The sequence below is a fragment of the Benincasa hispida genome, chromosome 10 (assembly GCF_027475165.1).
Source record: "Benincasa hispida cultivar pf3 chromosome 10, pf3_genome.v1.1, whole genome shotgun sequence".
Lineage (NCBI taxonomy): Eukaryota > Viridiplantae > Streptophyta > Magnoliopsida > Cucurbitales > Cucurbitaceae > Benincasa > Benincasa hispida.
The window spans coordinates 17,091,070-17,163,158 of NC_143487.1; the positions used below are offsets into that span (position 1 = coordinate 17,091,070).

General features: G+C 33.1%; 3 protein-coding genes and 1 pseudogene across 3 annotated transcripts; 1 reads left to right on the forward strand and 3 right to left on the reverse strand.

Moving 5' to 3' along the window:
• Positions 1 to 19,396: 19,396 nt before the first annotated feature.
• On the reverse strand, positions 19,397 to 20,940 carry LOC150033138 (uncharacterized). The gene is made up of 3 exons (XM_090306293.1): positions 20,688 to 20,940; positions 20,113 to 20,538; positions 19,397 to 19,842 (listed from the first exon to the last, which is right to left on the reverse strand). Exons 1-3 carry the CDS (start codon positions 20,938 to 20,940, stop codon positions 19,397 to 19,399), a joined length of 1,125 nt encoding a protein of 374 aa, XP_090162419.1.
• A 13,540-nt stretch (positions 20,941 to 34,480) lies between these two features.
• On the forward strand, positions 34,481 to 34,894 carry LOC150033139 (uncharacterized). Its single transcript, XM_090306294.1, has one exon. It carries the CDS (start codon positions 34,481 to 34,483, stop codon positions 34,892 to 34,894), a length of 414 nt encoding a protein of 137 aa, XP_090162420.1.
• Positions 34,895 to 35,681: 787 nt separating this feature from the next.
• Positions 35,682 to 39,394, reverse strand: C4H (cinnamate-4-hydroxylase). Its single transcript, XM_039045650.2, has 3 exons — positions 38,451 to 39,394; positions 38,205 to 38,338; positions 35,682 to 36,512 (listed from the first exon to the last, which is right to left on the reverse strand). Exons 1-3 carry the CDS (start codon positions 39,233 to 39,235, stop codon positions 35,914 to 35,916), a joined length of 1,518 nt encoding a protein of 505 aa, XP_038901578.2. The 5' UTR covers positions 39,236 to 39,394; the 3' UTR covers positions 35,682 to 35,913.
• A 7,135-nt stretch (positions 39,395 to 46,529) lies between these two features.
• On the reverse strand, positions 46,530 to 47,174 carry LOC150033140 (uncharacterized; annotated as a pseudogene).
• Positions 47,175 to 72,089: the final 24,915 nt, after the last annotated feature.

The window sequence follows — 72,089 nt, forward strand, 5'->3', positions numbered from 1 at the left end:
CTCACTAGTAAGATGCCCCACCAATTTATAGCTTTGGAGTATAGGAAGCGCTAGATTTTTCCATAAAAGAAAATTTTCTCATTCCGACTTGATGGTGGTAACTTGGTTTAAGAGTTGGTTTAGAGGGGGTGAGCTGAAAATAGGAACTGTTGAGGTCATGGCAGAGGATAATAGGGATGAGGTGTTAGCCATTTATGGCTTCTATATTTCTCAATAGGGGTGAACACCCCTTTTTATACAGAGGGTAATACCCTTTCATAGGGTTTCGATATTTATAGAAAAGAATAAAAGAATGTAAAGGAACATTTATTACATACACATGGCAACGTTTTAGTGGAAAAATTCTAACAAACATCGCGTGGTGCTGGAATAATTTGTTGAGGAGGTTATTTTAAGACTTTATCTTTTTTTATTTCAAATTGGTCCTTGCCCTTGCCTTTGTCCTTGTGAATTGAATTATTCCTTACAATAAGGTGTAGAAGTTCACATAGTCGTTCACGTTATCTTGGGTTCGTCTAACAGTAGTTGTTCACATTATCTTGGGTTCGTCTAATAGTAGTTGTTCACATTAGCTTCAGTTCATACTGCCTTGCATTCGTTCGGCGTAGCTATTTGTCTGTTTGACGATTTTGTCAACGGTTGACTCCGATCTTATGAGCTTCACTTATGTATAAACACTTCCATAAAATCAACACTCTCATCGCTAAAGAAGCCTAAACCCTTACAAATTCTTCCTTTCCCTTCATGTGTTGTCTATCCTATACATGTTTCATAAGAAATAAGTGTTAGAGTATAAATTTTTAATATAATATATAGAGATCTTCAAAGAATCCAATATTTACCTAATCCTTTTCTTAAATAAAATAACACGTTTTAAAATAATATTTTATTTTTAATCTTTAGGAAAATAAATATTCACTCTATACATATTTCCCCCCAATTTTTAGGATTAAAAAACAGAAACTCAATTTTACTTGTTTATCCAAGTCATTTAAATAATAAGTTAAAAAACAATCAACCATTTAACTGCATTTGAATATGGATAAAAGTTATGAAAAAAGAGAAAATTGAAGGAAGAACGAGAGTCAGTGAACGATTGAAAGAGAAAAAAACAAGCAAACAAAGAACTAATAACTGAAACCGTGTGTACAATAGGGCACAAAGGATACAATGATTGGAGGAGCAATTGTCAAATGTGGAAGTCCAAAAAGTGAACGTTAAAAAAACAAGAATACAGACCAAGATAATATCGATCTGTTTCAATAGTCTATGTTAACAATATGAGTTCATAATAATATAAATGAACATGCAGAATATGAGAAAGACAGGAAACAAAAAAAGGAAGGATATAAAGGAGGTACTGGAAGAAGAGGAGCAAGAAGAACAAGAAGAAGACTAGAGCATGACATGTACATTTTATCAATAAATTATTGAAATTATAATGCATTGTATCGCTATAAACGAATTTCAAGGTTCACAGAAAAGTAACAACGAAGACAGCACAATTTAAGAATGATTTCTTTGTAAATTTAGTTTAACTATTCATAATATTCTATGAATGTAAAAATTAGTCTGAAGAAAATGTTTTGTTTTCTCCTCATTGCGCTAAATTGTCAGTATTAGAACTATAGTTTTCATAGAACAAGAATCTAGGGCCTTAATTAATTAGATCACATAATAGAACCCAATCTAATAAAATAACTCAATGTGATAAAATATTAATCACATACATAATCCACACTTTAATTATACGTATTATTATTTAAATACGTCTAATACACTTTAGTTCGGCTAGCGTGTCTATGTTCAACACGTGTAGGACACTTGGACACTCTGACATATGTTGGACTTGTATCATGTACTTGTTAGTACATCTAATAGATGTATTAGATACTATTTGTACAAAGTCAAAATAGGACAACCATTTGGTAGCTAGACATATATCAAACACTTCTTATATATACTAAGTCAACACATATATGACGAAAATAATAAAATTTGAGAGTACAATACATCAAACTAATTTTGTACATGCAGAAATAAATAAACTCGTTAACTTTAAATTTCCTTCTGGTTCAAAAATGATATATAGATTAAAAAATATATGTCTTAATAAACGTGTCCTTATTGTGTCTGTATCCTAAATTTTTCAAAAATGATGTGTCGTCGTATTGGTGTCGTGTCATATTCGTGTCTTGTATCCATATTCATACTAGATGCTGCATTTATCGGCTTCTATACATTATTTTTCTTGGTGGTTATGTCATTGTCTTCTACACCCATAATCTTATGATTCAAATTGTCTTCTCTACCTTGCTTTCGAATCTTGGTTGTCTACAAACAATCTTACCGATTATATCTTAAAATTCGAACCATTAGTTGTTTTCCCTCTAAATAGCAGAGGTAAGTGATTACGTGATCTAGATCGTAATTCTCATAACACATAATTTCATGTCCTGTTCTATTTATGTATATCAACTTTTTGAGTGAGAACATTCTTGTTTTTATCAAGCTTGAGAATGATTATACTGGTAAACATTTGCATGACATATCACCCATTGAATAAAATAAGAAGATCATTTTCTTCATTGATTGATTTATCGATAAATATAATGAACTCTGTTCTTTATATAGAAAACAGAGTGATGAAGAGAAAAGAAAATAGGCTTAACAGACCGAAGTCAACAAACCGGATCCTAACAAACTAACAGACCATAAAACAGAAAAACTAACAGAATTTGCTTATATTTTATTAATACTCCTCCGCAAGTTGGAAGATGAATATTGAGGACACCCAACTTGACTAAGACATCAGATAGAACAAAGTGTGATAACGCCTTTGTGAACATATCAACTAGCTGAAGACTGGAACGAATTGGAAGCACCTTGAGAAAGCCATCAACAATCTTATCTCAAACGAAGTGACAATCTATTTCAATATGCTTTGTTCTCTCATGGAAGGTTGGATTTGAAGCAATTGAAATAGCAGCTTGATTATCACAAAAGACAGTGGCTGGAATGTTGGGGTTGATATCCTAAAGTCTCGTGTCTTGTAGTTTGTAAATAGTTTGTATGAATGCTTGTGTTGTTAATACATGATATTTACTTCACATCTTATATTTTTACTCAGTTGCTTATTTTATTTGCTTTACCACAAACCAATAAACATAAAATCCCTGGTTATCTGTATGTGACTTAAGCATGTATGTGGTGACATACAAGTGGATCATATCTTGAGTGATAACCAAAATGGTCTGTAGTATATGGATATAGGAGGGAAACCATATCCTGGTAATGCTACGGATGCGGCCCACTTTGTGGAATGGTCACAAGTGTTGTGACTTGCCACAGATGGTCTGATCCTTATCATTCATATTGGGGACATGCGAGCGGGGGTGTCCTATACAAAGAGTTTGTATAAGACCTAACCACGAAGTGTTAACGTCTCGTTATATAATATCGTTCATGACAGAGACTTCACTTCACTAGGATGACCATAGGTAACATGACCTCAATCCTAAGTGAGCTGGGAACTCCTGCCATTGAGGGCGGTTCTTTGATTTGTATGGGTGCGAGTGGCCGGATCACCGATTCAAACCTACCATTTTGGGGATTCGTCTAATTTAGGAGTTGGGAACTCAGCACACAAGATGTAATTCACTCCTTCTCCGAGGCAGGGGTAAGTAGATAGATAGCTCCCTTAAGGGCTGATTCCGAGGTTTGAACGATGTGGTACCACACATCTTCTCTTGGCTCGAGAGGTGTTCACACATAGTTGGACTATGTTGTATTGTTCATTAGAGGAATCAGTGGTACTTAAGGAGTGAGATGTAATTACAGGGGCAAACCAGTAATTTGTCCCAACTGTACTTACGAGCATCTGTGAAGGGTCATCGTACTCATGATTGGTTATATATGATGGACACAGAAATATATTTGTGTTAAGAAGTGTTCAGTTATTGGTCTTTAGTTGAATGCCTGACAGTTAACGGATGGCATATCTCGTGGCTAAAGAGTTTAGTCAGCTATTCACGGACTATTGGAGCTTCGAGCCACAGGTCCATTAGGTCCCCTAGGTAGCTTGGATAAAGTTGAAAACCAGTGTTTAGGTTAATTTGAAATGTTCAAATTAACAAGAGGAAGTTCGATTATATATAATATAATTGGACTGGTTAATTATATATGATATAATTGGCTAAATGTATGAGATGCATTATTTTGGAGGAAATTAGATATAAATATGATTTATATCAAGTGGAGGAGAAAATACTATAGTTGATATGTGATATAAAACTATAAGATAAAAATATAATATGATTATATTTATTATTAATTAATTGGTTAATTATATGATAATTAAGCCAATTTTCACATTCAGACGTGGGTTAGTGGGGCACCATCGGTTATTGTAACCGATGAAATAAAATGAAATTTGTTTCATTTTTTGAATTGTTCATTCGTTCAATCGTCCGTCCAAAAGAAAAAAAAGAAGAGCGCACTGGTGAAAAGAAAATGATCGCTTAAGAAAATTGAAAGCCTATATGATAGTTGCTCTGTGTCTAAATGATTGTCCACCTCGCTCCTAAATGATCGCTTAAGCATTTCGAGAGCCTATGCGATAGTATTTCTAAGCCTAAATGATCTCTACCTCGCGTCTAAACGATCACACGCTAGTTCCTACACGATCAGATAGCTTCTCTAAACAAATACCGATTTTGCTAAACGATCGTATACCACTTCCCAAACGATCGTTCAGTAAAATCTACACGATCATGTATATTCTTTTAAACAATAAGCATTTTGCTATGCGATAGCATCTTTTTCCCTCTCACTTGCTTATCGCATACACGATCCGTGTTTCCTCCTTCCTCTACCAAATTCACCAAAGACCACGCTTTGGGTTCTCACTCTGAAAATACTCGGAGATCTTTTCTGGTGGTGTCGTCCCTAGCAACGACGCCAAAAACTTGTAATATTAAATTTGTCTTTATTTCTTTATCTTATGCGCTGCTTATGAATGAATATGAATATGATGATACTCTATGCGATCAAGTGCTTTACAATAAAGATATTGTTGCGATACTACGGTCTATGTATATGCGTTAATGGTAATATGCTTCGTAGTATGCAATGATGTAATGCGTGTCACAAGTTTTTTTACGCTGGAACCAAGTATAATTCCAACGCAAGTTTCTCAGAATGACCTGAGGTCGAAAACGGGGATTGTTTTTGTTTAGATGCGATACTAATGTGGTATATGTGACCGGTTTATCATAAAGACTAAAGAATTTGGTTTGTGCAAAAATGTAAATTACGTTGAAACGTAAATTGCGTTAAAGTAAATTGCGATGATAAAATAAATGACTAAACTACTAATGATACAGGGTGAGGACTGGCCATGAAGTTGTATAAAAGAATCTAATGAATGCGATGGCAAGTCTTGTGAATGAATCAGAAAAAGAATGAGTTGAGGGAGAGGACATCGCAAGTTTGTCAATCTCGTTAAGGACACAATTAAAGTTCCGCTTTCCCTTGGCTTACACCTTTTAGTGATCGGCCGCGTTCCCATACGTCTACGGTGAAACAGAGATGAATGTGATGAACGCAAGGTTGTTTCCATCTCTGGAAATACTTCTCGCTTTAGTTAATACATTCTTCCAACTTTCTCTCAATAGGCGGAATAACATCTTCACTTCTGCTCTCACAGGAGAAGATGTCGTCAAATATGCTTTAGCTAAACTTAGTCGATTACCTTAACAACAATTAACTCACTCGCTTAACCCTTCCCCTTTACCCAGGGGATTAAGAACACATGATGGAGAAAATGGATGATAAATGTATGGAAAGGAACAAAGAGATGATAATGATGACGATAATGATATTTAATTCTAAAGATCAGCGTTTGATACATGATTATGAATGAAAGATTAAAGAAGATGAACACAGTAGATGAATGAAAGAATAGAAACAAATACAGAAAGCGTGTCAATGTCTTGACACATATCTCGATTGGAGACGTTGTGCTTGCCGGCGTGTGGATGAGATGGAGTAGAAAGCTTCCCTCTCAGGCTTGCTTTCCCGATAGAAGTGACCTCTTTCATAGAGCTTCAACTTCAAGAATGGGAAGAATTTCTTGCTCGAAGACTCACCTATCAGCTTTGTCTCGTCGTTCTCTCGAATTTTCTTTGTAAAGTCTTTTCAGACCAGCCTCCTTTACAATGAATTCAAGAAAGCTATTTATAGACCTCGGCTCTTGTATTGGTGGTCCCACTGTGTAAATTTTGATCATTCCTGCCATGGCGTAGTGGAAATGTCCGCTCTGCTCCACGATCAATTTGTCAGAATCGTACAACAGAAAGCTGTACACTTGTTAGAATGCTCCGCGAATGCGTTGCTCTTCACATCTTCGATCGATCGCCGCATGCGGTGTAGTTGTTTTGATCTATTATTGATCTCCGCATGTAGTGAAAATGCGTTGATCGCTTAAATCCATAATCGATCGTCGCATGCGCTGCAATTGCGTTGATCTTTTCGTTCTTGATCGATTGCCGCATGTTGAGTAGATGCGTTGATCAATTTTGTCCTCGAGCAATTAACGCATGCGGTGACCTATTTCCTGCAAAACAAAGACTTGGACATTCCATTTTGCCATCGTAATGGGGTTAGTGGGTGTGTTTACGACAGTTTATAATTTTCATATTTCTCAGCCAATTCTTATACTATTGACGCAACTTTTTCTTCTTTTTGCCGCATAATCTAAATAAAACAACATAAATAACTTGTATTTCTACAAGTTATCAACCACGCTTTGGGTTCTCACCCCGAGAATACCCGGGGCTCTTTTCTAGTGGTGTCGTCCCCGTTGCGGTCGTGAGTTTGCAATTGTGCGTGCTGCTACGTTGACGATTGGGTGAAGGTTTCTGCTGCGGTGAGTGCCAAAGTTTTGAAGACTATCTTCAACTGGTATGTTTTGAATGTATGATGTGTATTTCAGTCACGGTGAGATCGGAGCGATTCGAACGCGCTCATGGAACTCTTTGGTAAGAGATCCTTCATGGAAGTGAATGTTGAATGCTCAAATCTGTTAGCAGTTGGGAAATCCACAACAGTTCACTAGTCACAGAGGCTAAAGCTCTATATTCAGCCTCAGTAGAGAATCGCGACACAGTTGGCTGCATTTTGGATTTCTAAGAGATCAAGGACTCTCCCAAGAAGATACAAAACCCAGAGACAGATCACCTTGTATCTAAACACACCCCACAATTTGCATCAACAAAGGCTTGAAGGTGAAAAGTAGTGACTAATTTAATCAGAATCCTTTATCATGTTGATCGTTTTAGATATTTCAGTAGATGATGAACAACATTCATGTGAGATGTAGTAGGATTTTGTAAGAACTGACTTAAACTATGCACAAAAAATGAGTTGTCTGGACGAGATATTTGTAAATACAAAAGACGTCCAATTAACCGTCGATAATAAGTAGTGTCATCAGCAGACGATGTTGCTCCTTCATCTTTTGAAAGTTTAAGATTCGGATCCATAGGTAACAAGGCAGGTTTAGCATCAAAAAACCCTGTGTCCTCAAGGATTTGAAGACAATATTTTCTTTGAGATATCAACAAACCTTGGTTAGAACTGAAGGATCTCATATCTAAGAGTTCCATGAGCGCGTTCGGATCGCTCCGATCTCACTATGACCGAAATACAACATTATACATTCAACGCATACAGTTATGCAAATAAACTCTAATTAATGGCATGTTAAGAACAAGATAAATAATTAGGGAGAGAGTTCCATACCAGTTGAAGACAGTCTTCACACTCCAGGACTCACACCAGCAGAAACCTCCATGCGATCTAACAACGCCCAGCAGTAGCGTCAACAACAGCAGCACGAACAACTAATAACACGAATGCCGTGGGGATGACACCACCACTAAAGAGCCCCGGGTATTCTCGGAGTGAAAACCCAAAGGGTGGGCTTTGATGAATTTGGTAGAGGAAAGAGGAAACACAAATCGTGCAGGCGATAAGCAAATGGGAGGGAAAACGACGCTATCGCAAAGCAGAAGTGCTTATCGTTTAGAAGGAGCTACATGATCGTATAGGATTTACTGAATGATCGTTTAGGAAAAGGTACACGATTGTTTAGTAAAATCGGCACACTATACGATCGTTTAGAGAAGCTATCCGATCATGTAGGAAATAGCGTGCGATCATTTAGGCGTGAGGTAGACGATTGTTTAGACGGAGAGGACTACCGTATAGGCTCTCGTTTTACATAAGCGATCGTTTAGCAAAACACCAGCGCTCTCTCTTGAATTCTTTTCGGGCGATTGAACTCCGGGCGATTCAAAATGAAAACCATTTTCATTTTAACTCATTAGTTACAATAACCAACGTTGCCCTACTAACCCACGTCCGAACATGATTTTTGGCATAATTATCTTATAATTAATTAATAAATAAATATAATCATAATATATTTATATCCTATAGTTTGATATCACATATCTACTATAGTATTTTCTCCCCTTCTTGATATAAATCATATTTATATTTAATTTCCTCCAAAATAATAGATCTCATACATTTAGCCAATTATATCATATATAATTAACCAGTCCAATTATATCATATATAATCGAACTTTCTCTTGTCAATTTAAACATTTCAAATTAACTCAAATACTGGTTCTCGACTTTATCCAAGCTACCCAAGCGACCTAATGGACCTGTGGCTCGAAGCTCCAACGGTCCGTAAACAGCTGACTAAACTCGTTAGCCACGAGATCCACCATCCGTTAACTGTCAGGAATTCCATTAAAGACCAACAGCTTAACTCTTCTTACCACAGATATATTTCTATGTCCATCAGATATAACCAATCATGAGTACAATGACCCTTCAAAGATGTTCGTAAGTACAGTTGGACCAAATTACCGTTATGCCCCGGTAGTTACATTTCACTCCTTAAGTACCACTGATTCCTCTAATGAATAATACGACATAGTCCAACTATGTGTGAACACCTCTCGAGCCAAGAGAAGGTGTGTGGCGCCACGTCGTTCAAGCCCCGGAATCAACCCTTAAGGGAGCTATCTATCTACTTACCCCTACCTCGGGGAATGAGTGAATTTCATCTTGTGTAGCTAAATTCCCAGCTCCCAAATCAGACGAATCCCCAAAATAATAGGTTTGAATCGGCGAACTGGCCACTCGAACTCATACAAATCAAAGGAACACCCTCAATGGCAAGAGTTCCTAACTCACTCATGATTGAGATCATGTTACCTATGGTCATCCTAGTGAAGTGAAGTCTCTGTCATAAACAGTGTTATATAACGAGACGTTACACTTCGTGGTCAGGTCTTATACAAACTCTTTGTATAGGACACCCCAGCTCGCATGTCCCCAATACGAATGATCAGGATCAGACCATCTGTGACAAGTCACAACACTTGTGACCATTCCACAAAGTGGGCCACATCCGTAGCGTTACCAGGATAAGGTTTCCCTCCTATATCCATATACTACAGACCATTTTGGTTATCACTCAAGATATGATCCACTTGTATGTCACCACATACATGCTTGAGTTACATACAGATAACCAGAGATTTTATGTTTATTGATTTGTGGTAAAGCAAATAAAACAAGCAACTGAGTAAAAATACAAGATGTGAAGCAAATATCTTATATTAACAACACAAACTTTCGTACAAACTATAGGACACGAGACTTTAGGGCATCAACCCCAACAATCTCCCACTTGTCCTAAAGTGAAGTGGGGTGTACAATAAACTAGGGCATAAAAGCCAAGTACAAGAAAATCTCCCACTTGCCCTAGTCCAGCCGCGGGCAATCCTATAGACCCATGCTCCGTAGATGACCCTTAAACACTGTAGCCGTGAGAGTCTTCGTAAACGGGTCAGCAATATTAAAATGGCCTGGTTTAGACTGATCCGTCTCATCTCCTCAACCTCATGAGGCGTTTTAGGACACATTTCCTTAGACAAAGTGACTCCATGCCTAAACGGTAATAGGCCCTTCTTGGAGTCCTGCATCGAGTACTTGAGCAACAGCTTGTCAAGTCAATATACGATGCCTGAGACAGTGCTAGCACTTTATTCTTACGATCCCGAAAGATCTGTATTCCTAGAACAAACTGAGCCTTTCTCAAATCTTGCATTTGGAAGTGGGTCGCTAGCTAGTTCTTAACTGCAGTCTGTAGACCTACATCATTCCTAATGGGTAGGATATCGTCTACATACAAGATTAAGAAGACTATTGAAGCGTTGATGATCTTCTTATAAACACAAGGTTCATCAATGTCAACATCCTTCATTGCATTCTTATAAGACAACGGATCCTCAACATCGCCATCTGCTACCATAGCAAGGATCTTTGTGAAGCCCAGATAGTGAACGGGTGGGTTCGCCACCCTCCCACTACGTCGAGGTTCCCTCAACTCTTAATGTGGAACTGACTTACTGGATAAACTCCCATCAACAACCCTTGCTGATGTAGCAGGCTCTTCAACAACTCTTTTTGAAGGTTCAGTAGTTTCATTAGAAAGCTCACGCAACACGACTTAACTTCGTGGACTGTGCTCCCTTATATGATCCTCCTCCAGGAAAGTAGTGTTTGTTGAAACAAACACCCTATTTTTCGTTGGATCATAAAATAACCTCCTCGTGTACCTTTGGGGTAGCCTACAAAGAGGCATAACCTCGACCATGGTTCCAACTTCTTGGGATTAGCCTCAAGCACATGTACAGGGAAACCCCAAATGCGAAAGTGACGTAAACTAGCTTTACGTCCATTCCACAACTCCAGAGGTGTTCTTGCAACACTCTTGGAGGGAACACAGTTGAGTATGTATACCGCAGTCTCCACTGCGAAACCCCAAAACGAGTCCGGTAAGGAAGCGTAACTCATCATCGAGTGAACCATGTCTAACAAGGTCCTATTTCTCCTCTCCGCTACACCATTCTGCTGAGGTGTACCCGCCCTGAGAGTTGGGAAAGGATTCCATGTTCTATCAAATAGTCCTGGAATGCTGAGTCCAAAAACTCTCCACCTCGATTCGATCGAAGTGTTTTGATCCGTCTATCTAATGTATTTTCAACTTCAGCCTTGAACTCTTTGAACTTTTCAAAGGATTCAGACTTCCGTTGCATAAGATAAACATACTCGTACCTGGAATAATCATCAGTAAAACTGAGAAAATACTCATAGCCACCTCAGGCTCGCACATTTATAGGACCACAAAGGTCAGAATGTACTAACTCAAGATGCTCCTTGGCTCTATAACCTTTTCCAGTAAAAGGTCGTTTAGTCATCTTACCCTCAAGGCAAGATTCGCACACTGGTAATGAATTTTCTTCTAACTCACTTAGAAGTCCATTCTTTACCAATCTCTCAATTCTATTGAGATTGATGTGCCCTAAACGAAGAGACCATAGTTGGGCATTTTCTTTTGGAGAAATGCGTCGACGTTTTGATTGAGTTACAACAATTCTGAACAATTCAGTATTATGGAGGGAATTAATGGCTAATGACCTTAGCACATATAAATTCGATTCCAGATTTGTTGTGCAAATAAAAATACTATCTTTATGAATAAACGTTTTATCCACATTAAAAAAGACAGTATATTTACATTGCAATAAACACTTTACAGAAATAAGGTTCCTTTTTAGTTTAGGAATAATATATACATCATGTAAAATAAGAAACCTATTCTGTAAAGGTAACTGGAGTCCTCCCACTTCCACAGTTGAGTCGACGTCCCCGGTGCCTACTTACATCGTCATCTCACCAGCCTCCAGCTGTCGCCAAGTTTTAATCCCCTGAAAAGAAGAACAAACATGGTTAGTGGCGCTCAAATCAATTATCCAGGCAGAATCATCATTCTCCACTAAACAAGTTTCAAGCACAAGTATGTCATATTTACCTTTATCGGCCTTGGCCTTAGCCTTGGTTGCTTTCTTCTCTTTCAGATACCGAGGACAGTTCCTCTTCCAGTGTCCATCTTGGTTACAGTGGAAACACTTTCCCTTAGCAACCTGTGGTCGCCTACTTGGGGCGACAGACGGTGGGTTAGCAAGTGCCTTCCCTTTTCCCGTACTACCCTTATTCTTCTTCCCCTTTGCAGAGTTAGAAGCAGAAGGTACAGACTTTGTTCCTGAGGTCGAACCTCTATGGAACGTCCTGGAGGATGAAGCAACATTTGCCTTACCTTTCTGCCTCTCCTTACTTTTTCAATAAAGATTCGTATGTCTACAACTCGTTGAGGAGAGTTGTAAGGTTATATTTCACTTTATTAAGAATCACATTGCTAACAAAGTGCAGGAAGCTCTCCGACAAAGAATGCAGGATTATGCTAACCTGGCTGCCCTCATCGATGGTAGCCAGGTTAGCATAATCCTGTTTAGCACATGTTCACGAACAGAGGTGCCTTCTTCCATTTTGGAGTTGAATATGTATTTAAGAGCTTCATGCATAAGCTGTTCAGACGGTTGTCCAAACATCCCCCGCAGAGACTCCATGATCTCATTCGTTGAGACCATAGGCTCGTGTTTCTTGGCAAAAACTTCAGAAAGACTTACCAAGATATAGGCTCGGGCCTTCTCATTCACCCTTGTCCATCGCTCATATGCCTCCCGAACATTTCGAGCGGCATTAGGAGCTGGAATAAGAGGACAAGCTTCCGTGAGAGCGAACATGAGATCCTTGATGATTAGGATTGTCGTGATCATATGTTTCAATGTTGCGAAATTATCGCCAGTAAGTTTTTCGACACTTAGCAATGCTAACGTGGCTGTTGCCATTTTGTAAATGTTGCTAAAAATACGAACAAAACTTTATTAGATTTGCTAAACCACTTTTAAACCAATCAGTTTTGCAAAACAGTTTCAAGTACTCTAAATTATAGACTTCTATTTTGCAATGATGTCCCAGTGTGGCAGGACAAATGCCACCGGTAGGGTGATCAGTTGCCTCTTCGCTGGGATGAGACATTCTCAACCATTAGGCAGAACCAACTCTTGGAACTGAACCTAAAAACCACCATTTTTCGGTCCAGAATCATTAACCTTTAACTATTCTACGTAAGTGTAACCTCATACTTTCGATGCCAGAGTCTCGCCCTAATGAGCCCACCGTAGGGAAGAAGTAGATTAGGACAAGAGACTAAGTTACCTTATCCTTTTACAGGAGATCATATAAAGAAACGCACAAAACTGCCATCCTTTAGGGGGACACTCCCAGGGTGCCTCGAGGCGATGCGCAGTAATGTTATTCAACCTAACAAGGGAGACCGAAGGATATGTTGTCGCACTTCCCGCTCCCACTTACTATGAACACTCTCTCCATCCACCTTGATATAGACCTACCCAAACACCATATGTTAGGGGGACACGTCAAAGGTGCCGCGAGGCTGAGGATAGATCTCACGGTGTGGACTATTTAGGAGAAATGGGAAAGGTTTAAGTGAAGCATCCCCCAAGTACCTCTCACTGAATGTTCTACCTAGGGATTCATTAACCTAGACAATCCGGCTACTGATTTTAGTCTAAGTCGTCTTTTTAAACTCTGCTCATAAACAACGTTTGTCTATAAAATATGAACAACTTCAAGTAGTCATGTTTAAACACTTTAATGGATTGTCCTTAACTCGCATGCATGCATCAAATCTATATCTAATTCACCTTTCCAGGTAAGTTTCCAGCCTAGACAGAACCCGCCTTAGACAAAAAGTCCCTTATAGATAGATTTGCTACACTTTAACCTTTTATTAGCCAATTTAATCCTATTAAACTGAATAAAAGATTAAAGCCTTAGGGTTGCTAATCGTATTAGAACTATGATCTTAGGTCTATGTGATCCAAGTTTTAAACACTTTAAAACCATGAATTAAACCTAAGTAAGCATGCATGTCTTTCGTATTCCTTTTAGTTCTAATTTCTTTTTAACTTTTAAAAAGAAACAACTAAAACCATTGCGCACAAAGAGGCATTTATAACATTTATAAAGTAACCTATGAGTCATGCTTCATGCAATGTCCGGTCATTACTATATATAACTTTCATATAACACGTAAAACCCAAGCAAACATGTTATCATTCACCCTTATACTATAACATTTATAATATAAAGATGATGCATGTCAATGCTTTTTATGCATGCATAAATATAACTCTTATATTATATGATGCATGAGCATGCTCTTACATAATTAAATCATGTTTCCCTAAATTATAACAATTACAATAAAGAGATGATGCATTACCATTGCATAACCTAAGGTGGGTATCTACTATATGTGCATACCATAAGACATATAAAAAACATACATCGCATATAATAATTAAAAGATTAATGGACCGGGATGAGCCTTTAAAAAAAATTGGAATGAAAAAAAAATCCAATCTATTACATTTTCCATCAAGCAAATCGGTTCACAGGTGAACCGGGTCTTGAAACGCCAGGAGGTCTTCATCTTGTAGTAAACTCCAACGGGTGGATGATCGTTCAGCACGCCCTAAACGATAGAAGCATAAGTAAACGATCGCGTAGACGATGACGAGGCTGCGAAGCCTGATCGTCTATGCGATCGTGTAGCGCGACGATAGGTAAACGATTTACCTTGCATTACTAAGCGATCGTTTAGTCAGTTACTAAGCGATAAAGCTTGCTAACCTAAAAGATCATCTAGTGCACGATTTAAACGATACGCGAGCTTCTCATCGTATATACAATGCATGCAAATAGGTAAACGATTTACCTTGCGATGCTAAGCGATCGTTTAGTCAGTTACTAAGCGATGAAGCTTGCTGACCTAAATGATTGTCTAGCGCGCACACGTGTTAAACGATTCGCGAGCATCTCATCACCTACACGATGCGTGCAACCAAGTAAACGATTTACCTTGCGATACTAAACGATCGTTTAGTCAGTTACTAAGCGATGAATCTTGCTGACCTAAACGATCGTCTAGCATGCGCGCATTAAACGATACTCAGGAATCGCGTACCCGATCGTCAACACGATACGATCAACTCTTGATCGCATACCCCATCGTTTAAACGATGCGTTCAACAGAGATCGCATACTCCTTCATCTTTACGATGTGATCAACAACGATCGCGTAGAACATCTTCTACACGATGTGATCAACCCTAGATTGCCTCCTTCTTCGAAGAACTGCAACAATTGCCCAGATCGCGTGCCACTCTTATGCAACGCTTGCACAGATCTGCTTCTTTAACGAACGACTCAAAATTTAAAACAAACTTTGACTCGATAATGATTATTAATGCCCAAAAACGCAGGGGCCTTTACAAATAATCGCAAATGTAAAAGGATCTAAATCAAACCGAGGCTAATCATCCCAATAACATCTATTAATCCGCACATCCACAATAAATTTAACCATTAAATCAGTGTAGAATATGCACCCACCAAGAACGTAAATGTCATTTTGTTGCAACAGATGAAATCGGAGTATCAAAACCTGGCTCTGATACCAATTGAAGGATCTCATATCTAAGAGTTCCATGAGCTCGGATCGCTCCGATTTCACCGTGACCGAAAAACAACATTATACATTCAACACATACAGTTATGCAAATAAACTCTAATTAACGGCATGCTAAGAACAAGATAAATAACAAGGGAAAGAGTTCCATACCAGTTGAAGACAGTCTTCACACTCCAGAACTCACCACAGCGGAAACCTCCACGCGATCTACCAATGCCCAGTAGCAGTGTCAACAATAGCAGCACAAACGACCGAGAACACGAACGCCGTTGGGACGACACCACCACTAAAGAGCCCCGGGTATTCTTGGAGTGAAAACCTAAAGGGTGGGCTTTGGTGAATTTGGTAGAGGAAGGAGGGAACACAAATCGTGTAGGCGATAAGCAAGTGGGAGGAAAAACAACGCTATCGCATAGCAGAAGTGCTTATCGTTTAGGAGGAGTTACACGATCGTGTAGGATTTACTGAACGATCGTTTAGGAAAAGGTACACGATCGTTTAGTAAAACCGACACACTATACGATCGTTTAGAGAAACTATCTGATCGTGTAGGAAATAGCGTGCGATCATTTAGGCACGAGGTAGACGATTGTTTAGATGGAGAGGACTATCGTATAGGCTTTCATTTTACGTAAGCGATCGTTTAGCAAAACACCAGTGTGCTCTCTTGAATTCTTTTCGGGCGATTCAAAATGAAAACCATTTTCATTTTCTCATCAGTTACAATAACCAACGTTGCCCCACGAACCCGCGCCCGAACGTGATTTTTGGCATAATTATCTTATAATTAACCAATTAATTAATTAATTAATATAATCATAATATATTTATATCCTATAGTTTGATATCACATATCTACTATAGTATTTTCTCCTCTTCTTGATATAAATCATATTTATATCTAATTTCCTCAAAAATAATAGATCTCATACATTTAGCCAATTATATCATATATAATTAACCAGTCCAATTATATCATATATAATCGAACTTTCTCTTGTCAATTTGAACATTTCAAATTAACCCAAATACTGGTTCTCGACTTTATCCAAGCTACCCAAGGGACCTAATGGACTTGTGGCTCGAAGCTCCAACAGTCCGTAAACAGCTGACTACACACGTTAGCCACGAGATCCACCATCCGTTAACTGTCAGGCATTCCATTAAAGACCAACAGCTTAACTCTTCTTACCACAGATATATTTCTGTGTCCATCAGATATAACCAATCATGAGTACGATGACCCTTCACAGATGCTAGTAAGTACAGCTGGGCCAAATTATCGTTATGCCCCTGTAGTTACATCTCACTCCTTAAGTACCACTGATTTCTCTAATGAACAATACGACATAGTCCAACTATGTGTAAAAACCTCTCGGGCCAAGAGAAGGTGTGTGGCGCCACATCGTTTAAGCCCCAGAATCAACCCTTAAGGGAACTATCTATCTACTTACCCCTGCCTCGGGAAGGAGTGAATTCCATCTTGTGTAGCTAAGTTCCCAGCTCCCAAATTAGACAAATCCCCAAAATAGTAGCTTTGAATCGGCGAACTGGCCGCTCGCTCCCATACAAATCAAATGACCGTCCTCAATGGCAGGAGTTCCCAAATCACTCAAGATTGAGGTCATGTTACCTATGGTCATCCTAGTGAAGTGAAATCTCTGTCATGAACGGTGTTATATAACGAGACGTTAACACTTCATGGTCAAGTCTTATACAAACTCTTTGTATAGGATGCCCCCACTAGCATGTCCCCAACACGAATGATCAGGATCAGACCATCTGTGACAAGTCACAACACTCGTGACCATTCCACAAAGCAGATCGCATCCGTAGTGTTACCAGGATAAGGTTTCCCTCCTATATTCATATACTACAGACCATTTTGGTTATCACTCAAGACATGATCCACTTGTATGTCACCACATACATGTTTGAGTCACATACAGATAACCAGGGATTTTATGTTTATTGATTTGTGGTCAAGCAAATAAAACAAGTAACTGAGCAAAATACAAGATGTGAAGTAAATATCATATATTAACAACACAAGCGTTCGTACAGACTGTTTACAAACTACAGGACACGAGACTTTAGGGTATCAACCCCAACAAGAATGAGATAGTTATAAACCTAATAAGTATTTCGCTTGCCCCAAATCCTTCAATAAGAAGTGCATCTTGGGCATGTTTTTAAAGTAGCAATTTCATTAGATGAGGAACTGGTGATGATAATATCCTCAACATAGACTAACAATGCAATGAATGTATCAGCATGTCCTCTAGTAAAAAGTGAATAATCTGGTTTTGATTGCCAAAATCCATGTAATGATAAAGCACTTGAAAATTTGATAAACCATTGTCGTGAAGCCTTTATAAGACCATAAATGGATTTGTTTAATTGGCAAACAAGATGTTCTCCCTTTTTTGGTACTTCAGAAGTCTTGTATCCCAAAGGTATAGTCATGAAGACTTTTTCAAATAGATCTCCATTCAAGAATGCATTGTTGATGTCCATCTATTCCAAAGGCCAATTATATGAGGTAGCCAAAGCAAGGACTATTTTCACTGTAACAATTTTAGCTACTAGTGAAAATGTATAAAAGAAATCAATACCCTCTTGCTGGTTATATCCTTTAGCCACAAGTCTGGCCTTGTAACGATCAATGGTCCCAATAGGAGAGTATTACACATGATATACCCATTTGCTACCCACTTTGTGATGTTCTTTTGGTAAAGACACAATTGTCCAAGTGTTGTTTCTTTCCATAGCATCAATTTCGCTATTCATAACATCTCTCCATTCCTTGAACTTGATTGACTGATGATAGAAAGTAAGTTCATAGACTGTGGCCACATTCAACATATATGCTTTGTGAGCTGATGAGTAAATATCATAGGAAAGATATTTGCCAAAAAAATGGAGATGTGGAGTGAGTGGGAATGTTGGTTATAATGTTGCAATGGAAGTCTTTCAAATAGGAAGGTGGCTTTTGTTGCCTTTTTAAGCGTCTTAGAGCTGGTTCACTAGGAGAAGCAACTGCTGTTACATCAGATACTGAAGTAGCAACCTTTGGTTCTATCAACTGATCATTATGCATATAATCATGTATAGTAGTGGACATATTGCCATTAGGATGCAGTGAATTTATATTCAAGTTAGTGGTACTTGTAGCTATCAGAGGTATATCCATAAGAACAGAAGAAGGAAACACAAATTGATCTAAGAAATCAGTAGATATGTGAGAAGGATTGGCAGTGATGCTGTGAAAAGGAAACAAATCTTCAAAGAAAATGACATCTAGAGAGATAAAGAAACTCTGCTTAGCAATGTCATATAATCTGTATCCTTTTACACCAGGTGGATATCCCATAAAGACACATGGATGAGCTCTTGGATCGAATTTAGATCTCTTATCCGATAGGGTTGAAGCATATATCAAGTAACCAAAGACTCTTAACAGAGAGTAGTCAGCATCTTTCCCATTTAAGATAGAAAAAGGAGTTTTGTGAGACAATAATGGCATGGGGATTCAATTTACCAAGTGTGCTGCAGTGAGAAAGCATTCTCCCCATAAAATAATGGAAACTTTGGCTTGTAACATCAAGGCTCTTGCTACATTTAAGAGATGTTGATGCTTCCTTTCAACAACAGAATTTTGTTGAGGTGTGTAAGGACAAGAAAACTGATGGATTGTTCCAGTTGAGGCAAAAAATTCCTTAAAATTGAGTTCAGGTGCATTTTCGGATCAAAAGACTTTAATGGTTTTAGAGAACTGTGTTTCAACAAGTTTAAAGAAATGAGAGATAATATGCAAAACATCATTCTTATATTTCAAAAGGTAAAACTATGTAAAACAAGATTTATCATCAACTAAGTTGACAAAGTAAGAAAAACCAACATATGTGGGATTATGAAAAGGTCCCCAGATGTCACAATGGATAAGATCAAAAGTTTCATCAGCAACTTTATTCAATACAGGAAATGAAAATCTACGTTGTTTTGCCAAGAGAGCAATATGACAATGATCATGATTTGACATAGAATCAGAAGATGACAAGATATTTGATAATTCCTTCATTCTGGCAGTTGAAGGGTGTCCCAAACGTTGATGCCATATAGAGATAGATGCCTTACAAGACATAACATGTTGCATTTTACCTTTATTCCTGTCAGGGAGTGTTGCTAACAAGTAAAGACCATCAATGAGATCAACCTTCCCAATCATTTTCAAGCTTAACTTGTCCTGAACTGAACAATGATCTTTAGAAGAATGAATGGAATAATCCTGATCTTTAAGTAAGGCATTGACAGACAACAAATTATATGCAAATTATGGGACAAAGGGGACATCATGAAGCAAAAAATCCTTCTGTAAAATAATATCACCAATGAATTCAACCATGAATCTAGTTTGGTTAGGCAAGACAACTGATATGTTATGAGCAGCTCTCATATTTGCAAATAGAGATCAACTATGGGATATATGACTTGAAGCTCCTGAGTCTAAAACCCAAAGAATACTATCACTATTTGTAGGTGTGGATGGAGAATGGCATGTACCTGCTACATGAGTGGTTTTAGTTGTGATGATACCTTCATTATGTGAAAAGGAGAGATGAGACTGCAACATAGTCATCAGTTGTGAATATTGATCATTAGTGAGGCTTGCAAAGAATGTTGACTGATTGGATCGCCCTGTAGTACTAGTTTTCTCTGATGTTGTTACATTGGGAGAAGATGAGTTGGAAAAAACATTTTTCTGATGAATAGAAGAATTGTATAATCTGTGGCCTGGTGGATAACCGTGAAGTTTGTAATATTTACCCACAATGTGTCCCTTTATTCCACAGTTAGAACATATTGGATGTTGTTCATCTTTCCTTTTAGACTTATCAGGTTCACTCTTTTTGTTTCCATCAGTATTTGCTATGAGGGTGATAGATTCAGTTGATGAAGAATTCTGACCAATGGATCTCAGCCTTTCTTCTTGAATTATCAGCAAAAAACATTGTTGATAGTTGGTAAAAGATCAACTAAAAGAATTTGAGCTCGAATTTGATTGTATGATTCATTCAATCCCATAAGAAAGATCATGACAAATTCAGCATTAAGGAATTCAATCATTTTCTTTGAACCTCCACAATGGCATTCATCAACAGGGCGATATTCAACAAGATTTTGCCATATTGTAGCAATTTTAGCATAAAATGTTTCAACTGAGGAATTACCTCGTATCATTGTCACAAGATCTTTCCTCAACTGATAGACATGAGGGCCATTGGACTGAAGATATCTTTCCTTCAATTCATCCCAGATTTCTTTCACATTTCCAGTGTATACGAGGCTTGCAGCGATTTCTTTGGATACTAAATTAATGATCCAAGACATAATGACATCATTGTTGCACTGCCAGGCGGACATCAAATGTAACACCTTAAAATTTTGTTGTAGTGTAATTTCATTAATTTATATTAATTGAGAAAATTTTTGGAATTTTGGACATTAAGAGTAACTACTGGAATTCGATTATTGAAGTTGAAAATTTATGTTGGAAATTGATGGAATTAATTCCAAATTGGAAAAGAAGAGAATTTAAGAAAATAATGGGCATCAGGAGAAGAATAAAATAAATAAAATAAAATATATTATTTTATTTTTATTTTATTTAATCCTTCCATTTTCTCTCTTTTTTTTTTCTCTTTTCTTTCTCTTTTTCTTTTCTCTCTCTCCCCCCTTTCTTCTAGCAGCCACCGAGACCCCCCTCCCCGACCTCCATCGCTCTGCCATCGCCTCAGTCACCTAGCCTCGTCAGCCGCCAGATCTGAGTCGAAGCTCGCCCAGCCGTAAGTCGTCGCCCAGATGGAAAGTCGGACGTCTACCTTGCGTCGCACTTCTGCATAAACCCAGTCGCTCACGTATGTGCCATCTTCGTCCAATTCTCCTCAGTCGCGTCTCCGACCATAGAACCCCGATGGTACCGCTTGCCAGCCCACACTAGTCTCCATGGGTTACAGGTCGTCGCCCAGAGTCTCGAGTTCCGCTATCATTCACGCCCAGATCCGAAGACCCACACCCAGACGGCCACCACTACACCTCATTTTTGGGTCGCTCGCCACAGTCACGCAAGGGTGCTTCAGATCTGTCGTTTCTCATCGTTTGTGCTGCCAACAGTAAGAGTCGTCAGAACTTGTGGATTTAGGGTAAGTTTGTACTATTTTAATTGGATTTATTGGCTAAAGGTGTTCTGTTTCAATCTATTGACACATTTGTTTGGGCTTTAAAATCGAGTTTTGGAGAAACTTTGAAGTTAAAAGTGTGTTGTCAAGAGGATTTGGATATGGTTTCGACAAGCTTTTGGGTAAGTTTTGAGGTCTTCGTTGATCATTTTTTATACCCACTAAGTAATGGCTTATTTATTGATTCAATTGTGATATAAAAGATTGGAATTGAAGGTTCAAAGCGGCTGTCCATCGAGAGTAAATGTTGGATTTGTGACCAGAGTTGTTGGGTTGTTTTGATTTGGTAGCATGGGGTGATGTTCGGACTAACACACTTTGGGTAAGATTAGTGGCGAATTATTTTGTTCATTTGGTTATTAGAACTAAGCTCTTTTTATTAATTGTAAATTTGGATTTTGTTTAGGCCTGATTCAAGATTCATTTAAGCTAGGAAGAAGATTGTTTTTCTTGTCGCTTAGACATAATTTTGAGATAAATAATCTTACTACTGGAACTGCCCACGGGCCAGGCATTAGATGTATGCTAGCATGATAAATGAATGTTATGGTAGAATGACAGCATGATATATAATATGACCAAAGTATGTTCTGGTACGAGATCTGAAATATTTATTTGTGCACATAGACACTTGAATGCTAGTATGAGATGGTATGTGATTCCATATGGTTGTATTTATATGTTGTAGAGTCATGATGTTGACGTATACATGTATGTCATAGATTCATATAGTGATAATTATGATGTTGAGACTGTACAAGTGTCCTTACTGATTAGTTAGATGCCCATTAGATTTTGTGTTTCTTTCAGGATTCACCAGTTTGTGTTTCCTTTGGGATTTGCCAGTTTGTGTTTCTTTCGGGATTCGTCAGTTTTTGTCTCCTTCGGGATTTGCCAGCTTGTGTCTCCTTCGGGATTCACCAGAGGTAGTGAGCATACTTAACTACAGTAGGATAGAACTCAGTCTGCTTTTTGTTTCATGTGTATATGTGTCCCATGAGAACTAGAGTAGTTTATATGTTTCTCTAGAGGTAGGAATCTAGAGGACATAGATGTCTAGCCTGACCCCAATAGTGGGGTTACTTACTGAGTATTTTATACTCGTTCTTTCTCATGTTGTTGTTTCAGGTAAGGGTAGAGATGCACCGGCGATGGACAAGCGGAATTCGTGATCGAGCCACTGGACTAGTTTTTACGCTTCTGCATCATGAGATTTAGAGTTCTTTTCATGTTTCTCTTAATGTTTAGTTTTGATGTTTGAAACTTATTATTAAGAATTGTTTTTCATACTTATTTATTAACCTTTATGATTTATGGGTACCCTATTATTGTTTTTAACATTTGCATTTAATAAAGGAATTTTGAACTCCCCTTATCTATTTAGCATTTATTTTATCATAAAGAAGTGTCGTTTTAAGTTCCATGCATGCATGTATTTTAGTAACGGACTAACTTAAGTCCTAGGGGGTCGGGTCGTCACAGTTGGTATCAGAGCCCATGTTTTGGGTTATGTAGACTGACTTACTATGTAAGTCTAGATTGTCCCTATGGCCCATGAACAGATTCCTCGTCATCACCAGATACGTCTTATCAATTACAAGTTTTATGATAGTTGTGCATTAAAATAGTTGTTTAGCTTAAATGCACCAATTATGTTATAAGAGGATTATCAGGTATGACACTCAAAAGGAGAAAAGTAAAATAGAGTAAATTATGAGGTCACTTGGTACTAGTTTATCTCATGGAAATTATGTTAGGAACGAACAAATATATGCCTCAGTTCAGAGATCTTAAAGATTGATGCAACTATGTAGAGTTATGATAGTTTAGGAATAAAGGTATGCACATGTTTAAGCCAAGGAATAAATTGTCGAGACAAGAATTGATCAGGGACTATTGTTATGTTTTGTGTTAAATAGTGCAATTAGTGGTAGTATAAATACACAGGCCAGTACTCAATTATAAGGTTAAAAGTTGTTTTATAGATAAAAAGGAAAAGAAGAAAAGTCTATAGATGTATTAAAGGTTTTGAGATATTAAACCAAATATTTCGAGAGGAACATTGAAAGCGATTAATAAGTCATAAGCACTTTGGTAATACTAAGAACTTGATGGAGTAGGTAAAGTATATGTGATGATATGAAGAATTCTTTTGGAATATCTAGCTAAGTTGATGTCATTAAAGGAAGCTAAAATAGTTAGGCATGAGTTTGGACTTAAAAGCAAGGTGTTATTTATTTAGGTTGAAGGATTATTTTAGAGTACCTAGATTAAATCCATAGCGTTATTGTGATGAAGAGATCCAAGCTGGGCAAATTTGAACAAACAAAAGTCTTTCGGAGTCTAAAAGCATGAAAATTGGCAAAGGAGAATTCTACAAGATGGAAATTCTTAGTGAGAGAGATAAGACTTATAGAGGAATTAAGTAAAATATAACTTAGTAAAGAGATTATGTTCCACTTGGATAGTGAAAAAAAAAAAGGAAAAAGGGAGGTGTCTTGAATTTAGTGATTTTATCAAAGATAAGTGTGAAAGAGAGAAAAGTATCCAAGGAAGTGTACTTTTTGGAAGGAGAAAAGAATTTAATATTTTCAAAACTCCTAATTAAGTATGGTTTGGAGGCAGGATATGAGGGGTTACGAGGTATTTGTTTTGGTGTAAAAGAAAAATATCTAATTATCATGTGAGACTTTGGGACAATATGTATTAGATGGAAATATAGCCAACATAATGTTTAGGTATGGAACTTTTTTTTTTTAACACAAGAATCTATTACGAAATAAAAGGTCGAGCAGGGATAAACTAAATGGAGTTATTAGTAACAGTAGATGTTCGAGAACTATTGATATGGTATGTTGAGGCTTCATTAGTTAAGAGATAAATCATTGAGGGCATTGGTAGGATTTAAGGGATTTTGACTTTGTGTGCAAGTTGGAAACATGAACTAGCAAGACCATTAATTTGATTGAAAAAGGAAATTAATCCAGTTCAAGATAGGCAAAAGTGGTATATGCACAAAAGTAAGTAAGTTGGATCTTCCAATATCACCGTTGACATAAGAGATAGACTGGTAATAAAGTTGAGTTGATAGCAAGAAGTTGCTATAGGTGGGTTTGAAGCAGTACCAGATAATATGTTTTCCCTTGCATTGACAATGAGTTAACTAGCTCTAGGGAGTACGAGTAATTCAAGCTACGACTTATAAGTCAAGAAGGTTTTATCGTTAAAAAAAAAACGAACTTCAGGGATCAATTTCGGTTATTACGAGGTTATAGAAGTTTGTTATCAATTGACTAATGCTTTAGCATCCAGGGACTTCAAAACCTCATTTTCAGAGGGAATTTTAGACTCATCCGCAGTAGGGTCTAAGCAATGATATATGATTGTTTTAAGACTAAGGAATAATATGAGGATTGGCTAAAGCAAGTTTTATAGCCCATGGCAGTATAGAGCCTCATGATGAGTTTCTCATGAATGTGAGACTTAATTAGACATATTTATTCTCAGACATGTAGACCCTAAGAAAGACATCACAGTCGGCGCTTCTAGAGTAGAAGCAGTTTTCAGTTGACTAGATTTGTACCGGTACATATCTTCAGATGACACATTATATAGCATGACCAGTTTCTTCACGGCTCGTATGAAGTTTTCCCTGTGGCAGGATGGTAAGCTCAGATATATGTTTTTAGTATATAAGACTTTCTTAATTTCATGACCATTTTCAGAGTTCTCAGCTTGAACGTGTAAAAGTGTTGTCGATTTTCAACATCTTAAGTTTCATAGTTATTTATGGAAGGGAGGTTATTACACATCTTTTGGTACTAGTTTCAGCTATGTCAAACGACGACCCTCGTTTTACATCTAATTTTTATTATTATTTTTTTTTTTTTGGAAGAGTCTCTAGTTAGCATTGGGTACTCGATGGGGATTTAGTACAGGTTTTCACCCACAGACTGATGGTCCAACAGAACGTTTGAACCAGACATTGGAGGGTATGTTGCATGCTTTTGCGTTTGAGTTTTCAGGAGATGGGACTCTCACCTGCATTTAATGAATTTCGCATATAATAACAGTGATCAAACTACCATGGGCATATCGCCATTGAGGCCCTATATGGAAAGAGTGCAGGTCTTCAGTATGTTGGGATGAAGTTGGTGAGAGGAAGTTGCTAGGACATGAGCTAGTACAAACCACGAAGAGGGCAATGCAGAAGATCAGGGCTCGTATGCAAACAACTCAAAGCGGATAGAAGAGCTATACTGATTTGAGACGTAAAGATCTGGGATTTGTGACTGATGATAAAGTGTTCTTAAAGATGGCACCTATAAAAGTATTCTGAGGTTTGGCAGGAAAGGGAAGCAGAGTCCGAGGTTCATTAGGCCTTTCGAGGTCTTGGAGCAAATTGGCCTCGTAGCTTACCGATTGGCATTACCTCCAGCACTGTCTTCAGTCCATAATGTCTTCCATGCTTCGATGCTGAGAAAGTATGTGACAGATCCGTTCCATATAATGAATTTTGAGCATTTTCAGTTGAATGACAACTTGAGCTACGAGGAGAAACCTGTAGAAATTCTCGCTAGAAAGGTAAATACATTACGCCATAGGGAGATAGCTTTTGTAAAAGTGTTATAGTAGAATCGTCAGTTCAAGGAAGCCCCTGAGAGTGAGAGGATGAGATGAGAACCCAGTACCCGGAGCTGTTCCAGCAGTAACTTTCGGGGACAAAAGTTCTGTAAATGTGGAAGAATGTAACACCTCAAAATTTTGTTGTAGTGTAATTTCATTAATTTATATTAATTGGAGGAATTTTTTGAATTTTGGACATTTAAGAGTAATTACTGGAATTTAGTTATTGAAGTTAGAAATTTATGTTGGAAATTGATAGTAGGAATTAATTCCAAATTGGAAAATGAGGGAATTTAAGAAAATAATGGGGATTAGGAGAAGAATAAAATAAATAAGATAAAATATATTGTTTTATTTTTATTTTATTTAATCCTTCCCTTTTCTCTCTTTTTTTCCTCTATTTTCTCTCTTTTTCTTTTCTCTCTCCCCCCTTTCTTCTAGCAGCCACTGAGACCCCCCTCCCCGACCTCCATCGCTCCGCCGCCGCCTCAGTCACCTAGCCTCATCAGCCGCTAGATCTGAGTCGAAACTCGCCCAACCACACCGCCCAGCCTTCAGTGGCCGCCCAGATCAGAAATCGAATGTCTACCATGCATCGTACTTCTGCATAAACCCAGTCGCTCACGTCTGTGCCATCTTCGTCCGATTCTCCTCAGCCGCGTCTCCAACCGTCGAACCCCGATGGTACCGCTCGCCAGCCCGCACTGGTCTCCATGGGTTGCAAGTTGTCGCCCAGATCCAAAGACCCACACCCAGATGGCCACCACTACGCCTCACTTTTGGGTCGTTCGCCGTCAGTCACACAAGGGTGCTTCAGATCCGTCGTTTCTCGTCGATTGTGCTGCCAACAGTAAGGGTCGTCGGAACTTGTAGATTTGGGGTAAGTTTGTGCTATTTTAATTGGATTTATTGGCTAATGGTGTTCTGCTTCAATCTATTGACACATATTTGTTTGGGCTTTAAAATCAAGTTTTGGAGAAACTTTGAAGTTAAAAGTGTGCTGTCAAGAGGATTTGGATATGGTTTCGACAAGCTTTTGGGTAAGTTTTGGGGTCTTTGTTGATCATTTTTTATACCCACTAAGTAATGGCTTATTTATTGATTCAATTGTGATATAAAATATTAGAATTGAAGGTTCAAAACGGCTGTCCATCGAGAGTAAATGTTGGATTTGTGACCAGAGTTGTTGGGTTGTTTTGATTTGGTAGCATGGGGTGATGTTCGGACTAACACACTTTGGGTAAGATTAGTGGCGAATTATTTTGTTCATTTGGTTATTAGAACTAAGCTCTTTTTATTAATTGTAAATTTGGATTATGTTTAGGCCTGATTCAAGATTCATTTAAGCTAGGAAGAAGATTGTTTTTCTTGTCGCTTAGACATAATTTTGAGGTAAATAATCTTACTACTGGAACTGCCCACGAGCCAGACATTAGATGTATGCTAGCATGATAAATGAATGTTATGGTAGAATGACAGCATGATGTATAATATGACCAAAGTATGTTCTGGTACGAGATCTGAAATATTTATTTGTGCACATAGACACTTGAATGCTAGTATGAGATGGTATGTGATTCCATATGGTTGTATTTGATCTGATGATGTTGAGGTATATGTGTTGTTGTAGAGCCATGATGCTGAGGTATACATGTATGCCATAGATTCATATAGTGATAATTATGATGTTGAGACTGTGTAAGTGTCCTTACTGATTAGTTAGATGTCCATTAGATGTTGTGTTTCCTTCGGGATTCACCAGTTTGTGTTTCCTTCGGGATTCTTCAGTTTGTGTCTCCTTCAGGATTCGCCAGTTTGTGTCTCCTTCGGGATTCACCAGAGGTAGTGGGCATACTTAACTACAGTAGGATAGAACTTAGTCTCCTTTTTGTTTCATGTGTATATGTGTCCCATGAGGACTAGAGCAATTTATATGTTTCACAAGAGGTGGGTATCTAGAGGACAAATGTCTAGCCTGACCCTAGTAGTGGCATTACTTACTGAGTATTTTATACTCATTCTTTCTCATGTTGTTGTTTCAAGTAAGGGTAGAGATGCACTGGCGATGGACAAACGGAATTTGTGATCGAGCCACTGGGACTAGTTTTTACACTTCCACATCATGAGAGTTAGATTCTTTTCATGTTTCTCTTAATGTTTAGTTTTGATGTTTGAAACTTATTATTAAGAATTGTTTTTCCTACTTATTTATTAACCTTTATGATTTATGGGTACCCTATTATTGTTTTTAACATTTTCATTTAATAAAGGACTTTTGAACTCCCCTTATCTATTTAGCATTTATTTCATCATAAAGGAGTGTGGTTTTAAGTTCCATGCATGCATGTATTTTAGTAACAGCCTAATTTAAGTCCTAGGGGGTCGGGTCGTTACATCAGACTTCCTTCCATCGTTGGTTTCTGAATTGTTCCAATGATAAACCCTAATTTGTTCTTACCAGAAAGTGCTAGACGCATTGCTTTACTCTATGATGAGGCTTGATCCAGCAAGTGGTTGAGATACAATATTAGCAATCGGAACAATCGAATGATGTAGGAGATACGGATTCAATTGCACTTCCAGATCAGTATTCATGAGAGGTGGACTCCTCAAATTCACAGGTGCTAAATCTTCTCTTGTAGACATGGCGAGGATGAGTTCTCAAACAGAGACGATCTGAAAGTGTGTCAAAAGGTGATCAATCGAAGAGTGATTCAACGTGAAAAAAAATCGCTCTGATTCTATATCACCACATTGAATAAAATAAGAAGATCATTTTCTTCATTGATTGATTGATCGATAAATACAATAAACTCTGTTCTTTATATAGAAAACAGAGTGATGAAGAGAAAAGAAAATGGACTTAACAAACCGGATCTTAACAAACTAACAGACTATAAAACGAAAAAAAAACTAACAGAATTTGTTTTTATTTTCTTAATAGGACATAATGCGACCAATCTAATTGAAGATGGCAGAATTAATTAAAACATTCAGTTAGCAAACACATTTTATGGTGCAGATGGAAGGAGAGATTGATGGGATTGGGAGTGTACATAGTTTAGGTTGGGGGATTTTTGGACCAACTCGAAAATTCGGGTTAATCGGGTTGGTTGCTCAAATGATTCGAACTAGGTCTCGAATCCAGCCCTTAGAATTCAAGTTGGGTTGGGGTTTTCGGATTATTTATGTATTTTTTTTTTCTTTTTGATACATTTTTTTTTATTAATTTAAAATACTTAAATTTGTCTACAACATATACTAATAACTAAAATTTCATAAAACTCAAATGTTAAATATCAAAATCCAAGATATTTATTACAAACTTTAAAGAAACACCATAAAAATATATGTGAGTTATAATATTTATAAGTTCGAATTATATATATATATATATACTAAAAACTCGAATTGGGTTGGGTCAACCTGAATTCTTGAAAGTGTAACCTGAACTCAACCCAACCTGAAAAAACACATAAAAAAGTTCAACCCAACCTAACTCAAAATTAAAACTAACCCAATCCAACCCTTATAATTTTGATTGGATAATCCGGATTGTTCGGATTATCATGTCATTCGAACATCCTAAATGGGATGATACATTTTTGTCTTCTTAATCATCTTCATCATCATTACTTAATCTAAGTTGTACATTTTTTTATATCTATAAATTTTAGCTTTTCTCTCTACTTCCTCAACTAGCATTCCAAATTAATGTGATAGTCAGTATGTTTGCATTGAATATTATCGACGAATATCTCATATTATATGTCTGATATGAGATGTTTGAATATAGAATGCAAATATGGTCTTTCATGAGTTTTGACTTTTGGATAAGCTTGCGTGACTTTGGAGGATGCACTTTGTGAATATATGATCTCTATGAGATTCGAACCTCTAATCTCTTTGTCAAAGAAGAATATCTTAACTTTAAGAGGTGCGTTCGTTACTATATATTTATATGAAGGAAAAACAAGACCCAAGATAATACAAACCAATTCTCAATACTTTGAGACGACTATTAATCTCTCCTCTCTCTCTTTAACTGTTAAAACAAAACATAAAGAAGAAAACTTCACTCACTACCACATATATACTCCATATGCCCATAACAGATTGAATAAAACATTCCACCTTGTAGTCATATATCCCTCCCAAAGCTACATAATTTATTGGTCCCCAAACTCCATTTGGTAATCATTTTGATTTTTATTTTTAAAATTTAAGTCTATTTTTTCTCAATTTTTTACAATGATTTGCATCATTTTTAAGTATAAGAATTGTATTCTTGACCAATTTCCAAAAAAAAAAAATTTAAAAAAAAAAGCTTTTAATTTTTTTTTTCAAAATTCGGCTTAGTTTTTTAAAATATTTGTAAAAAGTAAATAGTAAAACAAGAAATTTAGAGGTAGAATGAGTGTTTATAGGTTTAATTTTAAAAAATAAAACAAAAACTCAAATGATTACCAAACGAGGTAATAATTTACTTAAGATTAGTCATTTTAGGTCTCTTGAAAGTAAGGTACTTTAAAGAAGACTTAAGCTCAAGACAAGTAAGAGATAATAACTAACAATACCTTAAAGTTAAAACATCTTGTAAAACCTTATTTCCTATGAAGAGTTGGACATTTCTCACCAAATACAAGTGGAAGAAGAAAATAAGAAAGAGTAGAGCTAGATATGGTAGAAAAAGAGAGGTCCAAAAAGTTCTTTACAAGCTTGGCCACTCAGACTTTTTATCCCATTTGGCTCCATTATGAATTAATTACACTACCTACTCACAACACAAAGAACACTAATGAATTGCTCTTTTTCAAAAAAGGAAAAAAAAAAAAAAAAGCATTAAAAATGATGTTGAGATCACATGGGTGAAGTCACTAGTGAGTTATTGCATTTTCTGTTAGCACTGTCTCAAAGTTCCTCTATTCCATGGAGCTTAGTTAAAATTAGTTAAAGTTTATAATACAACAATGATAAGAGTGAGGGACTTGATGAATGATAGTTCATCATCATTCACTAGTTTCATTGTATTGACTAGTTAAATATTAGTTTTTACTCGCATCAAGTAGCTATAAGAAATCAAAGTGATTAATATCGAATTTTTGGGTACAGGATCATTTAATTAAAAAAAAGACTATTTTTAAATATAGAAAAATGAATCAAAATAATAACAAAACATAACAAAATTTTAGAACTATCAATAATAGACGCTGATAGACACTGATAGAGTCTATCAGTGACATTATTATGTCTATCAACGTCTATCATTCATAGTTCCAAAATTTTGCTATATTTTATAAATATTTTCAACAGTTTTACCATTTAAATAATTTCTTAAAAAAAAAAGTACAAAATACAATTTTGATGATTAAAGTTTGGACTTAATATCTATTTAGTTCTGAAAGTTTTAAAAGAGGCATTTTAATCCTTGAGATTTGAAAAAAAGTATATTAAAATAGCCCTTAGACTTCCTTAGCCGTTAGTGCACTAACACTTAATATGATGTGGAGGTTAAATATGGTCAAATATGCTTGCTAATTTTAGAAAAGTAATTAAATTAATGTTTTTTTTGTATTTCTTTTCCATTCTTTTTTTTTTTCTCTTTCGATTCCACATCTTTAAAGTTGTTGTTGAAGGAAGAGGAGGAAACTTAATAACATTCAACTATCCCATCATATGATCGTACGTCAACTAATGGTTATGGAAGTTCAAGGACTATTTAGAACTATTTGAAAAACCTCAAGAACTAAAGTATATAGTTTGAAATCTCACAAATCAAATAGACACTAACCCCAAACTTTAGGGATCAAAAATGGAATTTATCTAAAAAAAAAAAAAAAATCAACGTACTATGACATTGACCAAAAGATTAAGGTTCTGATCATTTCACATCTATCTAAATTGATACACTTAAAAAAAATTAAGGTTTAAATTGATACAATCTCTAAAATTTAGTATACAAATCCAACGCTTTTTTTTTTTTTTTTTTTCTAAAGAAATCTATCATTGAGAAAAGGAAATAAGAAAGATGAGTGGTATTTTCAATTCCAAAACAAGATGCGTGGAACAATTCGACTGGGAAATTTGTCTAACGGAAAGGCATTAACGAATAAGGAGATTGGAGGATAGGGACAATCCTATTTGTTGTGCTGGCAGCAAATCCAACTACTTAGATTTGCAAGCAAAGAGGATTGAAACAACCTAACTATCAAATAAGTCATTTCATTTTTAGAAAGTCATTCCTTCACAATCAAGCAATCTTTTAGAGTTCAACAACATTTTGAAATTAGAAAAATTCAAATCTTCAACTTCTTGGTTGGAAACACATGTAACATCTAAGCCCACGTTATCTTTACTGTCTTGAACTGTTTCTAAAATTGAAAACTATCTCCACAAACCCACATGAGCTATTTCAGCATGTTTTTGTTCTATTCTCATGCTTCCTAAAAAAATTTCTAAGAAGTCACTCAACATAGGTTACTCTAAGCTAATAACGCTTAACTTTCGATTTCCTATGATTGAGCCACAAAAAAAGAAGATGTATCTTGTTGGAATAGATAATAACTTTCCATTCTTTTTAAGTCTTTCATGATCTCGATTCATTCATGTCCTCCTCTTAAATTTGAGACGTTACAACACATGTCAAAACCAACTAAGCAATGCTTTAGTTAACGATGACAACATACGCAAATTAACCATAGGACCTAGCCTCCATCAATTTCAATGTGTTTTATTGTTAGTAACTCAAAACTGCAAATTAGTTTTTGAGTTGCTCTAGTCAACTCCTAGTTTCTAGGAAATAGTTGAATTTATTTTTAGTTGTAGTCAAGTTTAAGTACCTATTCTTGCGAAGTTAGTGGGATTAGTTGCTAACATTGTGGAATCTATTTTTAGACTTAAATATGTATTTATATGAAGTTTTCTAGAATGAAATTAACACACTCCCCATTTTTCTCATTTCCCTCTCATTAGTTATAACAACAATGGTATTAGAGCTCTCAATTCTTAAGGGATCTATGAGTGAGAATCAGTGAAATATCTCCGAGAGAAACTGAGTGATACACCTGTGAGAGTTGTTAGAGATGAAATTAAGATCAAACAGTATTTCTTTATTGGCTCCACCTGTGTTTGATGGTGAAAACTGCCAGACATGGGCTATCAGAATGCAAGCCTACATGGAGGGTTGTGATTATTGGGAAGCAATTGAGCAAGACTATGAGATTGCTCCATTTCCTGATAACCCAACAATACATCAGATTAAGACTCACAAGGAGAGGGTCACCAGGAAGGCAAAATCTCGAGCTTGCCTATATACAGCTGTGTTTCCCACCATATTCAACAAAATTATGGTCTTGAAGTCGGCAAAGGAGATCTGGAAGTTCCTCAAAAGTGAGTATGAAGGTGATGAGAGGATTAAAGGCATGAAAGTGTTGAACCTGGTGCATGAATTAGAGAGAATGCAAATGAAGGATTCTAAGTCCATTAAAAAGTACTCAAATAAGTTGATTGGGATTGCTAACAAGGCAAGAGCATTAGAAACCAATTTATCTGACAATAGATTGGCTCATAAGATTCTAGTTTCAATACCTGAGAGATATGAAGCAACCATTGCTTCCTTAGAAAATACTAAAGACGTATCAAAACTCAGGGTGATAGAAGTGGTTAGTGCTTTGTAAGCATAAGAGCAGAGGAGGTTGATAAGACAAGAAGGAAGCATTGAGGGGGCATTGAAAGCTAGAGTGCAACAGGGAGAAGGTGGAAGAGAAAAGAAAGGAAATGGCAGCAATAGTTCAGAGTCTGCTGCAAAGGATGCTAGTAGTACATGCAAGCACTGTGGGAAGTAGAATCATCCGCATTTCAGATGCTAGAGAAGGCTAGATGTGAAGTGTAGAAAATGTCATTTATTGGGGCACATTGAACGATTCTTTAAGGAAACAAAAACTCAATAGCAAGAAGGAGCACATATTGTAGCACAGCAAGAAGAAGATCAACTCTTTATGGCCACTTATTTCTCATCAATCACTCAATGTGATGGTTAGTTGGTTAATAGTGGGTGTACCAATCACATGACAAATGACAATGAGTTGTTCAAAGACCTTGACAAGTCATTCAAGTCATTGGTGAAGATAGGAAACGGTGAGTATCTAGAAGTAAAGAGGAAGGGCACAGTGTCAATAGAGAGCTGTGTTGGAACCAAGTTGATTACTGAAGTGTTGTTTTTCCCTAAAATTGATCAAAACTTGTTAAGCGTTGGTCAATTAGTAGATAAGGGATTCAATGTCTTGTTTGAAGAAGGAAAGTTCATTTCTGATTCCAATGGGAATGAGTTGTTCGAAATAAAGATGCAGCACAAGAGCTTCTCGTTGAATCCACTCGAGAAGGAGCAGATAGCTTTCAAGTGTACTGAGTTATGGCACAAGAGGTTGGGACATTTTCATCAAAAAGGGTATGCACAAGTTTGGGGAATTGATTTTTCTTAGACTTTTGCACCAGTTGCAAGAATGGACACAATCAGGTTGCTGTTGGTTGTGTTAGCCTAGCATGGATGGAAGGTGTATCAGCTAGATGTGAAGTCAGCATTTCTAAATGGAGTGTTAAAAGAAGATATCTATGTTGAACAACCAGACGAATTCATCATATACCAAGACAAGAGCAGAAGGTTTATTTGTTAAAGAAGACTCTCTATGAGTTGAAGCAAGCTCCTAGGGCATGGTACAGCAAGATGGATGATCACTTGCTGAACCTGGGTTTTGTGTGAGTCGTTTTCAAGCTCTTAGGAGCAAGTTAGGTGTTTGCAGTATTTGAGTTAGGAGAATATTAGTAACTCAAAACTGCAAATTAGTTTTTGAGTTGGTCTAGTCAATTCTTAGTTTCTAGAAATTAGTTGAAGTTATTTTTAGTTATGGTCAAGTCTAAGTTCTTATTCTTGCAGAGTTAGTTGCTAACATTGTGGAGTTAGTGGGATTAGTTGCTAACATTGTGGAATCTATTTTTAGACTTATATGTATTTATATGGAGTTTTCTAGAATGAAATTAACACACTTCCCATTTTTCTCATTTCCCTCTCATTAGTTAAAACAACATTTATTAATATAAAAGAAAGTCTTTTTAATTATTAAAATAACTATCTGGCATAGTAGTAGAATGCTTCATCACCTCCATAGTTCCAAGTTCAAATTCACCCACGTAAGTCATAATCAACTGAAGTACGTTCTTATTAGGGATAGAAAACCTTCACTTACTGGGTTAATACTAAGATGAAATAGATTTTAAGTAAGAAGTTAAAATTTATTAGATAGAGGAATAAAAATTAAAGCATTAATGAAGTTTCACATATACCATTTGATCGAAGATTTCTACCCACCCACAACACACATACAAAGCTCAATTCGTTCAACCCAACATTTCAAAATCTTCCCCCCAAATTGTATACATCGCATCCAATTTCAACAAGGCATCACCCACTCACTCTAGAAGAAAACCATTGCAATACAAAGTTTTAGAACGCTCTCGGCTTAGCAACAATGGTGGAGTGCTTCAAAATGTGCAAACTAAATTGCCCACCTTTCTCTGAAGTATCCAACTTAGACTGTCCAGGGGGAGGAAGCAGCTCAAAGTTTTGAACCAAACGCCCAATTGTAATACCAAGAATAGGCAAAGCCAAGATGATTCCAGGGCAGCTCCTTCGCCCGACCCCGAAAGGCAAGTATCGAAAATCGTTGCCATTGGCTTCAACCTTTGATTCCTCCTCTAAGAACCTCTCAGGGCGGAACTCTTCTGGGTTCTTCCAGTTGGCTGGGTTGTTGGCTAGCCACCAGGCATTGACTAGGATCTTGCTCTCGGCCGGAATGTCGTAGCCACCGAGCTTGGCGTCGTGGAGGTTCATGTGGGGTACGAGTAAAGGGATGGCCATACGAAGACGGAGAGTTTCCTTGACCACGGCTTGGAGGTAAGGGAGCTTGTGAGTGTCCGGCTCGGTGATTGGAACACCAGGTCCAAGGACAGTGTCGAGCTCATTCCTCAACTTTCTTTGGATTTCTTGGTGGTTCACTAGCTCAGCAATTCCCCATTCAATTGACCATAATGTTGTTTCAATTGCTGTTCAGTAATATAAAACCATAAACCCATAATCAGTAACTGTCATAATACTTTGTTTCTCATTCATATTTTAGATTTAAAATGAAACCAATTTTTCAGGGCACGAGAATTGTTGTCTATTTATTTGCCATAAGAAACCAATAGTTATTATTGGTCACAAATTGAGTTGTCGAACACTTTAAAGAGGAGTCGAAAATATAGTAATTAAAACTATTAGGAGATAGAACAAAATGTAAAAGAAATTTATAGATGTAGTAAAACTTAGATTCAATTCTTGGAATCTAATAAAAATTCATATCATTCGTAGAAATCTATCGACGATAGTGGAAGTCTATGAACTTAAAATCTATCACTAATAGATTCTATTATATTTGTAATTTCTTAAAAATGATGCTCTACGCTAAATTATCCTAATTGCCTAATTTTTTTTTAAAATAATAATAGAAATGGTTCAAATACTCACAAAAATGAAAATGAGTGATTGTCTTTCATATAAAGTGAATATTTTAATCTATAAAAGCGCTAAACACATGCTTTAGCCTTAAATTCCTAAATTCAGGAAAAAAATAAAAAAGGAAAAAAGGAAAAAGCCCATATGTCCATCCAACTAGGGATGTAAAGATAAGCACAAATAGGGATGGATATCGCTATCCCGTGACCAACACTAAGTCCTTTATTTTATTATTACTATTATTTATCTATTTATTTATTTTAAAATCTACTTTTGGGTTTTAGTTCATACCAAGATGTTTATTTTAATCCCTTTTTAAAAAAGTGACCATTTCCGAAATGTAAATGTATTACTAAAATGATTATCATTTAATTAAAATACAAGAATAACAAAATAGGATAATTATAATTGATATCATTTTTAGTGATAATAATAAGTGTATAATAATATTTTTAAAAATTATAAATAAAGTAAAATCTATCAATTATATCGTCTATCGTTGATGGACTATTACCAATAATATGGTTTTTCAGTTGATAAATTATCTAAATTTTGTTATATATGTAATTTCTATGCATTATGCTATATCTACTAATAATTTAGGCTTGATTACTATATTTGCAATGGTCCTTAAAAAATATACATAGTAAAATGAACCAAAATAAAAAAAAATACAATAATTAAATAACATTTTGCAAATAGTTACCCATCAATATTAATGGATGGAGTCGTATTCACTACTCATATAGCATAAAAGCATGAAAATGCGATAATACCCTTACTCATGAGAAGGTCAATTTGGAAAGTTTGAACACAAGTGGTAGGTTTCTTCTAAAGGTTAGTTTTGAAAAGAAACAAAAAAACTGATTACCACCTACAACTTAGCTATACCCATCTTTATAAAGTCAATTGCACATATACAAAAATTTTGTCAAAATCTATCATGTGGTAGTTTTTTTTTTTAGAACTCGATTATTTTAGAATGAATGGAATTAACACCTAATTATTTTTAGTACAAATAGAAGTGAAAGATTTGATCGACAGATCTCTTGATCCTCGACATAATACTAATATAATTAAACTAGTTAGTACATCTAATCAGAAGTTTAATACAGAATAATCATAAAAATTCAAAGAATTTAACCACCGATTTAATTATTCTAATCTATTACGCTATCCAAAGTTAGTTGAGCAGCTACTAAACCCAAGGAAAATAGAGTTTAATAGACTTGTGAATTTACCTGCCACATTGATATTCTCGACAATGTAAAGCACATTATCTTCGTTAATTTCTCCCTTCTGTTGCGCATCCAATATATGATCAATCGCACATTTCAATCCCTCGTTCGTCGTGCTCTTCGTATTCGCCAGTTTCCTGTTCAAAATTTTTCATAAGTTTTCAGTAAAATTATCAACAATTAACACACAAAACAGAACAGATGAACTAAATTGATTTCGATTTTAGATCCAGTTGATTTCCAACTCACTTCCTCTCCTCGACGAAGTAATCCTTGAATAGTTTCAGCCTCGTTTCCTTAACTTCCTTGCAGATTTTGAGATATCCTCTCAAGAACGGCCTTAAGATCGGGATGAAATCGCCATAGTTGTATTCGAAGCTTTGCGCCAATCGGCTTCTCTCTCCGTTCAGAGCCCTAAGTTTGTGAAACAGAGGATCATCTTCACTCTCGAATCTTCTGTCGAACATAATCCTGTACATGTTATTGTACATCATAAGCTGTAACCGCCGTCGGAGTACGACTCCAGTCGTCGCCGATTCTGGATTCTTCTTCACATCATCCACCACACTTTGAGCTTCGTACTCCCATCCCTGACGGTATTGCTGGACTACTTTGTTAGTGAAAAACGGAACCGTCATGATTCGTCTCATTTTCCTCCAGTGCTCGCCATAGACAGTAAAAACCATATCCTGACCTTTTCCGGTGAAGATATCGAAGACGACGTTTCTGGTTCGAGATCCGAACTCGACTCCCTGCGTGTGGAGTACTTCCTTGGCCAATTCCGGCGAGGAAACGACGACGAGGTTCCTCTGTCCCATCCGAAGCAAGAAAATATCGCCGAATTTCTTGGCGAGATCTGTGAGGTTGCGGTGGTTCAAGTCATCGCCGACTTGGAGCCAGTTACCGAAGATCGGCACCGGTAAAGGACCTGGCGGAAGCTTGAAACGCTTGCCGCGAAACTTGGAAATGGCGATGGCGAGAACGACGGCGAGGAAGAGGCCGATGAGAGTCTTCTCCAGGAGGAGGAGATCCATGGCGGAGAAGAAAGGGATTTGAATGAAAAGCTAAAGTTGAAGTTTGTTTGATGAGAGTTGGGTAAAGGATTGGGGTTTTATAAGCAGAACTCAATTGGTGATGGTTGGAGAGACGACGATGTCTGACGGCACGGGTTAGGTGAGACTTGTGGCGAACCTTTGATTAACACTTCCTCTCTCACGTTATATCTAACGCCGTTCACAATTATTATATATATACCTTTTTCTTATTTCATATACATATTCTGAGAGGCTCTTTGAAACACGTGAATGTGGCTTGGAAGAGACCGTGTGTTTAGTTTAATTTTTAAGCTTTTAATTTAGAAAAATGTAAATAAAATGATTTTTTTTTTATTTAATCAATGTTAAAATATAAAGCAACACTAACTAATTTAGAAAGTTATCAACAAATTCACGTAAATGTATAAATTATAATTTTTTTAAAATTATATTGAAATATATAAATTGTAAATATGTACCGCTAGAGTAAGGATCTAAAATGGTCCAAGGATTTCTTAGGAATTTTTAAGATAAGAATAAGCACATAAATATCTAGAATCCAATAACAACTTAAAAATTCACATTATACATTAAATAATTTATCGTGTTTATTAATAGTGAATTTTTCTTTTTCTATTATAAAAAAATTAAACTTGCAATTTTATTTTCAATAAATTCATAAATGGTAAAAGTTGCAGAATAGATAAAAAAAAAAAAAAATTATTAGACACAAAATTAAAAGATTGTTTGATCATCTTTCTTCAAGGAAGAAGCGAATGATAATCCACTTGAATTCGAGACAACTGTTCGAAATCTTAGCGGAAAACTGGATTTTTTTCTCATGTTTGCTTTTCGTGAAAAAATGGTTCATTAAATACAAAATCAAAAGTTTAATAATTTACAATACCCTTTTTAAAAGCTGCTGAACTTTTTTTAAGTTCAAAATATGCAGGGGAAGATTTGAACATACAACCTATTGAATGATAGTTCATATTTTATATTGGCTGAGCTCGTTTATTGACTCATTATATACAAATTGAAGGTTCATCTATTAGAAACTAAAGTTCAAAAACTTATTTGATACATTGAAAATACAGGGACTAAACTTGTAATTTAAACTTACAAGTCATATATTTTGGAATTTATTAAATATGGGATGAAGTCATTAACGTGATCAAGCAATTATGATATTATCCATACTTAGATTAGATGTTCAAATCTTCACTTGTACTAATTTTAGAGTATAAATTTAAATTCAGTTTTAGTGTATAAATTTAAATTCAGTCCTAAATGAAGGAAGTGTCATAACACGATTGAACTTCTCTTGCATTGATACTTTTTAAAACACCATGTTGGTCATGTATTTTGGAATTTATCTAATTTTAATCATTATATTTTCAAATGTCTAATTTCAATTAAGATCAAATAATTTTAAAACTGTGTACTAAAATATTATTTTAATTGATAAACAAACTTAACACAATTAATATCAAACATGCACTATCAATTTCAAAATTAGATGTTTCATATTTCTCTTCGTCCAAATAAATATATAAAAGTAATAAAAATAAATTATGATTATCACAAGAACAGTCATTATTTACTTATTTTTTGGGAAAAAAAGTAAAAATAAAAAATAATAACATTTTTTAATTTAGCAAGGTCGAGGGGGTAGGTGGGCGGTTCGGTGTGGAGAATGTGTCAAATGATGGCCAGAATCTTATGTATCAGCCGTCATAATTTTCTTGGATCCCAACTCTTCAGATCTCGCCACGTCTTAATCTTTCATCATCGTCCCGTTCACATTTCTTCTGATTTACAGTTGTAAGGGCTGTTATACGGTAACGACCGCAGTTGATTACTATTATAGGAATGTACATGAGTTGAGTTAGGCCGAAAGTGTTTTTTGGACCTACCCATGGGTTGGCAACCTAAAGAACCCAAATAAAGACACTAACCCAATCCAACTCAAAATTTGGGTTGTCGGGTTATAACTTTTTTTTTCTTTTTAATTAAAAATATGCAAATTTATATACAACACATGACTAATAACTAAAATCTCATCAAATCCAAATGCTAAATATCAAATATCTAAGGTATTTATTGCAAACTTTAAATAAAGACAAATATATTAACAATTTTAAAAGAAAAATATTTAAAACTCACAAATTAATCAATACAAAGTAATCAAATTTTAAAAAAAGAGAAATATATAAAATTTATTTTATCTATATATATAATTCGGGTTGGATTTGGTCAATCCAAATTTTTTTAGTCAACCCACAACCCAACCCAACAAAAATAGAAAAAGTTTATCCCAACCCAACCCAAAAACAAAACTAACCCAACCTTTATATTTTGGGTTAGGTAATTCGAGTTGTCGGGTTATTTGAACACTCCTAATTATTATCAGGACAAATACTAATTTAGACCTTAAACTTTAGAGATTGTATCAATTTAAACTCTAAACTAAGAATGTATCAATTTAAACCTTAAACTTTGGAGACTGTATCAATTTAAACCATAAACTTTGAAATTTGTATCAATTTAAACTTCAAACTAATAATTATATGAATTTAAACTATGAACTTTCATAAATATATATATTTATATCTTAAAATTTATAAGTGTATCTATATAAAATATGATAGAGAGTTTAAATTAATATAATTATGAAAGTTCTGAATTTAAATTGATGCATTTATAAAAATTCAGGGTTTAAATTGATATAATTATTAGTTTGAGATTTAAATTGATACAATCTTCAAAGTTTAGGACTTAAATTGATACAATTATTAATTTAGAGTTTAAATTGATAAAATACCTAAAATTTAAAGATATAAATTGATATTTACTCTTATTATTTTATATTTTTGAGATACACAATTTGCGTCGTTAAAAATATAAACTATACTTTGTTTCTTGTAAGACAAAACACTTCGATCGGAGGGAAATTTTATTGTGTTTGCTGTAGCGTGTAGCTATTATTCCTTAGATATCGAATTCAATATAAAAAATTCCTTTGCAAATATTACAATATACAGATTAAAAGGTGACGTGGCAATTTATTATTTATGCATATTCACGCTTTGTCAGAATACGAGGGTAAAACTTTTCATCCATCATTCAAAATATTTTTTTAAAAAAAATAAAAACTTGACGTTGATTGAGAGTTCAGATTCTATTTTATATTTTTGGATCTATTGAATTGAGCAAATATGTTTTTCACAGATGATCCATATTTTATATCTGAAAATTGTTTTCGAATTCTATGATTTAAACCATATAAATTTTGAAAATAACATTTTTATATTTTTATTATATCTAAATTTTGAATTTTAAAAAGAAAAATTATATTAAATAAAAATAAATATATTTAGAAATACAATATGTCAGGTTATAAACTCAGTTCATTCTTATTTAAAAAATGTAATATATATTATTTAATATATTAAAAATTATATATTATTATCAAATAATAATTATATTGTTTCTTTTAACATAAATCATATTCGTAAATAAATTAATAAAAGTTTATTATCAACTAAATATTAATGAGTAACACAACTAGTTTTATGTAGTATCAAACACATTCTAAACCATCGTTTAAATTATAATTTATTTTCTGAATCTACAACCAAACACATATATGAAAACATGAAATATAATTATTTTTTCATGGAATCCCTTGATTTCAAATTTTTATTTTCAAATTCTCTATTAAATAGGCCCTTAAATTTGGTGGCATGGAGATGGGGCGTGGAATATAATTCCACTTTCAATTTTTTTTTTTTTAATGGATTTCAATTTCTCGACCTCTCGCCTTGTCGTCACTAGACCTCTAGCTTGGTTTTTCATCCTTTCTCTTTTCTCCTTTTTCTATTTGGTTGATTTGGTTAGGTTAAGATACGTTGAGATTGATGATTTTGGATATCTGTTGGGAATCGATGGATTTGTAAAACAACTATATTTTTCTAATAAGTTTCAAATTTATTGTATAACTATACTATGTTTTTTTTAAAAAAAAAAATAATAGTAATAAAAAATAATGCATTGTTAGAGAGTTTATGTGCAATTGAGCGAGAGTGGTCTCCTAAATAAATCATTCTATTGAATTAGAATCGGATATGTTGGAGGTCATTAGGTTCTTAAATAGTGAGAACACTTCATTAATATTGTTAATATGGTCCTCATTTTTGTTGCAAACATTGTTAATATTGTTCGTTTTTGTCACATCCCTACGGAGGAGAATAATGCTGCTCTTGCCATCACAACTTTGGCTTTTGGTCTAGATTACTCTTTGATTTGGAAAGATGCATTATAAGTAGTGTTATTTCTCTCCTTTTCAGTGTTTCTTCTGTTTGCTTCAATAACGATAACAATAATAATACAGTATCAAATATATATTAATTTATTATATAAATTCTATAATATATTCAACTAACCTAATATTATGTTTTAGCAATCTAAAGAAGTTTCCATTTCGAATTTTTTTCACCTCCAATATATTAAAAAGGGAATTCTAAATAGAGAAATTGCATCTCTATAAGCTAGAGATCATTAAATCGACACCTTCATAAAAATTTTGACCTAAAAAAACCACACAAACCAAAATCAATATGATTTTCTTAAAAGAAATGTATTACACCACTTAAAACTTATCATTTAACCATCCAACCATTTTTAAATCTTTAGTAAAAATTGAAGATCAAATATTCATCCAACATACATCTTAAATTTGAGAAGTAAAAGTGTATATATTTATAACGAAATAAGTACCACAAGACACAATTTTTAAATGGTATTAATTTGAGAAATACTAAATAGACCATAATGAAATTTTGAGTATTACTTTAATATAACTCTTTATATGATTAATTAGAAGGCTAAAGATTATTGAGTAGCGATGGTTAATGATGAAAATTGCATTAATTCAAATCATATTTTAGTCTTACACTTTGATGGGAATTTTGACTTTATATTCTTAAATATATTGTTTTATTTCCTAAATAAAATATTGTTTTTTTATGAGTTTTTAAAATTATTTATTCATTATTTTTTTGGTTCGTGAAGTGGAAAATTTCTAACCACTAATATTTTATATGCATGATTGAGCTCAAGTTAGCAATATTAAATGGAATGTAAAGAGAAATTCTTAGTTAGGTGCATTTTCAAAAATAGAAAAATAAGAAAAATTATTTATATAAAATAGTAAAATTTTAATTTTTTTTTAATAGAGACTGATATAGAGGTTGATAGAAGTTTATCAATATCTATTAGTGATGGAAATTAATAAAAATCTATTATTGATAGACATTAATAGAAGTCTATCAGTGTCTATCAATATTTTTTTGTTATTTCTATAAATAGTTTGACATTTTTTCTAACTGCGAAAATTTTTCATTTTAGTTATCTTATTAATAAATTTAAATTAATAGACAGTGACTTATTAAGTTTTTAAAATAGATAGGATTTTATGTTAGATAATTGACAAAATACAAGTTGAAATTTCAAATTGTCTATAAAATCTTTGTATTGATTAGTACGGAAGAAAAATAAAGTTTATTATAGAGTCGTTTGAAGATTCGTCATCAACTATTATATTGTCATTGATGAAGTTCTCATGATTTTTTTTTTTCAATGCATAATTTTAACGTTGGGCTACGTAAATTTACAAGTTGGGTATAATTTTAGATGTATGTTAGAGTAGACATAACTTAACTAGATATACATTAAAACGAGTATAAATTAATTGTTGCGCATGCGTGTATGTGATAATTGAACTATGAACATTTTAAGGTGATAATTAGTATCATGATCCATTAAACTATATTCAAATAAAAAAATAATAATATTTTCATTTATTTTTCATTGCAGATATGTTGAAAAGAGAAAAAAAAAAATCAAATTGAACTTAGTTAAATGATAATTGACACGAACTTCATTTTTCCTAAAAGTTGAAGGTTCAATTTTTCATACTCACAATTATTGTACTAAACAAAGAAAGAAAAAAATAAGATTTATTAGACAGGTTATAAAACGAAATTTATGACCACCTTTTTTAGCACTAAATTAAAAACATAATACATATATATATATATATAATATCAACATAACTTAATAGTTAAAGTTGGAATCATCCCCTTCTAAAAGTTTTTTTCTTTTGAAAAAAAGTCTTACTATTTATATATTTCAAGTTTAAAAAAATATTTCTTACAATTCAATTTAAACACATGTTCTACCAAATTAATTGGTATGTCAATTTTGTGAAGCAAATATTTATTTATTTATTTATTTTAAGAGCAAAATTGAATTGTGTCATTTACAGCCGTAGGATTGTGAAGCACTTTAATGACGTCATTATTATAATTTTCAGTGATATAAAAAAAGGATATTATTTCATTTGACTATTACTTAATCTGGTCAAAGGTCACCTAACCTAATTGAAAATTTTGTATATTTGATTAAATTAATTATTACAATTCAAAACTGAACGCCCGCTTTTTGGAGGTGCAGAAATTCTCCATGAAGCGAAAACGACATTTTTTTAATACCCAAAAGAGAAGTTTATTATTTTATTTGACGATTTTATTCATTTTTCTTCTTTTTATATAATTAATTTTTAGTTCAAATCATTATTTTATAATTGAATTATTATATACTTTCTATTTCTATTTAATGATATCCCAATTCCCAACCACTTGCCATATATATATTTATATATACACCTTATTCCTCTTATCATCATTACTCGATTTTGAGATAAAATCTTCTATTTTCAAAATTATCTCTCAATAAATATATATATATATATTATTACTTTAATTATGAAAATATTTCATTACTTATATGCTAAAATTTGATTGAAAATCATTTTTGGTTCTTCAACTTTCTTGAAGGTAATAATTTAGTCCATAAATTCTAGTTTGTAACGATTTAGTCCATGTATTTTCAGTTTTGTAACAATTAATCTCATAATTTTAGTATATAACAATTTAGTTCTTGTACTTTCAAAATTGTAATAATTTAGTCCCACTTCCCTCCTCATTTCATCGAGTGGTCGTGCTAGAAATAGAAACAATCATAGATAATTATGAGATGATATCCTTCCGAATGGGATAAGATAATTCGTACTATTATTTACTATTTTTTTATTTAATTGAATAAATAATTGAAAAATAAAACAGTAAGTACAAAAATGAGTAATAATCCCCAATAAAAACTGGTACGATTCAATTCAATATTTTGTTCGTTTGGATTTGATTGTATCATAGCTCTATAATTTGGATTAGGTTTATCGTTGGATGAATTGCATTGCTAATATTGACCCTAAAAAAGAAACGGTAGGTACAACTAGTCCATGAACAGCAAACCATTGCATTGTAAAAATAGGATAAGTTTTATCGATAGTTATTTGGTCCTCCTAAAAAGATCTACGAAATTCATCGAGTTGTTCCAAAGAATCAAAACGGCCAGTTATTAATGGAATTCCTTGTCGGCTCTCTATAAAATACTTATTTGGATGAGGGCTTCCAAAAACATCGTAAGCTAAACCCGTGCTGACTAATAACCAACCTGCAATGAATAGAGAAGGTATAGTAATGCTATGAATGACCCAGTATCGAATATTGGTGATAATATCATCAAAAGAACGTTCTCCTGTGCTTCCAGACATGTTGAGCTCCACATATTCTTGTACAGTCAAAAGGGGATTGATTCCATAAAATATGAGATCAGTAAATGAAAATTAACCAAAATTATATCTTTGTAAGGTCGTCAATATTGTACTAAAGGTGTTTTTAGAGTATACTGAATCAATATAGCTATCCTTCTTCTGATGCAACAACGCAATTTCACAATAAGTATCGAAATGAAATACTAAATAATATAATTTATTTCTTCTCTTCTTGGTGCTTGTCGATGTAGAATCATGTACCATTAATTCAATAGATAATTTTGAAAATTCTTGTCTGTAGTATTAAGGGTTCTCTTGGTTATTAGCTTCAGGCTAGAAAGTGAAGATTGTGTAAAATGTGAATCCGACTGGTTGGTTTATAATAATTCAGGAAGCAGATCTTATAGTCCCAAAATTCAATTAAATTAGACGTGAAATCTAGAAATATTTCTTTTGTGTTTGTAGTTATATTTTTGTTTGATTTTTTTTTTTTAATTTTAAGGAATTGGTTAGTCGTCCAGTAACAAGTAACAGTAGTACATAGGATTCGATGAACAAAAGAGAACAATGAATAGAATAATAATAAATATTCGTAATGCACATATTATTGTTGTTATATTAGACTTAAAGGATCGTTCTTCACCTAATAAGAAGAATGGTTTTAATATGGAAAGAATAAATGAAGAACCTAGTTTCGAGCAAACTGATCGCGCAATACTTTTTTCTTTTTATTCAAGATTTTATGGGAATGAACCAACTACAGAAAATCTAATTAGTTGGAATCAATTTAAATAAAGGGCATTATAAGGTCATTCATTCTTCAGTGATTCAAAGAATATTTCATTTTTGGAATCAAGTTACACAATATAGTTTATTTTGATTTTATTATATATTTTATATATTATATATATAACAAATATAGAAGATCAAATAGTAAACCGAAACTCTTTATTAAAAATTTAATGAGACATTGAAACGATGACATTAGTTGATTAAGTTAAACTCTTATCATTATTTCTACAATAGTGACTAAATTATTATAAATTTTAAAGTATAAAGACTAAATTGTTATATAGCAAAGTTCAGAGACTAAATTGTTATAAAATCTAAAGTATATAAACTAAATCGTTACAAACTAAAGTTGAGAGACCAAATTACTATTTTTATGAAAGTTTGGGGACTAAAAATGATTTTTTAACGTTTAAATAATTATAAAATGAGCCTAACTCAACTGCTATAAAACATTTATTATCAACCTCATCCCATATATGGTCAAAAAGAAAAAAGAAAAAAAAAAAGTCACGATCACATTTGAGAAAATGAAAAGATGGAGTTTTATATTGGGTTTCTTAATGATAATATATCTTGAGAAATGTTAAAATTATAACATTTGACTTCAAATTTTCAAATGTTTGAATCTACTTAATTTCTTAACCTTTTTGTATTTAATTCAACAATATCTAGGGTTGGAGATTCAAAGCTATGACTAATTGACCGATCTATATGTTTATTATGTCAATTGAGTTATTCTATTTTGACCTTTAATTTATTAACATGCATGCTTATTCAATTCAATTTGAGTTTTTTTTTTTTTTTTTTGCCAAAATAGCACTTTGGGTCCTTAAATAATCTGGTCCTTTACACTCTAATACTTATGTCTTATTTAATAATCATTTAGTTTTTAAAGCTTACAAATACATTTTCTACCTCTAAATTTCATATTTTTTTTAGTTACATTTCATAAATATTTTTAAAAATCTAGGCAAGCTTTGAAAACTTAAAAAAAGAAAAAAAAAAGAAAAAAAAAAAGAGGTTTTTTGAAAACTAGTTTTGTTTTTTAAATTTGGCTAAGAATTTCACTTGTTTACTTAAAAAAGATTTAAAACAAAGAGATTGAGAGAAAGTAGACTTAATTATCAAAAACCAAAAAAACAAAAAATTAAATAGTTATCAAACATGGTCTTAACTTTTGTACTTCTAAATTTGTAACGGGAAAAAACTGTATAATATATTTAATCTCTATCATGTGTAATTTTTTTTTAAGGTGTAAAGACAAGATTTTCTTTTAACCCATGTAGATCAATGGACCGTCAAGAGACATTCATAAATATAGGAGTGTAATGACCATTATATAATAATAAAAAAAAAAAAAAAAGATACTTTACCATTTTTTTTTAAGCACTTTACCGATTTTTAACAATAGGAGCTATATCATTGTTCAAGCCATGAAATTCTAGCGTATCCAAATTATTGAACCCCTATGACAATTTAGCCCATGATTAAAGATAAATGAATGAACTTCATAGATAAAAAATCATAACTACAAGATGATGTTCAATACAAGCAAAAAGAGAGAAAATAAAAAAGTATGAAAAAGTCAACTAAGAAATGTTGGAAATACAACTTGATGGTGTCTTGTGGCAAGTTCTCAGTCTTCTATTCTTTCCCTAGGGTAACTCTCCTTTTTCAAGGATGAGTCATTTCTCATCACATGTTTTCATGGATTGGGAATAACCTAGAGTGCTCAAACTTCAGAGGAACTTTCGTTCTTGAAGTTGCTAACTCCCGTTGTGAGAAATTGTCTAAGGACGACTGAACTTATGGAAGAATTGTGAGTGAGACGTAGGTTGAGTGTCGATGGAGAGTTGATGTTTGAAATGGAAGGCTCCTCCTTCTTTTATAGGCTCCAAATTGTTTGAGGAGGGTCGAAAATCATGCTCAACACTTTTGCCAAGCAATTTCGGCGTTGAATAACAGATTGGGACGAGAAATAGAAACCTCTAGTGATTGGATAAAAATATGGACAATTAGGACTTCCTGATGCAGCTGTAGTGACTTTAGATAATGTGAGTGCATTGAATAAATTTCTTCCAATCAATCAAAATTACATGCAAAAGTTCATAAAGTCGACTCAAATCAGTAAAAATCCACTTTTAAAATGAATGGGACCCTCATAAGGTCATTTTATTAATTTAAGACTAATTATAGGAGGAAACACATGTAAATGTCCACTTTTCCTAAGTAAAAGCATGGAAATATTAACCAAAAACATGCATTTCATGATATGTATCAACATCATATTTATGTTTATGTGTGTTTTTGTTAAGAAACAAGTACTTCTCATTTAAGTATAGCAATATATTTTACCATGGTAATTGAGAGATTCAAACTTAACTATGACTAAATCGATAGCTTTCTTATTAAAACTTAAACATCGTATTTGTATTTGTGTTTGATTTGATCATCTCTATAAAGATCATGTTAATTAAATTAATTAATAATACAAAAATCTAAAGCAACCAGGTTACAGTGAATTATGTTGGGGGAAAAAACTTTATTTGAGATTTTGTATCAGCATAAATTTAGATAACGTCAATGGCTGCCCCAAGCAAGGCCCAAGCCTAGGGCACCCTTGGAGTATGCATAGGGGGGCTTGGACATCCTTAAGGAAAAAAAGTCAAAGCCTCGAACGATGGGTTAGGGATTGATCTTTTGTGTATGAGTGATAAAAATGTGAATAAATATGGTTTAAGTGCAAGCATACACTGTCGAAGAAGTAATAAATTTTAGAGTACTCCACGAGTTGAACCCACAAGACTAGTTCCAATTTTAATTCTATTAAGACAATGAATCAATGTAACTAAAGGTAACCAAATGTGTGAATATCTAAAAACAGTAAACAAGAGTAGATGAGTAAGGGTGTAACACTGTTTCAACCAATCAAACAATGTGCCTTGGGCAATGTAGTCGCATTATACCTGGACACTGACTTAGTCATGGATAGAAAACTCCTCTTATTTAGTCTTGTGTCAAATTTCTTTAGGAGTTCCAAGTAATTAATTCCTATATTTATGGTTAGCTAGATCTTAGATTAATTTACATGCAATTTCTTTATCTTATAGTGCCCTTTATTTCTAAGGCTACATGACAGTCCTATTTCTAGCTCTTAGTTCTATATCCTAACTTTCTTAGCATTAAAACTCCACTAGATTGCTAAATTAATCACCAATTTAACTTAACAACTTTTATCTTTAACTTGAACAAAGGAAATGCACAAGTCAAAGCGTGTTAGTTTCAACAAACATGTAGCGGAAGAAAATAAAATTATTAAGCACTCTAATTGAGCTTCAAATTAAGCATGTTCATCAAATGAAAAGAGAATTTCAGAAATACCTGTGAAGATCTTCTTCTTCCTTCAAATTCAACTGCAATCTACTCCTCCACTGGTCGTGAACTATCAGAAGATCCTCCCTACTATTCAATAAGAACCTTAGATTGAGTTATGAGACTCAAAACAAGCCGAATCAAAGGGAATTTAGGAGGATAAGGTGACTGCTTTTCCAGAAATTGAAGAACCTTTCTTCAATTGAATTTCTCAGCAAAAAACATTTTTTCATACCTCTTTCCAGCTAAAATTTTGTGTGTTTTATGTAGAAATACCATGCAATCAGATTGCATCTTCAATCCACACCTTCTACTAGCAGATTGGAGTGGAATTTTGAGTTGGAAGGAAAAATAAGGTGCTTCTTCCTAAAGTCGGAAAATCCCACTTTTTAGAATTTTCAAATTTCAGAATTTTCTTTTAATTTTGAAAACTATTTTCAAAAACAAAATTCAATTTTAAGTTCTAGTTCTTTAATCAAACTGAAAAATGTTAATTTTACCAAAAATTAATTCAGTTAATTAAATTTTTTTAATAAAATTAATAATTAATTCTATTAATTTAATATCAAATATTAAATTATTTTAACACCAATTCTACCATCATGAATTTCTATTCATGAAATTAATATTTAAATTATATTTAAATATTAATCAATTCTCCAAATCCTTTTAATTCTGTAATTAAACGTGTAATTATATCGCATATAATTACTAATTCCCTTAATTCAAATTTGAACGTTTCAAATTAACGCATCACGCTTATTCTGTTTGTGAGTTAGTAGGGGGACCTAATGGACCTATCAATTATGGGCTCCAACGATCCGAGATTAATTGGTTAAACTCTCTAAATTGAATTAATCCTCATTCGTTAACCACCAGGTCACTCCACTAAAACCTAGTAGTTGCACTCCCCCCACTATAGATATATTGTGTCCACTCGATATAACCATGATTAGTAAGTTAACTCTTCATAAGTTGTTCGTAATAACGACTGGGTCAATAGTTGTTTTACCCCTGAGATTACCTCTTGTTCCTTAAGTCCCACTGATCCTCTAATGAATAATTGGTTTGAGATCTAATCATCAAACCGAGTCCCTCTCGGGCCAATGAGAGGGTGAGACCTCTTGTTTAATACATGGAGTCAACACTTAAGGGAACAACCTTTCTAGTAACTCTAAAAGCGGGTAGGAGTGAATTCTATCTTGCACCCTATGTCCCCAGCTATCTACCCGGTCTTACCCCTAAAATGAGAGGCTTATTGAACTAGCACTGTTGAGGCAACTCTTATCCATAAAAATCTAAGGATAATCATGAATAAGCAGGAGTTCGTAGTTAGCTGAGGATTAAGGTTAAGTTACTTAGGTCATCGTTTTGAAATAGTCAGTCTTTAAACAATAAACAACGTTATAAAGTAAAAGCGACTTATTTCTAGGTCCGATCTTATGAAAACTCATTGCACAGGATGCTTTCATTCCTCATGTCACCACATGAACGAATTAGGATCACTTCATTTGTAACACTTTACAACGATTGTAACAACTACAAAATGGGTCACATCCAATAGTATTACCAGAATAAGGTACCCAACCTTCTTCGTATACTAGACTATTTTGGCTATTTACTGAACTTGATCCACTCTTATGTCTCCACACAAAGTTCAAGTATTCATATAATAGCAATGGATCTTTAAGTTTATTGGATTTAATCTTAACAAGTGCAATTTATATATTCAACAACTTTATTGAATAAACGTCAATAACACATTTATTGATAATAGAATATGTTTCTTGTTTACAAACTACGAGTTATAGGACATAAAACTCAACAAAGTGATATGAAGTTTAAGCATTGTCCAAGTAAAAAACCCTAGGGTATCCACATTGCTGAAGCCCTTAGAGAATTTAGCTCATGATTAAGAATAAATGGATGGATTCCATTAGAGCAACAACTATGATTATAAGATGAATGTCCAATCAATGAAAAAAAAAGAGAAAATAAAAATATACATAAATGAACTAAAGAAATGTTGGAAATACAATATAATGATGTCTTGAGACAATTTTTCACTCTCCTAATCTTTTCCTAGGGCGATTCTTCTTTTTCAAGGATGAATTCTATCTTTTCACATGTTTTCACAGGGTAGGGATGACCTAGAGCTCTCAAACTTCACATGAACTTTTGTCCTTAATGCTTTCTGATTGGAAAGGGTGAGATTTTGTCCAAGGAGGCCGAATTTCGTGATGGGATCGTTAATGCTTGAAAGAGGAGACTTCCCGTCCTTTTATACACCCAAATCGGTTGTAGAAGGGCCGAATAGGTACTTCAGAGGTTTACTAGGCAATTCCAACGTTGAAAAACAGTTCTGGACTGTGAGAATAACAACTATGAATAGCTGGTTAAAATTTCGAAAATTATGATATACAGCCACAGTGACTTCAGGCGAGACGCACGCATCGACACAATTTCTTCAAATTAGTCAAAATTTCTTGTAAAAGTTCATAAAGTCAACTAAAATTAGTAAAAGTCACATGTAAAAGAACATTTGACTAAGTAAAAAGTATAGAAATATCATCCTAAAACATGCATTTCACGACATGTATCAGTCAGTAAGGTTAGACCCCTTCCTATCACAAAAAGAGAAATATCCAAGTTGAGCTCAGCGAATGAAAGCCTACCACCTTGATGACTAAATCAACGTCAGTGCTGTCGATATGAAACATGTCCCAAGTGGATGTCAGATGACGGGCTCCATAAATAGTCCCTCACCACCACCTCAAGAGGTAAACAATATTTTGAGTGCTTAATCAAACTAAGCACTTTTTGTACTAATTTAGACATTAGAGTGTGTTCGACTCGACACCACATTAATATAAATCTTCTTGCATATCGGTCCAAACGCATTTGTCAATCGAAAAGGAGCTTTAGAGATATGTGCGCAAACCTATGGTGCCAACGGTTTTGTACGTTTGTTTGATTTAATTTTAGATTTTTGTAGATTTAATTTCGTTAATGTTAAATTTACTTTGGTTAATTTTAAATTACTACATTTGATTTTAGTGTGTACATTGTATATTAGTAGAGAGGGTAAAATCTAGCCATTTAGCCTCTTTTGCAAGGAAAAACCATTTTTCAAAAACTGCTTTTTTTAATTTTAGTTATTTGTTCAATCTAAAGTTCAAAAGACTACACAAATAACCTATTAGACATTTTTAAAAAAATTGAAAATTATAGACTAAACTAATAATTTAATTATTTAGTCAGACTACAAATTTAGTCCTTAAATTTTTATATTTATGTCTAATTGATCACTAAATTTTCAAAAAATTTATAAAAGGTCCTTGAACTTTCAATCTCGTGCTAATAAGTATTTAAACTTTATTTTTTTTACCTAATAATAAGTCCCTAAACTTTCAATTTTATAACATATAGGTCCACAATATATTCAATATCTTAAAAAATAATTAATAATTGATCTATTAGATATAAAATTGAATTTTATGTATGATGAAACCCTAAAATTTCAATTATATATTAATTAAATATGTCGAATAGGTTAATGACATATATATAAAATTATAATTTTTTTTATAATCTATTGGATACAAAATTGAAAGATTAAGAATCTATTGAACACTCTTTAAAGATATAGATCTTAACCAACATAGTATGAAAAGTTTAAGAATTTTCTAGCCAGTTTTTAAGTTTAAAAATTTATTATATATAAAAAAAATTAAATGTTATTAGACACTTTTAAAAGTTTAACCCTTTGATTTTTTTAAAATTAAACTTATAAACACTTTTTTACTTTTAATTTCTTGTTTTTGTCATATACTTTTTATTAATATTTTAAAAAACTAACAAAGTTTTGAAAAAAAATAGTTTTATTATTATTTTTTTAAAAAAAATTAGCTAAAATTCAATTCTTATACTTCATAAAGTTGTAAAATATCCTAAGAAATCAAGAAAAGATAGGTTTAATTTAAAAAAAAAAATACCAAACATATCTTATATATCAAACAAACACAAATTTAGAACTCAAAATCCACTCATAGAAATCGAAAAACCCAAGTGGATAATTTTACAAAATATCTATAATAAATTTTATAGATCCGTACGTAAAAAATTTAGTATTGCCGTAACGTTTGAGATTTGTAAGGTGTATAGACCTCAAACGCTAAGTCCGTACGAAATTTCAATACTATTAATATTTTTTAAAATTGTCCACTAAAATTTTTTGAGTGGGGTCCAAATTTACGGTGATAAAAACCCGTTGGTGTACTTGACTAACAATTTTATTTTTTTTTTTTGGAGGAAAAACTAGACTTAATAATTGAAATCTAATTATTATTATTAGAAGAAAAAGAGGAGAGAGCCGTTAAGTATTTGACGACAGATTGTTTAAGATCCAAGTAATCGGGAGAAAGTCCCAAATGGGGAGTTCGGTCATCGATGACTTTAATTAGCCTACAAACGCGACTTTTTTTGTGTGCGCACTAATTTCCGATTAAATAGGGATGGAATCCAATTAAATGTTTTCTTTTTCCTTCCAATTAATGGTGACTTTGTGATAACGGCGTTGGTTACGTGTTAACTCCTTCGTCACTGAATTTCTAAATTTTACCAACATAATTCAATGGCGATTTATTTTTTTTTAAAAAAATATTCTTTTAGTCCATAGATATTGGATCTAATTTTTATTTGTTATTTGAGTTTCAAAATGTTACCGTTTTAATTTTGAGAGTTAAATTTTGTTCCAATTTGGTTCCTATAATTCAAGATTTACATGTTTAACTTTGATTTTTCGCTAAATACTCATTTTCAATATTGTCAGTTTTTAGTTTTAAGTCTATTAATTAATTTAAAAGAAATATAATTTATTAAGTTTCACTATTTTTCATCATTACTAAAATTTTATTTTATACTTATTTTAAATTAATTAATATAATTTTTTGTGGATAATTTTGAACCAGTAAAAAAATTAAGATAAAAATAAAACGAACCCGAGTTTGGTAGGCAATAGGTCTAGGTGAATTATTTTAAGTGTAGGAAGAGAAGTTAGGCCATTTGGCTCACCTGAGGTCAAGGCTGGCAAATTCTACTGTTCACACGAGATTTCTAAAGAAATTTAATTCGTGGAATTTGAACTTTGTATTTGTATTAATTTTAGTATAGTAAGTACAATCTCTAATACATAATCCTGTGATGTTTTCTCTCAAAAAGTAAACTCTAATATTAAAATTGTTGATCTTTTTGGATGATCGGCCTTTGAGCTTGATGATCTTTATAGAGTAGCTTTTGGGTTTGTTGATCAGTTTGGATCGACTTATGGCTTGTTGAACACCTTGGATCAGCTTATGGCTTGTTGATTAGCTTGTGAGTTTTTTCTTGAGTTTGAGAAGGCTGAATCTTTAGCTTGTAGGTTGTGAAGATACAGTCAATTTGTTGAAGTCTTCTAATCTTTGAAGCTTCTAATAGTCTCGATCTTTAGTTCTTTAGAACTTGAGTGCTTCAGTCTTTGGAACTTGAAAAGCCTCTATCTTCAGCATTTAGGAGCTTAAGAGCTTTGGTCTTAGAGACTTAGGAACTTCGGAGCTTGAGAACTTGAGAGCTTACGTCTTCAATTCTTTTGATCTTGAAAGTTTCAGTTTATATAGCTTGAGAGAAGTTATATTCTTCAGATCTTCAGAGTTTCAATTTTCAAAACTTCAAATCTTAAAAGAGTTTTGGCCTTCAATTCTTCTAACTCCTCCGCCCCTCCACCCCTCCACCCACACATGAAGAGATAAGGTTTTATAGAGGTTTTTCATTGGCCTTTTATATGGCCTTGAGCCTATTTGATTTTGGGCTTGAATTGGGTTGGGCCCGAACAATTTTAATTACTCGACTCGATCCAATTTATAATTTTCACAATGGACCCGAGTTTTCGTTGTGATGACGTGACAAAATTTAATTGACCGAAATTTCTTATTCAACACCTGCAATTGAGGCCTATATTTAATAGACCCTTTATCTGAAACCTCCATAGTTGGCCCCGTTCAATCCATTATATGGTCAAATTTATACAAATAACCTTGGATTATTTTTATATTCTCAATAGTATCCTTTTTATCTTTAAACTTTGAAATTTATACTAAAAACAATATTCATAAAGAGTTAATTTTTAATTAAAAATATGAAAATTGACACGATGTATAAAAATTAAAAGACATATATGACATTATTTACAATGTCATTTATGAAAGTTGTGACGACTGCTAACGTGTTAAATTGATTATATGGTTTTAAAGATATATTTTGAGATGAAATAGTAACAACCATTTTAATCTTCTTTATAGCTGTAAGGATATCATGTACATCTTCTAATTTTTGCACATGAGTTGATCCATCAATTTCTATATTTTATTTTAATAGAAAAAAATATATATTTTGGAACAATTTCAAATTCCAAATGTATTTTTAAAGAACAAATTAATTAAAGGATTATAATGAAGCTTTTCAAATGAGGATTTTTGGTAATTTAACATAATAAACAATGAAAAACAAAATATCTGAAAAACAAAAAATAAAATAAAAAACGTAATTGATGACACATAATCAATAAAGAATTTTTATTTTTGTTTTTGAGGAGAATAAAGAGATTTCATTAGTAGAATATATATGAAGAAATTCAAATCACACACCTTTTAATCATTATCTATATTATGTCAATTGAGTTATACTCACAATGGCTGTTTGAACCCCCAACTTCAAGTGGGTGGAATGGATTATTATTAGTTCACTCCATATTTGGAGCTCAAATTATAACGGTTAATATTTCTAATTATTATAACCAACAATTAACTATACCATATTAATATTTCAAATTTCTCTTTGTTACCTTGTTTACTATTTCCTACCCATCATCTCTCATCTTCATTAATTCAGGTTAAAATTGTTTGCTCCCCAAACCCACATTATTATAATCCAGATTAAAATAATTTGCACTATATACACAAACTATTAAAATTCATACAATGTAGTGAATATTAATTATAATAGCCAGCTAACCGCCCACATACCCCCTTAAGGGCGTATTTGGGGCAAATGATGGAGCTATGTACTCCATAAAATTATGAAGTACGAGTAGTTGTGAATTTCTAGAGTTCACAGTGTAAATAGTTAATAAAATATAAAATTATCATTTTTAACAATGCGATCCATAAATTTCTTAGATCAGACAAGGAGTGAAGTTCACAACTATTTATTTTTCAAATCCTTGACCTAACAAGAAGATTAGTGTATATAAAATTAGTGAAGTGCAAGAAAATATGAGTATATTTAAAAAAGAGTTTGTTTTAGGAATATTAAAAAATAGTGGTAATAAAGGGAAAATAATGATTTTTTTTAAAAGAGGGAAAATAATGAATTTGTATAAAAAATTAAAAATAATAATGGTGGGGTAAGAGCAAGCACGACCCTATCATGTTCTAAATTGTTGTGCTCACCTACTCCGTTAAAAGTGACGACGTCATCAGCCAATTATGACCAAACCCCAATCGGACAGAGATGTCGTTTCCTTTCCACCGGTTTTCAACTACCACCGGATCACGGCGTTTGGTTTCACTCTCCGTTATCTCGACTTTTTCAGTTGCCCACTCGGTGAAGTCCACGTCACACTTGTAAGAATGCCACCAACCAAACCCACAACATAATACTTTAAATAAATTTTGTTATAATAATAATAATAATAATAAAATTGTGTTAAAAAAACTCACGTTAGTTTACCTATATTAAACTATATTAAATTAGTCTTCTTAAATTATAAAAAAACAATAATTTACGATAAATTTTAATTATGTTCTTCTTATTATTATTATTTTTATATATATATATTTGAAGTTTAAAATTGGTTTCAAAATAAGTATTACGAGATTTTTTTTATTGGTTAAAGTAATATGAATATTGAAGCGAAAATTAATGAATAAAAATTGAAATGCATACCTGACATCGGGTACAATATTGCTCATGTAAATTGATGTCATAATGATGTGCAAATATTGACAATATAAGTTATTTTAATGTCTTCTGAAATGAAATAAATAATAACAATGATCTTAATATTTTATATTATTGTAAATAGTATCATGTTCAACTAATTTTTACACACTAGTCTAATACGTCGACTTCAGTAATTTATTTTAAAAATTATTTTTGAAACAATTTCAAAGTTCGATGGTATTTTTTTAGATAACCGTAAGAACGAAACTTTTTTAAGTCATATGAATATAACTTAAACTTATCCAAAGTTCTAAAATGCTTTCTATAATATAATCACTAGTTTTAATATTACGATGCTAGAATATTAGTAGGATAGTTTGTACTACTAAATTTGTGTACCTAACAAGTACGCTAATAACAAGGTTCTAGTGACAGTGATATATAAATTATATCATTTTCCATTTCTTTTTATTTGTGTACTTGGCATGACATGTATACGTCCTAAAACATCTCAAAATTTTTAGGGAAAAAATCAAAATGCCCCTTATTTGACAGGTTAGGAAAGAATTGAAACATTAGTAACTACACAACTTTTAATCAAATATAGATTCTCATTTCTTGTGTTATACACAATTATTCTTTATTCTCATAATTTTTTTACATACCTTAAGAGAAATGGAATGATTATATAAAAAATGTACGGTTTACTTTGATTCCTATTGATGGTGTTTATCAAAATAAGGAATGAAAATAAAACTCCATATATTCTTCATCCAAAAAGTACGATAAATTTCATTCTCAAATTTTTCTTTCGATAATATGCTGGATGAGAAGATTGAGTCTATGGCTTTAACTTCAAAGTCGATATTATAAAATCATTTCTCTCTACTTTACCTTTTTTTTCTCCCTAATTTTTTATGCATATTCTCTTAGTGATTTTTTGTAAAGAAAAAATTATTTGAAAATATTTTAACTCATCAATTTTTTTTTTCCCTTAGGTACCATTCTCTCTCCTTACAACTTTGGGTAATGCTGCTATGAGCCGAAAAGAGTTGGTAAGCTCTCTCTCTATATATTTCAATTGTTGGATAGAAATTAAAATAACATCAATTCTAGTAAACAATATTAAGAATATTATCATTACCATTCTTTAAATGTTGCCAAATGATCTGATTCGCTAGTAAACAAGTCTTATTTCTTATTAAAATGTTTGGGTTAGGTTTACCAATATGTAATAAAAATTAGTGTAATCAGAATGAAATTTCATTGATGGTTAAATCGTAATAGACCTGAATCACAAACATATTTAGATTCCTTTCGGTCGCATTTACTTAGAGTTACGAATCTGTCATATTTTACTATTATCGTTACCATTACTGCTTGATCATAACGATAACGGTAAAGATAAAGGTAACAATAAATGTGTCAGATTCATAATTTTCATACCACTACAGTAACTATATCTATAACGGTAATTATTAAAGATAGTGAATCTCACATAATTTTCAATAACAATTAGATTGAGCATCATCTATTCTTTCATTAGATTAAATAATAATAAATGTAATCAACTGAGACCCATTTTTCAGATTACCATTGATGGTGTACATTTCACCAAGGGTAAATTTGATCTTAGTTCAAAACTATTGTTTTATTTGCACATATATCATCAAGATACGTGGATTAGAGATGTCCACGGGTAGGGCGGGGCCAGGGATGTCATTCCTAATCCTGTCCCTGCTCCCCATTTCGTTCTTCATCCTTGTGAAATTCTCCACGGGGATCGGGGCGGGGATTTACCGTTACCTTTTTTTTGTAAAAAAAAAATAATTAATTTAAATCACTAATGTGAATAAATTTTAATTAAATAATTAACTTTATCACTAAATTGTTTATTATGGTTAGTTTTATATAACAATTTGAATTTAAAAATAAATTACTCAAATTTTGGCCTAAAAAAGCTAATTAATTTTTTTAATAAAAAAAATAAATATAAATTAAATTATTCACATATATAATCTAAATTTAAACATATTCATTATCTTTCTCAATAAATAATTAAATTTGAAATTTAAATGTAATATTTATATAATAATAATAATAATAACATAACATTAGATAACTATACTAAATAAAGATCTAATAAGAGCGGAGACGGGGAACGGGGCAGGACACCACGAGACTCCGTTCCCGTGGAAAAATTGGACATCTCTAACATGGATGTAATATTTAAATCAAATATATAATGGTATTCATAATATTTGATTTTTTAAAAATTTTATATATTACTATTTTTTTTTTCTTTTATCAACGTGAGCTTAGTTCATCAAATATTTATCAATCTCTTAACATGAGATTCGATCCTCCACAAGTAAAAAGAACTTTTTTAGAAATAATTTAATAAGTTATGTAGTGGTTGGGACTAGAAGACAATTTAAAACCAAAATGGCTTTTTTTTTTTTTGACCCCGATAAAAATCTAGCTATTGCCTATTGCCTGTGCTTCGTCAAAAGCATTGAATTTTTTTTGGTACTTTTTTTTCCCTCTCTCTCTCTCTCTCTCTCCCTCTCCCTCCCTCCCTCCCTCCCTCCCTCCCTCTCGGTGGTTGAAACTTTAATAAACAATCCACTTGGTAGTAGGATTAAAAAGCTTCATCAATTTAAATTTTACGTATAATAATAAAATATCATTCAATTTAAAGTTTACGTTTAAGAATAAAAAATCCCTTTAATTCAAAGTTGGTTAAGTTACAAAGTTTTTTTTAGTAGCTCATACAAATTTAGGATCCATTTGATAATATTTATATTTTATGTTTCTGGTTTCTTACTTTTTAAGAACTAGAAATAAGAAGTTTGATAACTATTCTCGTTCCTTGTTTTTTGGAAAAAAAAAATAGAAACAGAAACTTGTTTGATAATCGTTTATTGTATTTTTTTCCATACATTTTCTCTTATTTTATAGTTTAAATATAATTTAGTTATATAAAATAAAAAAAAATATATAACATGTTAGATTGTATCATCACGTAGCAGAAGCGACAAAGATCAATAAGCACTCTAATTCATTAATTTTAACAGAATCTAAAGCATGCTTATACAGAAATAAGTGGGTTTCAAGTCATACCTTTGTAGTCCTCTTGAAATTTCGATTTTCAGCTGCAAATCTCTTTGTAGACCAACACAAGATCTTCCCAACTATTCTCTTGGTGCTCTAGATTGAGTTGTGGGACTCAAAATAAGTTGGAATCAAGGGAACTTGGACAATAGCTCATCAGCAACCCACTTGAAGAAATCATTCTTCAACCCGAATTTTCAGCAAAATTCTATTGGTTGCATTGCCTCAAATTCACTCCAATCTTCTCAATATATTGCAGACCATCATGCAAGGAACTGCATGAAATGCAGCTCATGCTTGGAGTAATTGAAGCTTAAAGATGGTGGGTTATGGGTGAGCTACTTGAAGATGACAATGAAAAATACCATTTTTTCATTTTTTTGTATTTTTCAATTTCCAAATTTGATTTTAGAAAAATAATTTTGATTTCAAAAATAAAAAATTATTAATTTTATAAATTAATTTTTTTAATAAAATTAATAAATAATTATTTAAAAAAATTTAAATAATTCTAATTAATTTAATATCAAATATTAAATTAATTTTACATAAATCCACCTTCATATATTTAAATCATATTTAAATATTAATTCTCCAATTCCGTTTAATTTTAAAATTAAACGTGCAATTATATCTCATATAATTATTAATTCTAATTTGAACGTTTCAAATTAACTTATCACGCTACTCTAGAGCTAATCTATTTATGAGCTAGTAGGGGGACCTCGCAGACTTACAGATCATGGGCTCCAACGATCCTAGATTAATCGGATAAACTCATTAGACCGAACTAACCCCCATTCGTTAACTGATGGGTCACTCCACTAAAACCCATAGTTGAACTCCCCTCACTGTAGATATATTATGTCCACTCGATATAACCATGATTAGTAAATTAACCCTTCACAGGTTGTTCGTAATAATGGCTGGGTCGAATCTCTATTTTACCCCTAAAATTACCTCTTGTTCCTTAAGTCCTACTGATCCTCTAATGAACAATTGTTTTGTGATCCAATCAACAAAACCGAGTCCCTCTCGTACCAGTGAGAGAGTGAGGCCCCTTGTTCAAGACCCAGAATCAACACTTAAGGAACAACCTCTCTACTATCTCTAACAGCGGGTAGGAGTGAATTCCTTCTTGCACCCTCTGTCCCCAGCTATCTATCCGGTCTTACCCCTGAAATGGGAGGTTATTGAGGCCATGCTGTTGAGCCAACCCTCACCTATGCAAATCTAAGAATAATCCCGAATAAACAGGAGTTCATAGTTAGCTCGGGATTAAGGTCAAGTTACCTAGGTCATCCCTTTGAAATAGTCAGTCTTAAACAGTAAACAACGTTATAAAGCAAGAGTGACTAATTTCATGGTCCGATCTTGTACAAACCCTTTTTTACAAGAACATCCTCACTCCTCATGTCATAACATGTACGAATTAGGATCACTTCATTTGTAGCACTTTACAACTCTTTGTAACAGCTACAGAGCATGCCACATCCAATAGTTTTATCAGAATAAGGCATCCAACCTTATTTATATACTATAGATCATTTTGACTATTTACTCGAACCTGATCCACTTTTATGTCTCCACATAAAGTTCAAGTACTCATGTAATATTCAAGGGACTTTTAGGTTTATTGGATTTCTCATAAGCAATATATCTATTCAATAACAACTTATTGAATTTCCAGAATAAGTTCTATTGTTTACAAACCACAAGTTTTAGGACATAAAACCCAACAAACTTCCACTTGGACTAGAACTCTAGTGGTAACTAATATATCCAATATATAACACTGAGTTTATGAGTTTTATGGAGAAATAAAATAAACTAGGGCATCCCATACCCATGGTTTACCATTCGGTATCTCATACTCGATATTTCTCCCACTTGCCCTAGGTTATTAATCTGGTATTCCTAGTTTTACTAGGTGATTCTCAAACACTTTAGTCGAGAGAATCATTGTAAACATGTCAGTGTACAGGCTTTTAATTAAACTATATGGGAATGCATCTTATTCTCTAATAATGACTAGGAAACATACTTTCCTACCACTACATTGAGGTACTCTCAACTCTTTGAGTAAGACACACCTGACCTATCTCAACAACATTTGTTAACAGTCACATTTAGAAATATTTAAACTTTCTATACTTTGATTCTTAACAGGAGTTGCTATGAGATAGAACAAATATAATTTCTGAAAATGAACATTTCATCTACAACAAAAATATGTATATTTTGTTGTTTTACAAGATCATAAAACAAGTAAGATCAAACAACAACTTCTCCCACTGGTCAAGCTGAGCAAGCGATCCTCAAGAACTAGTTTGCCTATTTAGCTTTATCTGCTCTCTTCTTGGCAAGGTACTGAGGGCAGTTTCTTTTCCAGTGCCATTCTTAGCTGCAGTGGAAACACATATTTTTATCTGCAACGTTTTTCTTGCCTTTCTTTCCAGCAAGTTTTTCTTCCTTTTTCCTTTGCCATTCTTCACAGGAATACTCTTACTTTGTGAAGAGGAAGCAACATCAGGCTTGGAGGACGTTCCCCCTTTCTCAACAGTAGTAACGTTTACTTCTGATTCTAGACCCTTAGTTCTCAACAGTCTGGTAAGCTTGTAGCTCATTCAGCAGAGTAGTCAACCTGTATTCAATTTTATTCATCAATGCATTTGTATAGAAATGCAGAAAACTCTTCGGAAGAGATTCTAGAATAAAACCAACTTGACTTCTCTCATCAACAACTGCGCTATTTACCTCCGCCACATTAAAGTGGACCATCATGTCCAAGACATGTTCACAAACAGAGCCCCCATCTTTCATGTGGCTGTTGTAAACATACTTGATAACATCATGCCTTAGGGTGAAAGACGGTTGTCCAAATATTCCTCGTAGAGATTTTATAATCTCTTTGGCAGTACCCATATCCTCATGTTTCTTCGCCAAAATATCAGATATGCTGGTGAGGATATAACCACGGGCCTTATCATTCGTCCTGATCCATCTATCATACGCATCCCGAATAGTTCGGGTTGTATTAGAGCTCGGAACGGGAGGACAATCCTCTTTTAAGACAAACCTCAAATCGTCTATCACAAGTATAGTGTTTAAATTTGATTTCTAGGTTACATAATTATCCCCCATCAGTTTATCTAACGCCAACAATTGTATGATCGAACTCGTCATTCTGAAATTATGAACAAACTCTACAAGTGAATTGCTTTTAAATACAATCAATTTTTAGCAATTTTAATAATGTACCCAAGATTATTCTTTTGCAACGATACTAAAACAAGAAATTCTTGACTAAATACTATCTCCAGAATAACTCATATTCCGATAGTCATTTAGGTACCGCTTTTTATCAGAAATTATTAACACTTAATAATTCTGTAAGTGTAACCCTCTATTTTCAAACGTCAAAGGTCGGCCCCAACTATGCTACCATAGTGGAGAGTCAAGGTTGGGAATGAACCTAAGAAATCTTATCCATCTCTGAAATTTGAGTTGTTCTGAATCCTATGTTATAACCCTCCGTGGGGATAGCCGTCATTAAACGACTAGCAAAAGGCCGCTTAACAGTATGTCATATTATAAACTCAATTTATTTTTTAAAAATTAAAATATCTATTAAGTAATGTATTATAAATTATATTATATTACAAAATAATAATTATACAATTTCTTTTAACATAAAGTATGTTCATAAATAAATTAATAATAATTTATTGTCAACTAATATTTAGTAAGTAATTACAACTAGTTTTTTTTTATCTATAAATTAGTATCAAACACATTTTTAACAATTTTTTAAAACTAGAATCTAATTTTTTAATCTACTACCAAACACATATTAGAAAATATGAAATATAACTGTTTATTGAAGCCGTTATTTTTAAATTTATATTTTCAGATTTCATACCAAACAGATTATAAAATTCTCTGACCTTTGGATCTCGAATATATACCTAAATTAATTGAATTACGTTTAAATGGATAGTTAAGTTAAAAAGGTGAAGACACTAATACATGATCAACTAAATTTTGTATTTTTTAAAGATAATTGTATTATTGATCAAAATGACAGGCCACTTGGGATACAAGAGAAGAACAATCCTTAGTAAAAGAGGATAAAAGTCAATTTGAAAATTGGAAAGTCATAAACAAGAAAACTTAGTGCGTGTTCGGGGATGATAGTTAGAATAATGATTTTAGAAAAAAAAAATATGTATAATTGATTTTTACAACCATATTAATGTTTGGTTCGAAACTTTTTAATTTGATTTTCAAATATTTAAAAGTGATTTTGAATTATTATATTTTATTTTAAAAGTGAATTGAGAGTTACCCAATTACTCAACATTGTATTTTCTATTTGAGAAATTATTATTTAGCTAAATAATTATAGTAAATATCTATTTCTATTTATTTTATTGTAATTCTTATATGGTTGATATTTTTAATAAGGTGAAAGTTTATAATAGATATCGAAAGAAAATTTAGAATATATATAATTTGTTTATTTTATTAACAATTTAATAACGAACAATGCCTATCATCTTTTGTTCCAATATTTAAAATAAAAAAATGATTTCACGAATAGCTAACCAACAATATTTTAACAAAAACTGAATTATATAGCAATTTTAGGATTGATTCTCGGGTAGTCACTTAACGAAAATCACCAATCAACTAATTCCTTCAAAACCAACTTTAAATGATTTTAGATTTTTCTAAAATCAATTTTAGCTCATGCCAAATACCATCATTTTAAGGAAAAGTAATTTTGGCAAGAGAAAAAGAGATTTTGACCATTTCAAAATCACACCCAAATATATTATCAGTAGAACCTTGACGAGCCAAATTATATGTAGAGATATTGGCACTTTTGAAAAATTAACTAAAGAAAATATCTTGAATTGAAAAGATGTGTAAATTAAAATGTGATAGATACTTAGGACTCATTTGAATTGAACTGAGAAAAAAATATTTTCCAAAAAGCTCACTTTTATTTAGACATTTTTTACAAAAATTGTTAAAGATACTCTTCAAAAGCTGTTTTGAGTGGTTACCAAATACTTTAATTTTTTTTTCTAAAATAACTTATATTTTAAATTAAATACTTGAAAATGCATTACAAATACACTCTTAATCACGTGAAAACCTTAAAAAAGGAAAAAAAAAAAAAAAACTGAACATTCTTATTTAACATTTGAATAATAAAGGGACCATAAGAATGGACATTAGTATAATCAATAAATAAACATCTCTTATATCATATCACACAAAATAAAATCATGATGCATACTAATTTTTGCTCCAAAGCCAATAACGAAGAAGCATCCACCTTTAAAACCGACAAAGAATTAAACGTACTAGACAAGGTCAAATTAGTCTACACAAACATAAGCCACCAATCACCAAACTGAGATTCGAACCAAAAATCACTCCGAGAACCGAACATGTTTTGTTTTGATCAGACCAATTTTCCCAAACCCCTCACACAACCTAAAGCAAATCCCATCATCATTCAACAAATCCACCCAAAAAATTGTTTTGAGTTTTTTTAATATTTTATTATATCCTATTTTTAAATCACCAGTTGATTTAAAAACCCATGAACAAAATGATAGATTTATATATATATATTATGGCAACTAGGCTTCCCATAGCTTTTGCAACCAACCTCCAACCTATTCTCACTAGAAGAACTAACATCGAATTTAGAAGACAAAGGTAATTTATAGCCATTCTTCACATTATATCTACTGACTTTGCTTATCATAAAGGCAGGTCATTGTTATTTATGTCTGATATAAACACTATATCTCCTTAATCAATTATCACTTCTGTGTGAATCTCATAGAATACTAATAAACTAGAATCAACAATCACTACAAAAATTGTAGACTTTAATGTTGGTTTAAAACTGACATTAAAGGGCTTTAATGTCAGTTGACAACCGACATTGAAGATCGTGTTATAAAATGTCTTTAATGTCGATTTTAACCCGACATTGAATCGTGTTATAAAAGGTCTTTAATGTCGATTTTAACCCGACATTGAATGCCATTGAATGTCGGTTTAAAACCGACATTAAAGACCTTTTATAACGCGATCTTCAATGTCGGTTGTCAACCAACATTAAAGCCCAAAATTATTGTCTATTTTTTTAAATGCCATTGTTGAATTCATTTTTAATGTCGGTCGAAAAGTTAAAAACAACATTATATGTCTCGTGTTGAGTTAGGAAATGTCTGTCATTGTTTTTTATTACAAAATATAAAAAATTGTTCATTGTAATGTGCTTGTTATATTTTTTATCCAAATTAACTTCATATGGTTTACATAGCAAATTCCAACTTATCAACTATATATATATATATATATATTCTATATTGAACAAGTAGAGTATACATGCTAAGTTGTACACAAGAATAGCGTTCAAAATAATTGAATTACAAAATAGTTAAAATGATTAAAAATAAGCTGAAGATAAATGAATAGTGTTCAACGACGTCTTCCTAAGTTTTCTGATGTCAATTTATGGACTCCCACCTACGAAGTAGATAAAACAACAATTTGAACAAATATGTAAAAAACAAAAATTTGAACAAATAAGTAAATCAAAGATCATGTTAGCACGCAAGAAAACAGACCCCAATAGGTAGAATTCTATTTACCTAAGTTTTTTAAAAGTGCTTCTCAAACAATCAAAAATCAAGTTTATTACTCTTATATTTTGAAAATTTTCGGCAGCATAACAATGCTACCACAACAAAACCAAAAGTTTACCTTGAACCTGTTCAAAGATACACACTCTCAATAATATTCCACAACCACTTCTTCTCTACAGATGTACCAAAATTCTCAAAAAATGAATATTCAATACTTCATAAAACAAATCCAACAAAACTTGTTAAAAACAAACCAACTGTATTGAATGAAAATTCAAGTAAACTAAACAAATACCTATTATAAGTTCTCAACTCAAACATCTAATTAAGAACCAACTTAAATTTAAAACACTTTCAAATTCCAAAATATTTGAAATAAGCAAAATTCACCCTAGGCATCCAAAGAACATGGCAACATTTTAAAGCTAGCAGAACAACAAAACCTTAAAACTTAGTTTTAGAAACAGGAATTTGATGGCATCTAAAAAGTACAAAGAAACTTCATAAAAGACTTCAGCTTCATAAAAAACTTGCACTTACAAGTAAATGATTCTTTAAGTAGTTGCATTACTACAATTCAATCCACTTATTCCACTGGCATACATGGATCTCCTTGCCAATCCCTCTTTATCCCATAAGTTTGACTTGATATTGGTAATTGCATTCACTAATGATCCAAAACAAAATCACAATAGTATTCTTTAACTGTCAATAAACTCAAATAGTGCATTTAGAGAAGCATACCATCTCTTTGATTTGTTTCCAACTCTATTATGTCTTTCACGTAATATACCTAGAAACAAGATCTCAGGCACAAAAAAGAAAAAAAAAAAAGAGAAAATACCTGTCGACAACAAAAATATCCAGGAAGAAGCTAGCAATGCAGAACAGAAAAATCCATATGGGAGAGAAGCCATTAGTGGGCTTATGAAGCCTGGTGAAATCCATTAGAGCCCAGAAGCTTCCCATGCACAACGAAGCCCTTCCAAGCTATTCTCAAAAGATTAAAAGAGTGAAAAAGAAGAATTGAAATGAACCCATGAAAGAAGCGGAGAAGAGAAACTATTACTTAGGTCACAAATAATAAGACACAAATACGTTACATACTAAAAGATTATGAGGCTTTACATCTCGATGACAAACTCCAGGAATAGTGTGAATATAAGTTATCCCCCTAAAGATCTAATAAACACATTAATTTAGTGTCGGAATGAAGAAGAAAAAGAATAAAGAAAAAATGTCCTTAACGTCTGTCCTGCAAGTCTTTCTTATGGCAAAAGTCTCCTCAGTTTTCAATCACTTCGCCTAAGAGGAGTATTAAGAAAATTCCAAATAGAAGTACAAAATAAAGGAAAGGAAAGGAAAGAAGTTTTATGTTGGTCACAAAAGAAGTTTTATGTTTGTTACAACTTCTATAGATATAATGTATAGCAATGGACATTGAAACAAATTAAATAAATCCTTATTTCTAAGTTTCATGTTGAACGTTGTTGCTATTGTAGGAAAATATTTGCTTGGGGACACATAAGATACACTGCAAATTACTTACCAGTGTCGAAGATAGATACGACAAGATAAGATATCATTTCTCCATATCTTATCAATATTTTGACAACCATGATGATGAAAAGAAGCGTCCTTATTCCCTGATATTAGAAAAAATAAGCTAGCATTTAGTAGGAATTCTCATTGTGAAGTAGCATTTTCTTTGGTCCCAATTTTTAAGCTTTTCTACATTGACTTCCATAAATATTCATGAATATTTTGGTATAACTAAGCAGAATAGTTTTTAAGAGTACCTTTCCATCTCATTTGGAAAAACTCTTCATTAATGAATCGAAAATAAAGCAACTGCAATGTATCTTTGAAACATCAATTGATTGCCATAAAATGTGTGCAATATTATCATATAATTAATAGTAACCTAAGAGTTCATAAAATACATATATCTCAAATAGTACCGTTAGAATTGGTCTTAAAGAGTTCATTAGAGATAATATAACAAAATCGATAGGAAGCAGATACTTATAGCTAGAAATCAAAACTCAATCTCTCTCTGTATAAGCACTGGAATCTGACGAAGTAAGGCAATATACACAAGATTAAGAAATTATTCCTCTTCAAAAGGTTCAATTATTCTACATGAAGTTCTGTCAATCACCTCAGACATCTTAATGTTGAAAACCATAGAGAATAAAATTTCACTCGCTTGATTAGCCATGAACTCTTCCTTAATGTTACGAACAACCAAGATCAGAAGACCATACATGACCTAAAGGCAGCTACTTGATTAAACACATGACTCATGCATAAAAATCAATGTTGTTTTGTGGTGTGAACAAACCTAACTAAAAGAATCCACCAAAATTGAGTTGATTACTTCAAGTATTGTGAAGAAAACCAAATGCTTACTGCAGAAGATCTAAGTACTCAAAGTTTGTAGCCATAATGAATTTACAGAATACAATTGTTTGGGAGAAATTCATGACAGAAGACTTAAGAGAATGAATTGCAGAAGACCTAAGAAAATTATTGCTAAAAGAAGAAACAAAAAAGATTTAAACATGTTTCCCTAGCAATGCTTATCCAAAAGTAAAAAAAATTGTCTTCTTAACTTTTAGGAGCTTAGATTTTCAATTTATCTCCAATTAAACTACTACTAGCAAGAGCCAAACTAATCCAAGTCTAGGTAAAACTTCAACAAAAAAATATCTAAAGGGTTAAAGGCAAATGATAAGAATAAATTCAGACAACAAACAAGATTACTTCTCAATTTTAGCCTATCAGCTTATGCACTAATCACTAATCAGAATGGTGAAAGAAACACGATCTTGATGAAAAAAATAAGAGTATAAAATAACCCCAACAAAGTAGATGAAGAAGATGAAAAAAATTTAACTGCACAAACAAACAATTCCAAGAATTAGAAACAAACCAACCCGAAATAGGACTCTCTCACAAAACACTTGAAACCACACAAAATAGACCTCAAAATCTTTACCAGTTGCTTTGGTCAATAGTTACTTATTCCGACTGCTTTAACTAAGCCCTATGAATCGCTTAACTTTATGAGTATAACATCTTTCTTAAACAAAACAAATGTAAAATGGTAAAGAGATATACCTAATATATATGAGAATGCTTTGTTTCGACATTACATGGTGGAAGACTATCTAGTATGTATAAGTACAATAAGGAAACATACAAATATAGAAATGTTTCAAAGTTTAGAAAATACAAGTAGCCA

What these genes read in the sequence shown, in the direction of transcription:
- LOC150033138 (XM_090306293.1), bottom strand. Translation starts at nt 20,940, where the DNA reads ATGTCTTGGATCATTAATTTAGTATCCAAAGAAATCGCTGCAAGCCTC. An exon ending in TGATGAATGCCATTGTGGAG is followed by an intron (nt 20,539 to 20,687) that starts GTTCAAAGAAAA and finishes TGATAATTCAAG; the next exon opens with AAGAAAGGCTGAGATCCATT. An exon ending in TAAAACCACTCATGTAGCAG is followed by an intron (nt 19,843 to 20,112) that starts GTACATGCCATT and finishes CCTTACTTAAAG; the next exon opens with ATCAGGATTATTCCATTCAT.
- LOC150033139 (XM_090306294.1), top strand. Translation starts at nt 34,481, where the DNA reads ATGACAAATGACAATGAGTTGTTCAAAGACCTTGACAAGTCATTCAAG.
- C4H (XM_039045650.2), bottom strand. Translation starts at nt 39,235, where the DNA reads ATGGATCTCCTCCTCCTGGAGAAGACTCTCATCGGCCTCTTCCTCGCC. An exon ending in TACTTCGTCGAGGAGAGGAA is followed by an intron (nt 38,339 to 38,450) that starts GTGAGTTGGAAA and finishes AATTTTGAACAG; the next exon opens with GAAACTGGCGAATACGAAGA. An exon ending in CGAGAATATCAATGTGGCAG is followed by an intron (nt 36,513 to 38,204) that starts GTAAATTCACAA and finishes ATTACTGAACAG; the next exon opens with CAATTGAAACAACATTATGG.